Here is a 72,089-nt window from a genome sequence, read left to right as displayed (position 1 = left end):
AAAAAAAATGGCCGACAACTTATTCTCCTGGTTTTCCACGCATGCCACGTCTCGATAACAGAATCGAAGGGATTTTTAAAACTGCCCAAAAACATTTTTTCTTCCCCGAAGAGGAAGAGAGAAAAACGTGCGTGTGGAATCTTTATCGGGTCGTAAAAAAAAAAACGAAGTAGGAAAGAAGGGAGATACTCAGAACTGCTACGATCTCCACATTTGCGACGCAAGAAAATTTCCAATTCTCAACCTCTTCTTCCTAAAACCCCTCCCCCTCCGGCATTTTTTTTTTATCTGTAACATCTTAGCTCTCGGAATACGGCATTTGGTAACAGAAACATCGTGAATAGAAACGGAAAACGGAAGTCGCATGGAACGGAAATGTGTAACCGCACGGTGGTGCCATCTGTGGCGGATGGCACGAACCGAAGTTCACAAAGCCAAATGGGAAACTTTATATTAATAACTATTTAATGAATTTCAACAAGAGGGAGCATTTTAATAAAATTCCTTGTCGAAAATCAGGTCCAAAGCCGGGGTTTCGTTTTTTTTTTTCCAAGACTTTTTCGTTGTATCGGAGCCGTTTCAGTATATATATATTTTTTTATTTCGCTCTGCTAATCAAATGATTCGATAGTCGATGCAGCTGCTCCGGCAGCGAATTCTATCGGCGGGTGCGGAAACTACGTGTGATTCGCGTCCAGATATGTAGTTGAATACACAATTTGCGTATGTTTATCACTTTCAGTATTATTTTTAAGATTTCTACTTTATATTTCGTGTCCGAGTTTCGTATTATAAGTGTACTTGCAACGTGAGAACACGTGAATTTGCTCGTTACCGAGGTTAATATGTTACACATCTCTGGCGCGTAGTCGCTCAGATGTTTTTTGCACACGAAATCTTGTACATCCAAAGAAAGAAACATTTCATAGACACTTGACGTGTGTTTCGCAGTGGCGGATCCAGAGGTTCACCTCTAGGATTTCAGAATATCCAGAGAAAAAATGTCTTAAAATTACTAAATTTGCATTTAATCTACTCACACTACACTGTTATGGTAGGAAATACCTACCTAACGAGAATTCCCTATAAGGCAGGACAACAGCAATAAACGGGAGTCTAAGAGGTTGCATAACTCCTAGGGCCCAGGAAACCCGGGATTCACAGGCAGAGGCGACCCGATGGCTCACAGGCGACCGAGCCCTTAGCAACAACGCAGTGAGCGCCGATTGGCTCTAGATGATGTCACTTCGGGTCTGTGCTGATTGGCTCTTGATGACGTCACTTCGGGGTTGCGCTGATTGGCTCTTGATGATGTCACTTAGGGCTCGCCGGGTATAAATACGGGTTTGTTAGCAAGCAGCAAGCAGCAGGTGCCTGGCTACTAGCCAGAGGCTTCGGCTTACACAACCGCTCCGAAGAAGACTACAAATCGTCACGCTGCCGCCATCGCCCACGACGTCCGAAACTTCGCTGCACCACGACGCTGCCGACTTAGAAAAATCCGCACCCGGGGCAGAAGGGATCGCTGCTCCGCCACGAGAGACAGTCACTCTGCAGCCATATTTCCCAACCGGACTGTACCTGCGGCGGCCGCGCCGTCACCTCCGGAGTCTATCACCTCCGTCCGAAGCCGAGGTGGGACTTAGCCGAATTCCAACAAGGCCGTAAGTGGAACTTTGACTTTTTCACTCTGGATCGGGACTTAGCCGCAGACGACATACCACGAAGAAACGGATTTTGCCTCAGACGCCACGTTAAAAAAAAAAAAAAACTCGCCACCAATACTCGCCAGGAGCGAGTAGGAACTCGCTCGGCGAGTAATTTTGAGGAAAGCTGCTAATCGAATTTGACGTCCTCAGGGGTGGGCGAATACCCCCTGAAGGTAAATAGTGAGGGGAACAGAATTTCGATTAGGGACACTCGCTCAGCGAGTGTCGAAGGAGCGAGTCGGAGCGAGTCGGAGCAACGAGAGTGGAGGTCGACATCTACGTCGTCCGCATACGGCGACGAGGGTTTATAGGCAGTGTTGGCGAATTTACCCGGAATTGACTTTGTACATAGAGTAGTTAACTAATAGAGGCCGGACTGAGACGCCGGAAAGCCGGAACTAGGCATAAAGACTACGAGTTGGCCGCACCTCCATAGAGTGTAGGCGAAAACGCCACTAGGGGTCTGATTTAAATGTTTGTTATATAAATAGAGGGCGGACCCAAACTCGCGGCGTAGGTTAATAGTATAAGTCTAAGTCAAGTATATATTCTGAATTGTGTGTAAGATAAAGTTCTTGTAATTTTGCGTAATGTTATAAGTCTTAAGTCCAGTTAATGATTTTAATTGTGTAAAGTTAATTTAATTTTGCAACATAGTTTTTGGAAGTATCAGTAAAATAATTCAAAGAATATTTTAATACAAAAGTTACATTGTTTGTTCCCATTGCTATCATAATCTCTAAACGTATCTGTCAGGGTTATTATTCGTTCTGTGTTGGTAGTCGTTGCATGGAATTAAAAGTGTGTAATTTGTGTTCACAGACACCGTCAGCCATTTGCTGTTAACCGACTTTTGCTACTGAAGCAAACGGCGACGTATAAATATCAAGTTTGCATGTTTCTCGTGTGTTATGTTATAACCAATAAAAGCGTCTTGTACACAAAACTGTTTAAGTTTTTTTTCGCAAGATAAAAACCCACCCTATCTCCCTTGGCAACTCTTTTCGAGTCGCTGCAGGAGATAACAACACATAACATCGAACCACCAGATTTTATGATTCTACAAGAAATTCATTAATTATAATAAAATATTCTATTGGTTTCAGAAACAATCATTTTTGTCTGCAATATTAATGTAGCAGACAACTTGCCCCTGGTGCCCCCCCCCCCCCCCTTTTGTATCCGCCACTGGTTTCGCGTTATGAAGACCAAATATTTGTTGGCGTGAACAAAAGTTTTCTTACGTAACGTTAAGTTTTTTTTTTTTGGATGTCCTATTTAAAATCAAAACATTTTCGCAAAAAAAAAAATCGGTTTCGTGGCTACCACGTGTCTTACAAGTGAAACTTCACACTACAATAATTCACTTCAACGATAAAGCTAAACCAAACAAATGAATAATAAATAAAGAACAATCCACAAAAATTAAATAATTAAAAATTCTGCGACTGACTTTTAAAGCGTAAACGGTAAATTAAAAATTGAAATAATTGAGAAAAATCAAAATAGCCAAAATTAAAAAAAAAAATTAATGTGGCCTGGTGGCCACACATTAACAATTTTCGCTTCAACGATAAGGTACGCAGTGGATGATCACACTTAAATGTTCAAAATATTTGAACCAAAAATGGCGACGAAAAACCTGCAAAGAGTCCTACAGCCGTCCACTAATTAAGTCAGAAAAATGTCACAGCACAGATAAACGCTGTGGACTCACAACGACGAGACAGTTGCAACAACAACAGAAAACTAAAAACAAACAAAAAAATTTGGTTGTCTGTAAAGTCGCTTCACGGACGATAGTTTAACGTGTCAACGTCATAACAAAACATTGATGAAATGATTGCATACTTTTATGAATAAAATTGAATCATTTTTATTGAATTATCACTATTTCGTACGGATACAAAGAAGGAGTGAAATCGAAATCTTCAATTTAATTGATGAATTTACTTTTTTGTTTGCACTCATTAATTCAGATATGTTTATTACTTTAACGAAGAGATTGTTTTAACTATAACTTTTATACATGTTTGCTATTTAACTTCTTCCAATCTGTGTTATTCTTTTAAGGATAGGACGATGATAAGCCAAAGTAGGAAACGAATGGGAGAGTTTCAAGTTTAATGTGCCTCGAAAAAGTCAAATCGATGGTTGTTCCAATCGAGTGGACGAGAGATAGATGCGGCGAAAGCGTACAATGAGCGTAACGGGACACCGTGTAACGGGACAATGTGCGTTACGGGACACTTTTTTTGTGTGCAGCCGGCGTTCATCGATTTATTAGGCTCGTCACGTCAAAAAAAATTGTGCAACACAGCGACAAACAATATATTATTAACTCTTGCTCCGTTAAATAAATATTAGTAATTTATCTCTATCTATAACTAATAAACAAATTGTTTCACTTCTGTCGCTTGTGGACTCAACGCATACATTTGTTTTTTTTTTTTTTTTTTTTTTGACGTGATAACGTCTTATAAATCGATGAACGTCGGCTGCACGCACGAAAAAGCATGACTCATTGTCACGTTCCGCCTGAGCCGAGCGTGCAAGAACCAGGCCAACCACCGTGCGAGAAAATATTCTATAATATCAAACAGGTTAAGGCGGGCTTTTTAAAAGCAGCAATTTAAAAAAATTTGATTTATTTGTCCAAATTTCGTCATTTCAAATATATAAATTTATTTACACTGATCTGATTTCAGTTTATATCTACAAATAATTGTTCGTGATTATATTTAAACAAATTAAAAAATGAAATTAGCAAAAAAAAACTTAAAATATATTTCAAAATTAAAAAGTATGCAATTTTTCATCAATGTTTTTTTTATGACGTTATCACGTAAAATTACCTTCCGTAAACCGACTTTACAGACGACCCTCCCCCCCCCCCTTTTTTTTTTTTTTTAATCTGTCGAAAACTATTCTGGTTGTCCGCGGGGGGAGGGGGGGTGACAAGGGAGGATTGTGTCCCCTCCAGCCAATAAGCACGGAGTATTCCCTCTGTCCCGGCGCATGACAAAGGCTGTGGATATGGGACCGAGGGTGGAGGAGGGGGAAACAGGGGTGCCAACATCAGAGCCCGGACAGAGTTCCAGAAACCTTGTGCGGTCTGGCTCTCGCTTTTTTTTTCCCCCCATCATCGGTGCGTGTGCGGCAAAGGGTGGAAAGGGGGAGGGTGCGGTTGTCGTAGGAGTGGGAAAGGGGGGGGAAGGGTGTTGATGGATTGCTCCCGAGCTGCAACGGACGTGGAGGGTCACTGGAGCATCAAACGGGAGGTGAAAGTGCCCACGGGGGGGGGGGGGGGGCATCGAAAATTGCGGCTCTTGAGTCCAACTTTTTCCTCCGCGTTTTTTTTTATTTAGGTGGTACGCAAATCCTTTTTTTTTTTTGTCTTCAAAAAGAATTTCCTGAGGTAAAACCTCTTCACAGTCGGCAGGGTAAATATCGAGGCAATGAAGTTTATTGTTGTTGTTAATAGCACAGAGGCTAACATGATCACTAGGGCCACGGAATTTTCGCGCATTCATTTAGTCGCAAGCTAGAATGCAAACCGCCACACTGTCAAACTGTGTTTATGATTGGACCGCAGTTATCTGGACACGCCCCTCTACGACCGTGAACCAACGATGTCCAGCTAGGAGAGAAGTAAGCTAATCAGGTAGTGCCAAATAACAAGGATAAAAATGTTCTCGCTAAGAAATCAACCAATGGGATAGTAAACATGGGTCGAGCACACCTATAACTTTGAATTCTATCCTGAGGCCAGAGGAATCCGCGAGATTTCCGGGACTCTAATGATCACATAGAAATAAAACATAGGTTTCATGCATCCAATACTGACAACATTAATTAAACATCGTATACATACAAAATCACCTTGGTATACATATATAGTACACCATCCGACTTATAAGTTGGTATTCAAGTCATTGCTGTCTTTTGCATAGCAAATAGTTTCGTAAGTGTTTCCTGAACATTTTCAAATGTGGACATTCTCTAATGTAAACTGGCAAAATCACAGTGTGACGAAAAACCGCCTGTAGCAGCCTCTGTTTTGGGTTGAGTGTAATGGTGACGTATTTGGCAGAGTAGTTGTTACTAGAGACATTTGCTTGAATATCGGTCCGTCAGAACAAAAAAAAAAGGAGGGCATATGAACTTAATTAGTTTGTTAATATCACACAACAGTTCATATCATTTGCAGTGCAATAAAATTGTTAGTGACTTATGTAAAATATTGATGCATCAATAATTATTAGAGTCCCGGAAATTTCGCGGATTCCTCTGGCCTCAGGACAGAATTCAAAGTTATAGGTGTACTCGACCCATGTTTACTATCCCATTGGTTGATTTCTTAGTGAGAACCTTTTTATCCTTGTTATTTGGCACTACCTGATTAGCTTACTTCTCTCCTAGCTGAACATCGTTGGTTCACGGTCATAGAGGGGCGTGTCCAGATAACTGCGGTCCAATCATGAACACAGTGTGACAGTGTGGAGGTTTGCATTCTAGCTTGCGACTAAATGAATGCGCGAAAATTCCGTGGCTCTAATAATTAAAAATTGCATGCGCCCCACGTTTTCCGCTTTAAATCATACAAGTATCTTCATGGTTATTAAAAATTCGAAATCAGACAGTTTTAGGACAGTCTGTAATGGAGTTAGGAATCTGAATTGTGTTATAGATATATGTGGCTAGGAAAAATTCTTTTATACTTTTTATTCCGTTTTAAAAAACATAGTCCATTAAATATTTTAATTTAATTATTATTTCCAGTTCCTTCGAAGTTGTAAATTTACCCTGATAATATTTGGCATATTTATATTGACGTATGTGTCTATAAGTACAATGTGCTGACAAAAATCAGGACACTGGTTAATTTAGCACTTGTTGTAAATGTAGTTTTAACAATACTCCCATATGTAAAGTTTAACACTTTAGATATTGTACAAAACAGGTGTACATTCGTATATTTTTATTCCGAGGCCTGCAGCACTTACTAAGTGTTAGAAACATTTGTGTAAAATAACACTAAATGTACTGGTTTTTAACAACTACCGACAAAAATTTTAAATTACTTACCCTTTGTTTGTGTAATTTTACGATTTCTTTTCGATCTGTTTGCTTGATTACTAGCACACTCGTACACGTGTTTCGAATATATGTGTACCCGACAAATTTATTACCCCTCTATCTGTGAAGTTGCATTACTAACACGTGTGGCAGCCACATATGCACTACATATTCATGTATATTAATTCCATTATATCATACAAAATAACATAACAATGCACATTAATATATATTAGTCAATAATTGTTCTGTAGTGAAATTTTATATTTTAAAAATATAATATATGTAATTCTGCATGCTAAACACTATAATAAAATTCTTGGTGCTTGAGTGAGAACTAATAAATACAATAACTAAATTAGTTTTAAAAGTTTTACAAATAACCACGTTTTTATTTTTCTGCCGAATGTAGGACACCTAACATTTTACTGTGGAAAAACTTTAAAGTTTTTTTTTGTTTTTAAAGTCGTGGTGTTTTTTTTTTTTTTTTTTTTTTTTAAGAGCTTTATTTCCTTCTTTCAAAGTTCAACAATCCGTTGTTTAAACTGGAAAAAAAAAGTTTTTATCATATACAAAATTAGTAAGGGAAACTCTTGATGAATAAAATATTTTACTCTGATGTCACAATTGCACTCCAGCAGTAAACACTAGAAACAAAAATGGCTGCCTCCTCAAACTACAATCCAATATGGCGGTTACTACAGACGATAGAAACAAGATAACGTCCGGAAATATTAGGTATGTATAATAGAAACGAGATGACAGCATAAATAAAATAGCGACATGATCCCTCGCTCCCTACCCTCGCAGTCTGTGTCAGAAACACTCTTTCCCATCTACTTACATAGAATTTGTAAAAAAAAAAAAATTATTGTGATCAGTAATTTTCGAAGTTTGATATTGCTTCCTCGTTTTATCAGCTCAGCGTTTAAGCAGTTAACATGTTGAATACCTTTCCACGGTTATAATACTATTAAATTACTGCAATTTTAAGGAAGTTAAAATATGGTATAATATGTCATAATTACTCTACTTTAATACTTTAAATTAACATCAACAGACATTTTAAAATGTTAACAATAATATAGAAGTTTACCAAAAGTTTTTTGTATTGTTTTATTTTATTTCCTAGCTGAAGAACTGTGTTAGAGTTACCTCCTTGCGTATTTTAAACCTATTCTCATCAATGAATCTTTGCTAAACAATTTAAAGTCACCGTAAAGAAACAGTTGCACATCACCTTCTTTTTGTAAGATTACTTTTATTTTAAATTTCTTAAGTAAAATAAATTATAGCGTTCGATAAACGAATAGTATAATCAACTAAGGGTTGTTGATTTTTATTTTCTTTTTTTATTTAATGGTCAACGAACGGCCTTTTTACGCCAACGACCAAAAACTTAATTTAGGATTTTTTTTTTTTTTTTTTTTTTTTGGAAATACATAATTTCTGGTTAGAATGTATGTTATAAAAATCCCTCAAAAACTGAACAATTATGATTAATTCCGTGGAGGAATTAATTCTGTGCTGTCTATTTTTTTTTTTACTTTTGAAATCGGATCGTTGTGGCTTGATTTATGTGTGTTTGATTTTTGTACGTTTTTGGGTTTTATTATAGCAAACGGTGTAACCAGTAATGGCATATGTAAAAAAAATACATCGTTGCAAGAACCATTAAAAAGAACGTGTCAAATTAACTTATCATTCGCAAAGCTTCTAAACTATACAAACTTTATCTATACATCTACATAATTAATTAGTTTATGTATTTTTTACTTAATTTTTTATATGTTTTTGGGTTTTCTTATAGCAAACTGTGTAACCAGTAATGACATATGTAAAAAAAGACATCGTTGCAAGAACCATTAAAAAGAACGTGTCAAATTAACTTATCATTCGCAAAGCTTCTAAACTATACAAACTTTATCTATACATCTACATAATTAATTAGTTTATGTATTTTTTACTTAATTTTTTATATGTTTTTGGGTTTTCTTATAGCAAACTGTGTAACCAGTAATGACATATGTAAAAAAAACATCGTTGCAAGAACCATTAAAAAGAACGTGTCAAATTAACTTATCATTCGCAAAGCTTCTAAGCTGTACAAACTTTATCTATACATCTACATAATGAATTATTTTATACATATTTTACTTAATTGTTTATATGAACAACGTATCCACATCACGAAACACCGCAACGAAATCAGTACCAAAGACTCGAAACGTTCGCTTCGTTCAATGCCTTCGTTTTCTGTTTAACTTCGTTTCCACGCAGAATTTCGCAAATTTTTTAGTTAATTCGCACCCGGCTGCCCTTCCCCCTCTTTCGACGAATGAAAAAAAAAATTTTGAGCGCGCAATGAATCCAACTGCGACCTCCCATCGCTACTGATAAATGTCTACGATTCACAAACCCCCAATCAGTCGTCGGAACAAATGTAAAGTTCGATTCTGGCTTTCGTGTAGCTTTGCAAAAAAAAAAAACTAAATAAATAAATATAAAAAAATTAACGTCATTGGCCAAACGTAAGTAACATATTATTATTATTATTATTATTATTTCGTGTTTCTGTCACCTAAACTTACGAAAATTCTACCTTCCTAGGGGGGAAGAAATGTATGAGCGAGTCAAGTGTAAACATTTAAAATCGGTGACGAGCAAAATTCGTGTGTTCTCATGTTGCAAACACAATTAAAACACGTAACTCAGACACGAAATTTAACGTAGAATTCTTCAAAATAATGCCTGAGCGTGATGATTACGTATACGCAAATTGTGTTTTTCGACCACATTAAATGAACGCGAAACATACGTAGTTTCCGCACCCGCCGCTAGAATATTCGCTGCCGGAGCGGCTATACGTCGTACTATTGAATCATCGAGATTTTAAACTATGTAATGAAACGGCTTCGATTAAAGCGAAAAAAAAAAAAAACATTGAAAAATATGGAACCGCGGCTTTGGACCCGATTTTTCGACAAGGAAATTTATTAGAATACTGCCCATCTTATTAAAGTTCGTTAAATATGTAATACTAAAAATGTTTTCCTTTGTCTTTGTGAACTTTGGTTCGCGCCATCCGCAACTCGTGTGTGAGTATGTAGTGTGTATGAATGTATGTATGTATGTATGTAGTGTGTATGTATGTATGTATGTATGTATGTACCTATATATATATAAATATATATAATTTTCATTAAGGCTGGGCTTCATTCGCAACAATACACACGCGCAACACAAGACGCGTGGAAGTTGAACACCATACAGACAGGTAGGTAAGAGTTGCGACATTGGGAAACAATGCACGCACATAAAAAACAACAACAAACGGTGCACAGAAAGTTTTTGAAGAACTTCTTCTTCCCCTTTGTTGCTGTTCGCGAATTATCAGCGTACACTACTTCACAAGTCATAGAGTAACCGACAGTTGTTTTGATCAGAGATTAGGAAAGGATCCAGACATAGCATAAAGACCCTTTCCTTTGATGGAGGGGGGGGGGGGGGTGTTTGAAGACTTATGTGGAACGGGGAAATCACTGTTTCATACACATACCAATTATCTGTGGGTACACGTATTTGAACTTTGAAGTTAAAATGCTGGATATTTATGTGAAATTGAGTATTTCAACGCACATCATTTTTTTTTTTCTCCATTGATCTAACTTTCTTCCAAACAAATCAACTACAGTAGTTAATCAAAGCAGAGCTCACTTTTTAATTTTTTTTTTTTTTCGTTGATTTCGTCCAGATGGCTGAATTGCATTTGGTGCCATTAACTCGTACATCGTCACGTTTACGTTCATCGAGGGACGTAACCTAGAGTGTCGGTAGTTCCAAATGAAACTTTATGATAGCTAAACTATCACGGGATACATTTTGTACACTTCAATAGTCATAACAATAAATAATCGCAACTTTATAAAGTACTTTAGAAAAATCAAAATTATCACAGTCCAGTGTAATTATCGCGATAGTGCCGCTATCTGTACGATATTTGGCGGCGCAAATGTATCGATGGTTGGTTACAAAAACGTCCGCTAGAATGCATTCAAAATCAGTTTCTAGCCTCGCGCAGGGCAACAGCTTATTAAAACGGTTGCTTTTCCGTTGCCTAACGGGAAGCCTTCTTTTCACAGACGAGAGAAACAAACGCCCGATCGTGCATCTTCGGTTTTTTATTTTTTTTATTTATTGTAAAAGGTTAGGTTAGCTACATTATAAATACTTTAAAACATTGTGGACGGTTGATTTGGTTAGGATAGCTACATTAAAGATACTGTGAAATCATGTAAACGGTTTCCTAGCCCTGGATAGCTACATATTAAAAAATTATTTGCTAAGCAACCATAAAATGATTTTACAGTATTTTTAGTGTAGCTATACTTACCTTATATAACCAACCATCCACAATGTTTTAAAGTATTTATAACGTAGCTAACCTATCCTAATCGACCGCAAAATTTAATGCCACACCGGTTTATACGATGAGATAGAACGGGGAAGAAAAAAAAAGCGAGCATGAACTTCGGGGAACTTCGGGTGTGGCTCTCTCGTCTGTGAAATGAAGGCTTCCCTTACCTAACAGGGATTGTGTTTTGGACACGTTCTGGAATGCGGTCTGCGAGTTAGGTTACAGTTGTACCGCACCGCAAGAATGCAGTGCTTATTGGCTTACCTTACTCGAATGTGTTGAAATACCGCCCGCCCTACTAAAACACATTTATGACGTTAGCGCAACAAAAAAATGAACTTTCCCTATCAGATCCATCGCGTCTCAAGAGCGGTCGTAACTGAAATGCGTGTCAAAGAGTTTTGTTTTTCGAAAGTTGTTTAAACTGGAGCCATCGGTAATTATGTTACGACTATTTAGTTGTAAGGCACCAAAGGCGACCGTTGAAAATTGATGAACATATTGTGTGTGTGTGTGTGTGTGTGTGTGTGTATATATATATATATATATATATAATTCTTAATGCTATGTTATGCTAAAATCTTAATATATAACACTTAAATTTAGGGTTACAACTGCTAGCGTATTAAATTTATAGGCGAATGAAAATTGTATTTGTGTTATGGTGTTATTATTATTTTAGTTTTAGATTCGAAATCCCGAAGTATCGCTTCGAAAGAAAAACAATGCACGAACGGGCAACTGACTCGGTGTCTGTGAAAATATGGGATTTCCCCACCCGTATCTCTCTCTCTCTCTCTCTCGCTCTCTCTCTGACCTCTTCTAGCGAATAGCGGGTTGTAGCAGCTGGGAGAAAACGCAGGTGTTTAATTGAATTAGTTTTTCCCGCTGGCATACGGGTGGTAGTCATGACTGGTGGTGTGTGGGAGGGGGGGGGGGGGGGAGAATTTTGGGAGCCTGGCAAACTCGATTGCCACCTCGACCAATTAGAAGAGGGGACACCCTCCTCCCCCCCACCCTGGCCAACGTTGGGGTCGCTTCTCCGTCGTGATAGGACGCGAAAGGAAACGGTTGGAGTAAAAAAAAAACGCTGAACGTTATTAAATGGGCAGAAATATTCACTTTGACCGAATCGATTCATTTGAATCAGTTCTGTTTGATGATTCGTTCAAAAAAAAATTCCGTTTACTTCGTTACATTATTCCGGTACATCTCAAAAAGTCGCAACTCTTTCACCAATTCAAGTTATTCGTTACACACGATCGGTAGACTTTCGTTTGAGATGAGACAAAACAGATTCTCCAGTTGTTTTTTTAAGCTGCAACAATGTATTTTCTCTGTATCTACATGGTTTTTAAGAGGCCGTGTCACAAATTTGCGCTCCTATCTATATTAATGTTATTTTAAAAGGCAGTTTTTCTCAAAGTCTATAAGAGGTAGGGGCCGGAAATTTTGCCTACTGAAAGTATACAATACATTTAACATAACCGCTTTTTTCAAATTTATTTATCATATCATATATTATTTCTGTGATGAAAATAATATTATCAATATTTTGATTTGTCCAGATACATTGAAATTTTGCTTATATTTATAATTATTTAGCAAAAACTGAAAACGCCATTGAAATGTATTGCACATTACCTTCCGATCAGTGTCTTCATGATCATGATGGGTTTATAAACCTGGGTGTAATCAAGTCTTTAACTATTACATGACAACATTTATACTTAATAATTTGGAGATATGCCTTTTCTATCCTCAGCCCCTGAGCTTTTACTATCTGGTCTGGCGACCGACCTGACACTCTTCAACCACCCCAGGGGTCTCCGATTACACATCTTATCAAAAAAAAAAAGCTGTTCGTTCATTTGTTTTTGTGTTCGAGCGAAGGTTTACTTCTCCATTAGTGCCACAGAATTCACACATTTATGCCAAGGGAATATTCCGCTGATGTGACGCCATACGAATGTATTATTCGCGACCATACAACTTTTTTGTTTGTCATCGGGAAAATGACGCCGCAGTTTGATTTTTTGTGGTGATATAAAATAAATTTTCTTGGAATGTTCATTTTAAATTGAGCATTTTTAAATGTCAGCGTAGAATATGCTTATCTGCCCATTTTGTTTCTTTCCATAATAATGAGTAAAGTTAACATTGTCATAGACATTTTATTATATTCGTTTGCCGTCCAAGTACAAATGTCACACTATATCGCACGTAATTATATTTTTTTACTAATTTGTTAGTTGTCATTTTATTTAAGTTATAAATAACATTAATAAAAATTATTACTTAATAGTCCAGAATAGAGATTGAGTTATTATTCATTTAATAGGGGTTTAAAATATGGTACTACATACATATTTATATTATCTTGTTGTCTTCTTTGTAACTTTAATGGAAGAATGGCATTTGGTATGTATGTTAACTCACAATGAAAATACTTCAGAAGTACTCAATTAACAGTGAACAACCTAGGGCCTATACTAATTTCATTATGTTCATGAAATATAATTGATATTACTAATAATGAACTGTATGTGTTTTGCGTAGAGATATCGTACGAACTGTATGTGGTACAGACCAACATTAGCTAAGACTCTGTAAATAAGTAATTTCAGTTAATGTGTAGAGAATATTAAAAGTTAGAAATAATGATATATATAAAACAATGCAGAGTTATCAGCATAAAAATAGAAGTTGTTTTTACGTAGCGCCTACTGGAATGTATATTTTGTGTTGAATTATGTGGTATGATTAGTATTCTCTTATTGTAAATGTGTTTTGTTAAAATCTTATAAAACATCACTTACTGTTGAAGGATTTTCATTTTTTTTGTGATGATCTTACTTAAACAAGTTTTAATTATATTACACATGTATATTTTAAAAGCATTTTAATGTATACTTATAGAATTGTAATAGGCTTTATACGGACTCTCACGATGCATGTGAGCATCTATAATTAATAGAGACCGGAAAAATTCGCGGATTCATTCGGCGATAGGCTAGAAGTCAAATACATATACCTTTTAGATGATTTTGCTATTGGCTTACTGTTCATCTGGACGAATCTCAACCAATTATAAAACACCAACCAAAGAAGGATCGAATCACAGACAAACAAGCTGAGACGACTAACAAGTCAGCAGCAAATGAACTGCCATTATTTGCCCGAGTGTACAGGGGAATGTGCAGTCTATCCTGAAGGCCGTCGAAACCGCGAATTTTTCCGGTCCCTAATCTACATCAATATTATGGCCGTTTCACAAGATCAAATATTTATTGAATTCAATCTGTTGCATTCATTGTACATGATTTTCGATATGTACATTGAATTCAATACAAATTGAAGATGTTACTCAACTAAGCTTATTCTTATTAACTTATAAGTATTTTGTTTGTTCAGTACATAAAAGTAAAAGATTCGTTATTATTTAAATAATGAGCATCTTTAAGCAATAACGTTTTCAAAATATTTACATAAACATAATGGAATATATTTTTTAAATACTTTATATCTACGATCACATCAACGGCAGTATTATGTAATGAATGAGGTAATGAAATATCTTGAAAGGATATTTTCTTCTCTGTAAAGTAAATTTGTAATGCAGCCCTCTTAATGTTAGTCTTGTGAGTTATTTCGTCTTCTAATATGCTACAGCAATGTATAAAATTAAGTTTTGTTAGTGTTTTAGTCTTGTGTAATGTTAAAGTGTAATGTGATAAATTCAATAATTTTTTTGTAAGTTCGTATTCATAAAGGTAGGCTACATATCGTATTAAGATAAATAGTATAATATTTGTAAATTTAAATTCTTTGAAACAACGTCGATAAGAGGTTCACCTACCTCTGTTAAACTGTATGATGGTGCATTGTAAAAAATTAGGTAGTCTGACTTAAGTGAGATTGTATTTAGATTGTGTGTGATGCATATGCAATATCTAAGCATATGCATTTATGTTATTATCCTTTTAAAACGTTACATGATGAATTTCGTATACTTTTTAATGTCAACTAACATTATTTATCACGGACTATTACATCCAGATAAAGAATAATTACCACATGTTTGAAGATTAATTGTATTCCGATACGTTTAAAGTATTAAAATTTTTAGATTCGACTCATACCATAGTTGTATAAGTGAGGTTTCTTGATTCTGAATCCCTGCATCCGCAATTTCCTAGTGAGCCGCCGGTCAGATTGTCATCCTCTCAGATTGTCGAGGAACCAGATACATTTTTCGTCGAGTAAACTCGAGCTGTCAACCTTCCCACTAATCCTGTGATAAGGGTATATATAGTAGCTTTATCACGCGCTGCGGCTACAGTTCCTTCGGTTGAAAAAGCCACTAAATCTCACTGTTAAAAGAGAGAACTTCTAGAGCAGAATATTGGAAATAAACATTTACTGACACGGCCTCTTAAGACGATAAAAAAAGACATACCTATATTTAAAATATTTCATTCGCAAATTCATCATAAAGCCCTAAAAATTAAGGCTACTTAGGAGAAAAAAAGAACAGTAAATTTTAAAATTATGGTAGCCATTAGTAGAGCTCTACTGATAAAACAAGAAAACTAATTAATCCAATTTTAAGATAAAGCGTACCTGGGTGAGTAAAGTTGGCGGGTCGGTGCGATTGTTGAGGAAATGAGTTTTGGTTTTGCCATCTCGGATCGACACTGCGCCAGTAGACATGGCCGGTATTTTAACGGAAATTATCACACGTAAATATTTCAGTATCATTTACAAAATTTCGTATAATATATCAAGCACGTAACAAAAAAAAAATGTTCTTATTCAGTGTTACACCCTCTCTTACGCGAAATTCTTTCAATTTAAATTTTTGAAATTTTTTTTATTTATTTTGAGTTTTATGTTTTAATAATTCTTTTAGTCATGATTACATTCCACATTAAATAGAAACGGTAATTTTGTTTTAGTTAAAAACTATTTATGTTTTTCTTTTCTTTTTTTCTGTCATTATAATTCAGAAGATATGCTGCTATCTTGTGGCTCTCGTACCAACTATTATTTGCTCGCCGCGTCACTATCGATTGTAGCGACTTCATATCGTTCCAGCCCACCGATAGAAACGCTGTCTATCCATAGCAAATTTTGCAATCGATTTTTTACTAACTTCCCGATTAGCTAGACACTTGAAACGTTGAAACCAAGGATTATCCGCTTGAAACTTTGAACATAGCTGAGAACTGGATGACAATGCATACTTGTATTATAGCAATGTCATGGCGTGGCTGTTTATCGCAAGTCTGGTCGGCTCGAATAGCCGTTAAAAAAACTGTTAAAAATAAAAATAAAAAATATGCGTGTACACTTTTCAAAAGCTCTCGTAGATAGATTTAGTAAACAAACCTCAGGCAACCCATGCCAAATACTTGTCAAACGATACTTGATTACTCAGTGGCATAGCCAGGATTTGTGTATGGGGGCTGTTAAGGAGCATGGTCCCCCCCTTTTAAAGCGGGGGGGTCCGGGGAAAATTTGGATTTTAAGGTGTAAAATAGTGCTATTTTAGCAGTTTTCTGTTCTTAAATTTAAATATTTTAATGGTAAAAATTTTATTAATATTATATGAAATTTGTTTGAGTGATGAATAAGAAATTAATAAAAGATTTGGTGCTAAAGGGGGGGGGGGGGGGGTTGAACCCCTAACCCCCCCCCTGGCTACACCCCTGGAGTTACTAAAAACCCTCCCCTTCCCTTTTTTTTTTTTTTTTTGTATTTCTCCTATTTTTTTGATTAGTTATCGCTTGCTGTTGTGAATACGCTCTCGCTGAGATTACTGATCACTGTGACTCCCAACGCCACAATGAGTCATCTCACGAACGAATCAGACTGCCTGGTTCAGTTTCCCTGTTCTCTCTGCGTTTTATACTCTTCTGAGTCGTGTTTTTTGAGTATTCACGACTATCGAAAAAAAAAAAAAAAAGGTTCTTTGCATGGCGAAAGGATTGTGCACTTTCGTTCGCTCAAAGATTCGTTCGTTTTTGGACGAACGACGCATCACTACTGAACACGGGTTGAACCAACAGCAAGGTCATTCACCCAGTACCAACCACGCCCTGAAAAAATTAACTAGACACACACACATATTAATATTCAAGATACCAGAAATGCGTTAAAATTCGTTTCAAAAACATCCGGTCATCCTCTCCACACACCCCTCCAAAAATACCCAGAAATCGCTCCAGGGGCAAACGCTGACCATAAGCAGGACTGTCGAAAATGTTTGGGAGGGGGGTGGTGTTAGGAGATGGACAAAGTTGCGTTAATACGTTAGTATACCCTAACAGTAGGACGAAAAAATTAAAAGTCTATTACTAACAGAATTCACTGTTAGCCTTACTGTTATGCGATATGCGCAGATCAAGTTTATAGTTGCTGCCGCGGTAGACATAACATTTAAGTGTGTAGACAGGGGCAGGCAGATAAGAGACCACGACCATCCTCTGAAGACACTAACTAGCCAGAATTCGGCTCTGCCACTGAATATGAAAAATTATAGTTAACAGCCTTCTCTTTTAACACGTATTAGGGCATGATCATAAGTAGTAGTTCATAGTGCAATGATCTACTATTCATAAGTGTCACTTTTTTTTTTAGGGGGGGAGGAGGGGGTCATCATATAACCAAAAATCTTTGAAAAACTTTTCTGGGGGATAAACATGGATCAGCCACTTATTTTTGAAAGGGAAAGGGAAAGGGAAAAGGGGGGGGGGGGGGGGGGGGGGCAATTCCAAAAAACACCAAAAAACAGGCCCATCAAAAATTTATTCTTGTTATAGCTTTACTTGGTCCCTCCTGTCCCACAAATCCTGGATACACCCATCCTAATGTTTACAATTTTCACATAGGTAATTTTTATTTTTATAATTGTTGGCCCTTGTCCTTTGTTTCTCCTCTGACCCCCTTGCCAGGTTTTTCAACTGCGTTTTCAATATTTTTGAGGGGGGACTTCGTAAACCCAAAGTTTCATGAACACACATGCAACGTACTTGAATGTGAGATTTCAGAAACAAATTATTTAATTTATGTGTATTCATGCATGGAACTGAAATAGCCAAGACTTTAAACTCTTTAAAATAGCTTTTTATGACTTTTTTTTAACTTATTATTCAATCATTATTAATAATATTATAGTGTGGTATTATGTTCTGATATAAATTTGCCATCAATTTAAAAATATATATATATATAGTACATAATTATGTAGTTGTAGAGATACCAAATTATATCATATTTTGATGGCATGATTCATTGCGCAATTGGTCTTCTGTGATATTTCAGGAATTTTAAAAAAATTAATAAGTCTTTTGGATTGAAAAATTTATTAATCTGAACATAAAGACAATAATGCATAACACACAAAAACTATGCAGTGTCCTACATAGGACAATAAATTGGTGTTTATTTGGCTACTTGTTTTGTTCGTCGTTTAGCGGTAGACAATAACATTTAATTGAGTTGAAATTCACAAATAATTTTGTAAGGAGTAACTGGCCACGCTCTTGTCGTGCAACATGCCGAGAGAGTACTCGTGTTTCTAGAAAATGTTTCACCTTTCAGTAGTACCGTATTGGTCCGAAAATAGGTCGACCTTTTTTGCCAGTTTTGTCAACCTTGAAATTTAGAGTCGGCCTATAATGGGGCACTGGCCAAAATAGTATAATAAACACATACATTTCAAGGAGAATCACGTATGGCATAAAAATGTTATCAGATATACAATTCATTGACCTAAAACTACGCCGTACTTACGTGGAATTAGTAATTTTTCCAACTTAGAAATTTAGTATACACACTTGACCCCAATAACCACGTATCATATTTTAAGTTAAGTACACAGATGTGGTCACTTGTAGTACATAGCTTTTAAAAGCTCGGTCTGGTTATTTTTGAACTGAATTTAACAGGCTGAGGTAGGTAATTTTATTTGCTTGTAAAATGTGGTATTTACAGTAAACAATTAGTAAAAACAGCAATTTTGCCGTAAGGTTATTTACCGTAGTATGCTTTATTTACTCTTCTACCACAGGAAAATCAAAATGACACCAGTTTTGACAACTTGTAGTTGCGACACGAATAAAAAAATACCGGTACATACCAACAGTAACAAGAACAATAAAACCTATTTGCAATATTGGCTGTTTTATGGTTGATTCGTACACGTTTTACATGAAACCATTTTGGGTTTTTTTTTAAGTCAAAATTAAACATACCGGTAAATGTTTTTACGTCACAATTTCTATGAACTTAGAAAAAGTAGCCATTGCCGTATAAAATGTTGGCACCACTTCAAAAGAATGTGAAGATAAACGGAAACACAACTTATATATATATTTATATATATTTTGGTAAGTAAGAACATATTTTGTCAGTTCAGTAAATACTATCTTAGTTGAAGTGTTACTGTGGTAATATGCTGCTGATAATCATTTTAGTTAGTTAAAATTTATTTCTCCCTGATTTTTAGTGTGCTGTAGAAGTGGTCGGCCTATTTTCGGACCAATACGGTATCTAGTGAGTATTATTTTCAGGTACATTTTAATGAGATTTCACTGTACTATTTAAAACTGCAGAAATATTCCCATTTTCAAACAAAACTTCTTGCTTAAGAAATTTAACATGATGGATAATCTATTATTTACTTCTATCTTGTGCAATCATAATAAAAATAATATTTTTCTAACATGCCAATTTTTTTTTTTCCAATAGGCACGAGTAAAAAAAAAACAGGTTTCACTAGACAGAACTTCCCCATCTTGAACAAAGACATTTATTTTTACACATTTCAATGATAATAGCAAATAAAATGCTTTCTGAGCAGAAATACATACATTGACTAGTTTCACATTTGCACGTATAAAAAAATGTCATTGCTAATACATATTAGGTTTTACGTCATATTAAATACCACTTGACAGAATAAGAAACTACATACCTATGTACTTTTTTTTCTCTCTCAATAACATTCTTTTAGTATTTGATTGTATAAATTGAAACAATCCAGTCTACTTTATTGCTGGGAAGTTCACACTGATAAAAGGGTATGTATAACGCAGAAAACTTCAGAAGCGATTATGAGAAAATAACACAGATGAACATGGAAAAGTTTAATATCACATTCTAGGCACAGTCACAACCTTGAAGAAAAATCCCAAATAAAATTTAAAAAAAAGTGTTAAAAGCTTTGAGAGGAAATATAAGCACACACCAAAAGCAGCCGTCCTGTATTCAACAGTTTTTAGTTCATGAGATTTTTTAACATCTTATTAATGAAAGTTTGTCATAATCAAGTAATCAACAAATGTCAATGTCATAATCACAGTAATCAATTTTTGAGATTTCAAAACACTGACAACCAAAAAAAAATTTATTTTAGTTATTATCAAAACATTGATTTTATTTTAGGTCTACGTGATTGCCCATGAAAAATAATAATAATTGTAGCAACAGCCATAGTAAAAAAGGTACTCAGATAATTTTATGTACCATTGCCTTAACAATGAGGAATTTTCATACAATAATGTTTTTAAAACTTAAAATTGTTTAAATCAGGGTGTCCACAGAAAGTTCGTAAAATTTTTATCGACTTTTCCCTCACTTTCCCTGACCAAAATTTCTAATTTCCATACTTTTTTTAAAAAAATAATATTTCTGTTTTGCAATTTGATGAAAGAAATAAAGAAAAACCAGCCTCCCACAATCCCAGAGGTGGCCTATACCCCTCTGCTTTCTTTCTTTCTTTTTTTTTACGTTTAACAGAACCTTGCTTACGCCATTTTACAGTGTGTACAACTTCGCACTAAAAACACTATGACACTCTTCCCCTCAAATCACCATTGCACGACTTTCCAGAACGTGGACACCACTGCAGATCCACGACACGGCGTGTTCAGGTCTCTCGATATCCCCAACCTCCCGTTTTAAGAGGATGGAAATTGGAAGTCCACGACGTTGATCGGGTGACGATCTTCGACACCACTGCACACGCTGCGGAGGGGACGTCCGGAGGCCGGGTGTGTCCCAGGAACGCTTGTACCGGCCGCGGACCCTGGGACCTCGGGATGCGGCGCTCAGTCGGGGATCATGTCCATGCTGAGGCCGTCGTCGCCCAGGTTGCTCGGCGACGTCTCGAGCTCGCAAAGCTCGTTGCTCTCGCTGAAAGCATTCCAGTCACCGAGAACTGCGTCACACTGCGGTGCGCAAGCGCCTCGAAGTAAAACAATCATTAGAGCACGATTTTATGGTTTCTAAAACAGGAGATTTCAGTGTTACTGATGGGTTTTTTTTTAATGTTTTAAGAATCCAGTTTATTCATAAAGATAGCACACTATTCCACAAATACTACACTTAAAAGCTTCTTGATACTTATTTCACCAAACAGTGTCTTATTGACCAATGCATTATGCACTATTGAATTAATTACAATAATATAATTAGTAATAAGTGTAATAACGCATGAAAAATTATTTTTTTTTGCTCAGATAACAATGATATCACACAACCTTAACACACCATACTATAGTGCAGCGGTTCCCGATTTTTTTTCCGGCCAGAGAACCCTATTATCAACTCACGGAACCCCAGGATTCCTGCTCTAAAGAGTGTCTGAAGCATACCTAAACAAAATAATTAATATCAAATTCCTATATTTACATTTGGTATAGAGTATAGGTAACAATACTTAACAGTATACGTACATGTGTACTTTCATACTTTAATTAGCAATGAGACATTTACAGATTAAGAATATTAATGAAAATACACCACACTGGGCTGTATTTCTTCCCCTCCCTTTACTTCCCACCCTGATTGTGTTCAGAGTTGAAACCAGCACGCCAAACCTCTCCGTGAGTGAAACATGAGTACCTTAGTGCTTGTCCGCACACTTTAAAATGTTTGATTTTTCCATCAGCTAAAAATGTTTTCATCTTGATAAATAAGTCCTCATTTTTAACGGACGTTGACACCGTAAATATAAAATACATAATACCATACGCATAAGTTACTGATGGACAGTTGGGATTTCTATAAACTGTAGTTCTAGCATCCCGTAGAAGTCTGCCATTTTCATGCCAGTTTTGGCAGCCTGTAAATACCATTTTTAATTAACGATCACATTGAAAAGTCCAGAATATATATATATATATATATATATATATATATATATATATATATATATATATATATATATATATATATATATATATATATATTTTTTCTGGACTTTTCAATGTGATCGTTAATTAAAAATGGTATTTACATATATATATTTATATATATATATATATATATATATATATATATATATATATATAGTCCTCCTTTTTTTAAGTGAAATGTCCTCCTTTTTTTAAGTGAAATGTCCTCCTTTTGCGAGGTGAATGTCCTCCTTTTTTGTTATCAGTGTCTGGTAACGCTGCCCGCGGGGGTACCAACCTGTCGAGAGACAGCTCGTTGCTGAACATGTCCTGGACGAGGGTGGGCGGGGCCTTCTCCGGCAGCAGCTCCATGTAGGTCTGCTTGGCCTCCAGGTGGCGCTTCACGTCCTCCGGGGTCATGTGGCCGTCGGCCATCATGGACGGGCCGCCCATCCCGCCCAGCACCTGCACCTAGAACACGCACGCAAGTCCCGACTCCCGCCCCCTGCGCCCCCGGGCCCGTGCCGACACCGGCTTCCGACGCGCCGAGCGAACATTGTCACCACTCACCGCCTCCAGCTAGCTCAAATCTGGTGATGAGTGGAACATACAGGTTACAGCTCACGGAGAAATTACAAATTTATACACAAAGTTCGATATATTACCTGGTTTCAATTATTCATTTAAAAAATCACAAAATATTTAGCACAGCCGAACAAGTAAAAATTAAATGTACATTAAAAAGAAGCCACGGCCTGCTCGGCCCGCCGCCCGAACACGCGTCCCGACTCCCGCCCCCCTGCGTCGCCCACTCTCGAGAGGAAACCCCCCCCCCCCCCCCCATACACCTAGTTGCATCGCCTGGTTGAGAGGCCACTCCCAGTGTTTCAGGGGCACTACGCAACCCGCGTTAACCTCGTAAGATCCAATGCTATTTCCATTTCGCTCATAAAACTAATTAACTAGTATAGATTTCGGAAATGATGCTTGCTCGATGTGCTAGACAACGGATGCTCTCATCAAAGCCCCCTTTCCTTCGAAAACGTGCGTAAATTATGGTTTTATACTGATCTTTACTAACGTGCATAAGTGTATTGTCTAGGTTCGAACCACAATTTGTGCACGTAATTTGAAGAAAGGGGGCTTTGATAAGAGCATCGTTGTCTTACATATCAAGCAAGCATCATTTCTAAATCTATATTAGTTTGATTAGTTATAAGCAAAATGAAAATAGCATTGGATCTTATGAGGTTAACGCAGGTTTGCGTAGTGCCCCTGAAACACTGGAGTGGCCTCTTAAAGGGCCTGCACTAGCTGCACTATGCACAGTCTCCAGTCACTATGAAGAACGCTATGTGCCATTGATCGCGGTAGTTGGGAGCACGGTGAACTGAATTCCTGGAGCTACGCACCTACGCACCATCTTCTATAAACTTACAGAGCCACGCCCCGATTGTGTGCTTCAAAGTTGGGACCTCCTCATTCTTGGTTCTGTGATTTCGTCGAACTTGTGTGACCGATTTGATCTCAGCGGTACAAGACACAAGCTGACACTAGCTTCTGACGCCGAGCGAACATCAACCGAATGTTTAAAATATTCAGGAAGCAGCTTGGCTTCTGGGTTGTAGCCGTGTCCTTGGCGAATAATTCACCAACGTTTCGGTCGACATTGCAGTCGCCATCATCAGGGAGCAGTTACCTACTTAACTACCTAGGTAACTGCTCCCTGATGATGGCGACTGCAATGTCGACCGAAACGTCTTGTGAATTATTCGCCAAGGACACGGCTACAACCCAAAAGCCAAGCTACTTCAGACAATGGCCGTGAAAGCCTGCGAACATTATTATTGAATCGAACTGTGAACACTGTTCCAAGCAAGGCTGCATTACATTTATTTTATAAAAACATTGGATTCAAGTAAAAAAATTATTAAAATTTTAACTGTTTGTGATGTTTGAACTGGAAAGTGATTAACCAATTTTTCCCTATATATAACACCACTAAAAAAAAAAATATCATAAACTAATCATGCATAATATTAATATTGAGCATTCATTAAAGCAAACCTGAGTGCTACGTTTGATTTTTCTTTTAAGTAACCAACTCTATTTGCGCAAAACATACACAATGCACAACAGGCTAAAAATTTTCTTGAGCGAATTATAGGCTTCCATGTTTTAAAGCTCTGCAAAAAAAAAAGGCCTAGCTTCAGATGAAACACAAATGTTTACATTACAGTCAAAGATCCTGGCAGAGTCAAATAGAATATTAAAAAGAGCTTTGATTGATTCGCTCAGTCGAAGCTCCACACAGGCCTATCCATTACTGTAAACCTACTAACGTATGCCATTACCTGGTACCACGATAAAACCACAAGAATACTTACGGCTGGGGCATTGCTGGTCTTGTTAGGCTTAGATATTGGCTTCCTCCTCTTTGCCGACGTCTGACCTTTATGCCCTCCTCCCGAACCTTGCAACATTTGACCATAGCTGTTGGCAGCACTGTCTGGTTTCTTTCTGCAGTCAAAAAACTTACAACATTGAAACTGCAGCTTGCCTTCGAAATTGTACAATGTACTCACAAGCTCATTCTAAATACTTATGGACTAAACTTATTAAATATATGTTTATAAAGAATATTCAGAAATTGCAGTGCATAAGTGCAGGAAATGCCAAAACAAGCTTCTTTTTTATTTGCTAAGGAATTTACGTTCTGAAACTCAACCCCGCAAAGTTACAAGCAAAAACAATAATGTGCAGATTTGAATTTTGAGCACATAAAAGTTACTACTCCATTGGAAGAGGACGGGGTGGTCACAAATATATGTTTTACCAATTCAAGGACTTAAATGACCCAAATTTGCAATTTCGAGGTTCAGTAAACAAAAGAAAAGTGATGAAAATAATTCAAAGCATAAAACACGCATGATGATAACAAAATTGCTGATGTACAGTACTTAACATCACCCTCCACACATGGTGTTTTGAGATTTATGATCTAATTGTTTCTGAATATGGTAAATTAACTCATATTATACTTGCACTTAACAAAATCTGTAGTATTACATGGATCAAAATTATTATCCGTTGTAGTTTTATGAGAATTTGCACTAATATGTGATTAATATTGCACAATTTAAATTTTGCAACAGAACTATAGTTTTATACGTGTATTAACCTAAAAAAAAAATGTAATTATGTAGCAATGACTCCTGGAACGAAGTCTGCTGCAATAGATACATTGCAACTAAAAGCAAAAGAAATATATAATTCTTACTTTGTGTTGAAAATATGTAAAAATATAGTTATCTGACAGAAAAAAATTTGACCGGAAATTGTATTACTGTTTATTTAAAAAATTTTCAACACAGTGACTGGTAAATTATTTTCACTAATAGCTATGCAAAATCCATACAAATTACAAACATTAAAATTGTTGCAGTACATAATACAAGATTAAAAAAAAACCAGTGAGTATTACTAATTTAACAGGTTTTCAAAGAGTTTAGGTCATTTACTTTGACAGTGGACGAAAAGAAAATTCCACGAGGGCTAATTATTCAACAGACAACATAAAAACTATAACTACATTTATATGCCAAATAGATCATTTAATTTTGAGTAACGAACACGAAATAATTATCCTTGTACATTTGCAGCATGCTGCTAAAAATATCCATGCTACATAGTCAGAAAGATAAAAATAGAAAAGCAAGGGATAAGATAAGAGATACTTAATTTTTCCGCAAATTTAAGAATATCTTCACTCTTTAAGAAAGTCTTTAACGCAACATCTGAAATGCGCAGAAGGCGTCGCGGTGGGCGATGCTGGATCAGGCGGGACACAGCGCGCGCAATCTCACCGCTTGACGGGTTCCGGCCGGACTACCTCCCCGTCGTCCGACGACTCCGTCTCCTCCGTGTCGCTGCTCGACACTTCGACCTTCTCGTACTGGAGCAACTGGTCGAGCAGGAAGCTGCGGTCCCGGCTGACCTTGAGCAAGCTCCGCCTGGTCTTGCGTAGCGAGTCTTGGAAGCACTCATTCTCCTGGGCACAAAGGTTCATTTAAGGTAGCTTGACTTCTGGGTCGTAGCCGTGTCCTTGGTGAATAGTTCACCGACATTTCGATCGACATTACGGTCGCCATCATCAGGGAGCAGTTACCTGTCAGTAGATAACCTACCAGTAGGTAACCTACCAGTAGGTACCTACCAGTTTTGGTCGACATTGCAGTCGCCATCATCAGGGAGCAGTTACCTACCAGGTTACCGGTAGGTAACCTACCAGTAGGTAACTGCCCCCTGACGTGGTGACCGCAATGTCGACCGAAACGTCGGTGAATTATTCGCCAAGGACGCGGCTACAACCCAGAATCCAAGCTACTTCAGACAATGGCCGTGAAAGCCTGCGAACATTATTAAAGGTTCATTTATTTATTTATTTATATTTATCAATCAGTTGTAACACGTCTACCTAAAACAGTGAGCCAAGGTGGTAAACACCATATATAAACCAAACGAACAAGGACGACAGTGAAAAAAATAAATAAACTTACAAAACAGGAAATACAGACAAAAACAATAAAAACAAAGTCAAAAAACACAAAACATAAAGCAAATGATTACGACGATATGAAATACAAATACAACGTAACACTTCTAATTTTACAACAGTTAACAATTAAAAAGGATAACTATTGGGACAGTAAACATAGGATAACAACCAGATACCATAGAGTTTAAAATAAGAAAAAAAACTTAATTTTTCAAACTTAATTTGTCCTGCACACAAAATATTTATTCTAGTTGATCATCCAAAATGTCACTAAAACTATGGCATGGCATGGTTTTAGGCATAGCTGGACATCTGTATTCCTGTCAGCCTTTCAGGTTATCACAACGAAGTTTCCAAACTCACTGCAAAATCCTAATATGAACCATTTCAAATGATTTTAGCTGGTAAGTATAGCCAGATATTTGCTAATTCTTTTCATTAAAAAAAAAAAATCATCATATTGGTGACAGCAGTTATAGAGTTGGAAAATTTTCTAGAAAAATATAATCACGTGTGTCCCGCAAAAACTTCTTTTTTTTTTTACTACCGACATAGAATTACATAATTTAAGATAGGTTCAGGTTGATATACATTTGGCAATAATTTACTTTCTGCAGATTAGTAGATATACTGTTTAAGGGGTCTGCCTACCTGGGCACACACACAGTATGCAGAGATTCAGAAGAAATCATGAAATTAGAAAATTGCTCAAGTTATCAAAGTTGTGTCTTTTTACGCAAAGCACTTATAAATGTACCCTGACGGGCGGATAGGTAGTTTAGTTTTCATATTTCGTTTTTAAACTGTACTTTTAAGAGAGTGGGGCCAATATGTATGTTTTCATAATAATGTTCAAACATGAAACACCAGATATGATAAAGATGTAATGCAAGCACCCTCACATCTTCATCTTCATTTCTCAGCCATATAATGTCACGGTCACCGCTCATGTGCACGACGAGAAGACTGCGCGCCAGTCCAGAGGAGACACCGCGCTAGAAGCACCAGCGAGCGTCGCGCTTATCATCCCGCCTCACTGACACACACACACCCCTGACGAGGCAGGCCCCTTAAACAGCAATTTATTGTTCTTACCATTTGGTAGAGGGTAGCATGAATCCTACCCAAATCTCAAATGGTGGCAAATAAAGACAAAATGTATGTTTTATTTGGTTCCATTTGTAAAAAAAAAAGTTATAAAAATTTGTGTATTTGTAAGAATAACTATGCCAAAACCTTTTCCAGTTTCGCAGGAACAACTTTTTCGGTAAATTACAGAAAAATTTACCCAAAAATAAGTACTTATACAGAAAACTAAATCTCTAACGACATAACAACAGTACATAGGTACTACACTTACGTAAATAAGATACTTTATTTTCCTCTTCAGGTCGCGATATGCCTTCTTGTAGGCCATCAACTGTTCCTGCATCTCATCGTCGTCGTCCGCAGCATCCATCTGATGGTGGTACCACTCATCGGACATCAAGAAGCGGAACTCTTCGGGCTGGCGAACAAATTAAACACGTCAACGTCAGGGAATATCATTTTAGAGGAATCGTTTAGTTTAAACTTTGATGCAAGTAAATTCGTTGTGCAAATGTCATATCAGTAGTCCCTGTTCATTGTCCCCACGCAGTCTCGCCGTCTTTGCTTTTGGTTTGTTCTGTTTGCCATCGTTCTCTGGAATGCCGAGACGTCACTTTGCAACGCCACAGGAGTTCGAACGAGGCCAGGGAGAATGCATGATGCCAGGAAGCGAGATGGTTGTGTTAGAGAGAGAGAGAGAGCCAATGTCAGTCCAGTGCAAGGTAAATATTTACAATTGCGGTAGATGCCAAAAAAAATGCTAAAAATCAGAAAATACTTTTATTCTGTGCCCTTTCACTTCCTCTTTTCAAAACAACCGGCGGAGGTAAGAAATTCCAAATACTTTAGGAGATATTGAATTTTAAAATTTCATCATATGTAGTTGAGCGGTATTTGCGAAAAAAAATGTTAAAAATCCGAAAATACCTTTGTTATATGCTCTTCAACTTCCTCTTTTCATTAAAAGCGGCGGAGATAAGAAATTCCAAATACTTTAGGAGATATCAAATTTTTAAATTTCATCACAATACCAGTGCATTGATGTGGCGATTATCATTGTTTCTTGTTTACGTACGAGTATCTACTTTTTTTTTTTTATTGGATAATGATGTCACGTGATTGTTCGTGATAGGCCAGAATTCAAACGAACCAATACGTGATTATTTAGTTCATTTATTGTTTAAAACGGTTTTTAATTACCGCTTCCAACTTAGGTGAGTTTTTAACGTTTCTAATTTTAAAGTCTTATTTGTTATTTTGATATTGTTGCGCAAGTAATAAGTAACAAAAAAAAATTACGTGAGTTGTTATTGTGCATCCTTTGTTGCGGGTTTATTAGGTAAGGTCAGTTACATTATAAATAATTTAAAACTAAAGAATAATTAAAATTAATTCACATTATTTTTAATGTCGGCTTAGTTTGAAAGTATTAATAATGTAACTGACCTGACATAATCAACCATTTTATTAATTACGCATTGACGATTCACGTATTCACGAACACACGGCAAAATAACAAAAATGGCTTCGCTCGAATGGTTCCACAGGTCTTGTATTGCAAAATTAAAAAATTTGATATCTCCTAAAGTATTTGGAATTTCTTATCTCCGCCGGTTGAATTGAAAATAAGAAGTGAAAGAGCATAGAATAAAAGTATTTTCGGATTTTTAGCATTTTTTTTGGCATATACCGCGACTCTACATATCATGAAATTAAAAAATTCGATATCTCCTAAAGTATTTGGAATTTCTTATCTCCGCCGGTTGATTTGAAAAGAGGAAGTGAAAGAGCATAGAATAAAAGTATTTTCTGATTTTTAGCATTTTTTTTGGCATCTACCGCGATTGTAAATATTTACCCAGTGCAATATTGTGACGTTCCCAAGATTACGAGAAATGCGTTAAGGGGGGATTAAGCCTCGCCATCCTCCAATTTCAAAATTTTTGATACCTCCTGCAATAAAGCTTCCGAGCTAATTTTTTTTTGTATGTCATGGCATAGGACTTAGCTTTGGCTACTTGTTGAAGTCAACACATGTGAACTGGTGGGATTTTCATGATAGTTGTAGTTGCTTGCATGAAATAATAAGTTATTTTCCTCGCGTCACTTAGAGACTAGAGCCTGTTAGTAAATATGAGGTTGCAACAAGGTGTAGAAGGTCTGGGAGATATGATTTATGCCTTGACATGCCAAAAACTAGGGTAAATAGTTCAAATTTAAAACTATAGCAAAAATACGGAGAAATCCAGGATAACAGGTCCTAATCCTACTTAAGCAACTAAGACATCGAGTAGAGTCTTGAGGGAACACAAGCCTTACAAGAAGTGTGGCAGGCGCTCGCGAACGAGGTCCTACGCCTCAAGTATCTCTCACTCTCAGATTGCAGTATAACAACGAAAGAACTGGTATTTAGGATGCACACTTTTCTAAATCGAGTTGATAGAAGATTAAATTTAAATTGTTAATTTTAAGATAGCCCCTCTCTTATTTCTTTCTAGAATTTAAGAATGCATTTTAATCCAAATTAACAAACAACTATACAAAAAATATTCGGTTTAAAAGTCTATCCAGAATGAATTCTCAGTAACTAATAATAGACCGTAGGTTACCGCCAATAGTTACAGATTTGAGTCAATTCGAGGAAATAGCAAATGCCATGAACGGTTGTAAACATGAGTATTTGTTCAAAAACTTCCAAATTTATTAAGATGCATTTACCATTTGCTTAGTAAAAATTTTTAGTTTCGTAATTTATGATACTTTCCTTACCTTAGTTTTTTTTTTTTAAAAAAATGCTGTTGAATGCAGAATGAATGAACAACAATGTATATTTTTTTTCTAAAACGTTCTGCTGTTAAAAAATAACTCAAACCTTTGCTGCGAGTATTTAATCACGAGTTCAATCACTCCAACCACACTTTGCCTTTGCCTTCAAAAAAAATTATTTATTTTGAACAACGCCATTGCTCGAACCATAGAGCCTAAAAGAAATAAGCCCCTTTATTTTCTACAGCCAATCTACTAAAAATAATTGTTAACAAACCAATTTTCGACTATGTATACCGATAGTATGTGGGTAATCTCCGCTTGGTATGAAAAGTTTGGCTGAAAGTTAAGTGTAGTAAAACTATTCAATGTAATTTATAAGCAATGAAAAATTAAATATCTGTGAAGTGAAACTTCATTACTGAGGTAACTACAATTTTCGAGTGTACTTTATGATAATGAAACTATCCTGGAGTAAATTTTGTACATCTTAATGATCATAAAAAAATAATCGCAACTTAAACTGACCTTGAGAAAACTATAATAGCAATTCTATTTTTAAGCGATGGTATTTTAATTGATTGTGACACTCGCAATTGGGATTTCACCCAGTGGCAGTCCTCCACTTTCAGTCACTACTCCCCTATTTTTATGGTATTTTTGCGTTAACAATTGAATCTATGGATGTGAAACGTCTGCTAGAAACAGTTTAAACCAGTTTCTATCTTCGCGCAGGATACCATTTATTAAAACAGCTACGTACTGATATAGAGGAATTTTATTTGGACATGTTCCTTAGAATACGACCCGGAGGTTAGGTTATAGTTGTGTACCAACAAGACATAGCTTTTTCGTTATCTTACCCAAATGTCTTGGAACACTGCCCTCTGTATTTATTAAAATGTTATTGACCATTAAGGAAATTATTTTTCTCCACCAACTCTTAAAATGTTTAAGAGCTGTATCGTACTTCGTTAAGGAATATTTTTAATAAATTATATAACTTACTATGCATCTAATACTGATTCCATTCTTACTCTTTATTTGTCCTTAGTTAGAAGTAAACTCGAATATTGCTCAGTTATCTGGAACAGTATTAACACCACTGATAGTGACAAAATTGAATCCATACAAAATAAATTTTTCAAAATAATTAGTTCTAGACACCATCAATTACCCAAATTAGAATCTCTTTCAAATCGTCGCATCCATCTGGATGCCCTGTTTGCGTTTAAGTGCTATAGTTCAAAAATTAATTGCTTATACTTACTTGATAACTCTGGTATTCGAGTCCCGCAGTTCAAAAGCCGCCTTCGATCCCTATTATGTTCCTTACACAATAATAATGATTTAATTTACAGACTTATCTCTAATTTCAATAAATATGAAAATTTTATTAAAAACTTTAAATTTTAATTTTTTATGATTACCCTAATATCTTGAGTAATTTTATAATCCTGTTTATTCTTCCCATTCTTGATCATTTAGTTAAGATTATCTCAGTTGCTGTTTTGTTTTGTTTGTTATTGTGTCGTCTTTTATTATCCTGTGTATGTTGTATTTATTCGCTTGTATGTGTCGTCTTTTATTATTATCCTGTTTATGTTGTATTTATTCGCTTGTATGTGTCGTGTTTTTATTACTTTTTCTGTGCACACCTCCAAAGCTTCGGCTGTTGGTGTGCATGTCACAAATCTAATATATAAATAAATATCCTAAGTGGATTCTTCACAAATGCATTTCAGACCAGAAACTTTGCACGATATGAATAATTTTAAATGGTGCCAGCTAAGTCTGGAGATTATTTTCGGATTAATAAATGTAAGTGGTACACTCTTCTGGCGTCAGCTTTCTATCCTAAGCAATGAGAACATGTCACTCTCAAGCATGGGTGCACCCGAAGTATTACTTAACCGCCTAAGTCCAAATTTTTGTTGTATCCACCTCAGAATAAAAGTATTAAAAATTAAACATGTTGAATCTTAAATTTATCACAAAGCTGGTTAGCAATATCCAATATGATATCCCAAGTGTGTGCGTGTGTTCTTTTTAAATAATTATGTGGCATGTAGCCACTTGACAAATTCCTTATTTCGATGGTCTGGCAATCACCACCACGAAGTGCTATTATCTATGGACTAAGTAGAGAACTTTAGTACTGCGGCCAAGTTTCCCTCATTGGTAGCGACCTCCGGGACTGCGGCCATCCTCCATCTCATTCCTGGTAGCAAATCTCGGAACCACGACTATCTTCCTCTACCATGTCCTCACTCAACACCCTGTGATTTATCAAACCCACGACTGACCAACTTGGGAATCCCCATTCTCTTCTAGCAATTATTATAATTACTGATTAGCTTATTTACAGTCGCACAAATCTCCGTATACAAACTTTCCTAACCCACCTCACTTTTGGCTAGTGGACCTGATATTTGTTTTATTTTCATTGTATCTCATTATACTGTAACAGTGTCACATGATAAAAGTTCCTTCCAAAAGCACCTGTCCTATGATTCGCCAACAATAATAGACACTATTTAGTATATTTTTTTATAGCATCATTTGTACATGAAACTCAAGGAAAATTTTGGAGCTAAATTTTTTAGTTATAATGGAAAATAAAACATTCTCTTTGTGACTGCGCATCCCTTAACTAAGGCGGACTAGGAGTTATAATAATAGTAAATACACAATGTCCTATCAAGATATTTGCCAGAATCTTGTCAACACTTCTAAAGTTCATGCTCAAGTATTGGCCGCATTGTTATACTACATGCGTAAGAAGTTACTCTCTACGAACTGCTTACATCAATGACAGTTTATAGCATCATGGCCAACGTTCATTATTAATACTTCCCCAAAGGCGCGGAATTTCAAATTGTACGTACAAATTTAATCTAAATATCTGTAGCGAAATTACTGGAAGATGGTGCGATGGATAGTTTTTCTAATATTTTTAGCCTCCTCCTAACCCACCCACGCGAAATGACTGCAGGAATACAACATTTTTGAAGTGAAATATACAAAATTTGCTAACACCTGCGATCTTGGGTTCAATTGCCAAGGAGTAATTATGAAGAATCAATTTTTTTTAAAGGGGTAAAGGGTCCACCTATGAGGAGGTTGTTAGGTAAATTTCATGTTTAGCAGCAGATGCGAAAACACTTCTAAATTAATAAATATATTTAAGTTCTACAAACCTTAATTTTTTTTTAAAGGCAGGGAACCATTTAATTGATCTGCAAAGCAATTATGTGTGTATCACGTCACTATATCAATAGCAACATGATAACTATGTGCATTTTTTCTGTTTTGCTACTACTTGTGTCAGTGTGGCATGTTGTTAATAATGAAAATAGTTTCTGTATCAAGTGATGAACAATGATACCTGCTGCAATAGTGTGATTTTCAACAAGAGAATAATGAAGATAACTGAACAATACTGAAAAGCCGTAATTGAAAACATTCTCTGCTACTCTATATTCCTAAAGATTTCTGGAGAACCAAAGGATCAATTTCCTGCCAGTGTCAAGCAATCTGGGCATTCTCTTGTGGAAAACAGACTCGGCTACGCAATAAAGCACAAAAAAATTTACGCCGATATCAGCGGCCACATTACTGCACAGGATACCTAAATAATTAACCTGTCTTTAATGTGTTTCATCACGAAAACACATGTCTGATAACATTGATATTGTAACATTGAAAAATACTAGTTTCTCAGAATCCAGTAAAAGAGTGTGAACAGTTGGTTAGGTTAGTTAAAATAAAAATACTGTAAAAATAATTGCAATAATTGATTAAAAATTACCAATTTAAAATGTAACTAATTTAACTTAACCAATTGCCATATATATATATATATATATATATATATATATATATATATATATATATATATATATATATATATATATATATATAATGACGTCCCTCGGCTTCAGGTCCCCGTTTTCCCGTTGAAATAAATGTCCTGTTATGCCCGTACTGCCCTCGTCGGAGAGGTGTGGGTCCAGGCCAACGTGGCCGGGACCGGGAAAGGCGGGACCTGGAGGGAGAGTGAAGTGATTGCGAGGAATGTTGGTAGGTTGTCGCAAGCAGAACACGGCATTAACGAATTTCACGAGCCGTCTTTTATTAACGCTTATAAAGTCCTGCCGCAGCCTGGCGGAACCGTCGCGGAACAAGTGCCCTACCACGGCGACACGGACTCCCTGATGACGGGGCGGTTCTCAAATACGTTTCGGCGCGAATCGTAAAGTTTATTAATGCTAGGCTGACCCAGTGAGAAAGGGCCCGAAGACGGAACGCTGTACATACGCGGCCCGTTACGTAATGTTCCGTGGACGGCGAAAAGTTCAGAGACTCGTAGCACCACGTTCGCGTTGTAGAAACTGCCCGCTAGACACGTCTCCCGATGACTCGTAAGTTAACAATGCTAAGCTGATTCGCGGTGGCAGCTCAGCTGCCGTGACCGACTGCGGACTGAGCGAACGTTCAATCCCGAGCGCAACGTGCGCGGCTCGCGGAGCAACGAACACGTCTGTCTCCGCTCGAGACCAGGACGCGACTGCCTCTCCCCGCTCGCCCGCGGGCCGGCGCCCGCGGGTGGCGGGGAGGGAGGGGAAAATCGGCCGGCGTGGGAGAGAGCTCCGTCCCGCGGCGCGCCAGGCTGCAATTACATACTACGGCGAAACACTTCAGAAAAAGTTATTGAATTATTTACAAAGACATACACGAGACATTAATTACACAGCGAACTTGCACAATGAATAATAAATAAAATAAGTTAATTACACACATTCAAATCCCTTAATCGTTTACAAATATATACACACTGAAATAAAAGATAAAGTCACATAGAAAAAACACTCGTTGGCATGCTAGGGCGCACGCGGGTGCGTCCCTGGCCGTCGCACACACTGGGGTTCACTGGGGGGGAAAACAGGCCCCCTCAGGCCCGCGTCGGTGGCCAGGTACGGCCTCTGTATCTGGGAGGGTACGACGACTGTCGTCAATATATATATAAAGATTACATACTTTAAATTTAGCTAACCGAACTTAACCAACCATTCACACAATTACACAATATTTTTGATGAAGCTAACATAACAAAACATTTACAGTATTTTAAATACAGTTAACTTTACCTAATCAAGTATCCACACAATTTTGAAGTATTTTACATGTATCTAACCTATCCCAACTGATCATTATCACATCATTTGTAATGTAGGTAACCTAAGCTACTAGTTAAAATTATACACTATTGGTAAATTCCTATCAGTATTACGACACCCTCTGAAGGATTTATTCAAAAAAACGTGTTTGGAAATGATAAAAAAAATTTTGCACTTTTTTAAATTTTTTTTTCCCTGTCAGAGGCTCTCCTTCAGAATTTACCTCCGGAGGTAAACTTGGTGATTGTACTAAGTAACTCGAGTTGTGTTCAGTCCAAGGGGCGTCAGACTAGTTCTTAGGGCTAATCAAACTTATCTTTACGTGGGTTGATGGCCCCAGCGAGGTTCACTAGGCCCACGGGAGTGCAGTGGGCTTACATAAGCAGGAGTGCTTAGGGGGTTATGTATTTATTATACAGTGGGTGTTCCCTGGACGTACAGCGGCAAAATCCACATTTTCTTAGGTACCTTAATATGCTTTGTCAGAGGTTTACTGACAAATTCAAACATATGCATAATTTTTCTGTTTTCTGCATACAAAATGTGACAACTACCAAAATTAATTGGTCAGTTTTTTTCACGTAATTTTGTATTATTTTCAATGAAAGGCACAAAAGTGAAAAGTTAATGTTAGGTCAGGTCAGGTCAGCCACATATCAAGTGCTGTAAAAATGATGTTAAAATATATGAATTTCTTGCAAAATAATATAATAAAATTTATGAAAAATAAAATGGTAACCTGGTACAAGCTGCTCAAATAATTTCAATGCCCTTCAGAAAAATATTTGTGTTAACTGCAGATGCATTAAAAAATAATTTATTTTGATAATTCATATTTATGTATTTGAATTGCTTTTAAAATTTAATATCCTTAATTATTAGTTAATTATTCTGGATTTTGTTTTTTATTTGATATTACTGTTCACTGTAATTATTTATGCAAGGGGTGCATCCAAAAAAAGAAGAAAATTAAGAAAAGCATTTGTTTACTTTAGACACTTTAAAAAAAATAATTCTGTAAAATTGAAATTTGTCATTTGGAATATTACATTTTTAATATAGCTAAGCTAACAAATCATAAAAATGGTAAACAAAAGAAACACTGAAATTACTTTTTTCAGATTGATTATAAAATGTCAGGAAATGCATTTCCTGTATTTTCTGACTATATGCACCCCTCTTGTCAATAACTACCTTGCTCATGAGGTTTTTCATTCTGTAAAGGGAACAAAAACCTTCAAAATGGCAATGCTAGTTTTCCTTTTGATTTTCACCCAATTTTGAGCAGCAACTAGCTTAAATATTGTAAATGTTCGACATTCCCATCCAACTTTTCAACTATGTCTTCGCTACCTACTGATTCATTCCCAACCAAGTGTCCAACCTAAAGTTTCAACTTAAATTCAGTCTGAAACTTTACTCTACACTGTGTATAAATTCAAAACAAATTGTAACTTGGGCATCACAGCATACTGGCTTGGTAGCATCTAACATTAAAAATAAGACTTTTAATAGTTAAGAAACAATAATTTTTCAAAATTAATACAAGTCTACATTGTATGAATTTATTGTAGGAACACACTTTTAAAATATTTACAATTCATACTTGTTGAAACTTGTGAAGTTCCGAGATAATAGTATCTATCACTATCACAGTTTGGCATGGCAAATAAAAGTAGGCTACTTAACATAATGCAAAATCACTTCTGCAAAAGTTAAATTTATTTGTAACACATTTCTAACAACTATTACCACTCGCAAATTATTCTGTCTTTCTGGATTTGATTACCTCCAGTTCTTTATCTACCACACTATTCAAATCATCTAAAGGTCTGTACCACACATGTACAACTTGTGCACCAGCCATCATTGACAGCATTGCTGCAGAGAAAAATTTCAAATACTGCGACCACGAAACACCCACGGGCATTACGGTATCTTCTCTGCTATTGTTTCTGCAATTCTTTGTGCCTGACGCCGCTTGTATGTTTTGTAAAAGTTTACTTCTCCAACGTGCCAATTTATCATCGAAAACTCTAGAGCTGCTCCGAGAACGAAGAAAAGGGGCAGAAACCGATATATCCCAAAATACTTTTTTCCTGGCCACCTTTTAATAATATCTCGAAGAACTCTGCTGTACAACTTCATTTAAAAAAAAAAAAAATTAATTTACATATAACCGTCTATTTACAAACACTAGTCAATAACCAAAGACTCAATAAATAACCAATCATAGTAGGCACATACCATAACCTACGTAATCAAGTTACATAGAACAAATTTTAGGTGCCGAACAGTGAATGGCTGCCAACAGAAAATGTAATATCAAAATAACAGGATAGCTTAAGTTTAAATTTCAGCACAGCGAAAACTAATCTCGATCTACTGTTTAACCTTTAAAATATATTATTTGTGTTTTAATGTGATTTAATGTAGTCAGGTTAATTTTACTGATAGTTTTCAAAACATTTTTCCTGCCCTATTACCCTATATCGTAAAAGTTAACCTATGCAAATTTCTCTCTCGAAATGTTAATTTAACGTAGTACTAGTATATTATTAATAATATAAATTTTAAAATATTTATGAACATTTGAATAATTTATATGATATAAATACATCACTTTTCAGCCAAATAAAAAAAAATTAATTACTCGTCTGTTGCAGTACTGATTGTTATTGTATTTGGCTTTTGTTTATTATTTCTTAAGTTTGGCGGTTTCGTAGTTTATGTTCGGTTATTTGAAATTTTTGACGCTGGCCGCAAATTTTATGTTGGTCTACTCGAAACACATTTCATTTTGTTCATTTTTATGAACCTTGAAAAAAATACCGTCACTAAGGTAAAGTATTAAACTCATAACTAGTATGTAGTGACTGCTTATGTCTGGAACGTGACAATCGGGACAAGCTTTTCACAATTTTAAACGCAATTTAAAATTATGACGTGATGTAGGTATTTATGTTATAAATTTAGGTGACGATGTTAGTGAGTGGGACACAGTAAAAGTGAAATACTTTGGCTTCTAATTTTTCTTAAGCTGGAGTCACAATGCCACGACCAACACGACATGACTAATCCAATTAGGCGTCGAACATTCTTCCAGTACGACAGAGTTAATGCGGAGGGCCACGATACCACGGCAAAATTAACACGACGTACTCTTAATAAGGCTGTCGGCAAATTATTCCAAGCCAAATGCACCCATAAAATGCAGTATGTAATCCGCCATAAACAGTGTAGACCCTATAGGAATATTTTATTTCCTGTTGATATCTGAAGTGCATAACAATATAACATTTAGTCGTCAATTGCATGAAGTGAAATTAAGTTCATTTTAGGTATAAGGAAGCAAACTACAGATTTGTTGTCAATGGACAGAAAAGCTATGCCAAAAACTAAAAATAAACGTAATAAACAGTAGTTGAAGTCGCACCACAAACTTAAAAGTAAACACAAACGTAAAACAAAATGTTGCTTTTCAACATAATGTATCCCCAAGTAAGTAAATATTTTGAAGTTAAGTTCTGTAAGGTTTCCGTCGTGCAGTAGACATGATGAAACTAGAAGTAGAATCGACTTCATGGCGTATATTGTCATGCTGTGACTTTGTCTTTCATTGGGTACCGAGCGTGTCGGGCCTGGCTTGTCGTGTTCGTCGTGGTATTGTGACTCCAGCTTTACTGTCGGGCGTCAGCCTGGTGGCAAGGAGATTTTTTTAAATCTCAATCTTGTTTTCTTCAGTTTCCCACCCAGACCTCACAAACAAAGAGTGCCTCTCTTTCTATCCTCCAAACCCTGTGGAGCATCCAACCAAGGTCTCTCCTCTCCCTTGCCTTCCTCCCTCCCGTCCTCTGCAGCCACATTGATATCAGAATCAATCGCTTTTTTTTTAAATATAGAATATTGATGGTGATAAATAGTTAATATATGTATCGTAGACATATTAGTATCGCAAAAGTCTACCTCACGAAATTAGCTCCGCAAAAATCAACATCTTAGAAACAGCACATTAGAGCAAAATGGATATCGGTAGCACATTGCCAATATCATTAACTCTAATATTAAAAATACCCAGCTCCTCCCATTCTTCCTCAGCCCTGATTAGAAATGTTAAGTTTTCCGTAAAAGTATTTTTTTGGGAAAATGTTTTTGGTAATCTAATCCAACTTTGTTTTGCAAAATACGAAAATTTTCAGAGTTGTACTTCTGCAGGAATACAAATAAAATTTATTAACATTTTAATGCAAACAAAACCGAATAAAACATAATTTTTCGTCATTCTGTTTACCAGAATGCTGCACTTCGATGTTTGCAACAGTCGCAGAATCGCGTATCATCCCCACAGCCGTCATCCACCCTGCCGCCCTTGACATCACTCCCCCCCCCCCCCCCCCCCCCCCCCAACTCGTGCGTCTCCAATCGCCAGGCTTGGGTTCGGTCCGGTACTCCAGCCCCCATTGGCTCGATCGCCGTGGTGTGCCAGGGTCTCTGCATTCTAGAAAAGGTCAGGGAAAATCCGGGAAAGTGTGAATTGGTGTGGAAAAGTCAGGGATTTTACTCGACATCTTGGGTTATTATTATTATTATTATTATTATTATTATTATTATTATTATTATTATGAATAAAAAATGCAATGTTAACAATAAAAATCACATATTTCTTATATTTATCATGTCTATAGAGTGTTTCATGGCCGTTTCATTGCCCTTCATTGTCCTAAGACCCCACTGTTGATGAGAATTTTTAGGTCGTGATGCATTCTGTTCCATTCCATTCCATTCCAGTGCCCTCTACACATGTTCTTGCCTCCCCAAGAAAGTTCCTTGGGAAGATGTTTATTTTACTGACTTATTTTATGTGGCAAAGATTTGGTTGTGCTTTTTATACCCAAACAGTGCGTTTGTGACATTTGAAAAGCAATGATACGGCACAAAGATATGTTCATGAAAAAATTACTTTGCTCTTTCTTTGCATGCTAATGTCGTAGCTGTTTTTCTTGCCTGTGAATGGCTAATAGCTAAACCTTTATACTCTTTAGATGAATGTAACAATTTAAATTTTAATGACATTAAGTTTGAGTAAGGTATAAGAAAATTAAGTTGTTTTCTCTTTAATTTACTAATGTAAACTTATATATTATATGTTATGTATTCTGACTTGACAATGTCTATTGCACTCTGTGTTTAACGACAATAAAGATTATGATGATTGTAATGTGATCAGTTTCAATAATTTACAAATTCAGCCTGAAAAAAAAATACTATTTACTGTAAGATATATGGGGTGTGAACTGCATTCTTCTACGTACTGGTAATAATAGCTTGCTTGTATTTTTTTTTTACAGATATACTCAACGCTTTTGATAGGAGTTTTTATTGAAAGATGGAAAAATACGCTCCGATGAAGGAGTTTGTTACTGTATTCCAGGAGTACTCAAAGACCAAGTCGGAGAAAACTTTAAATGGTCCTCTTCTTAAGTGCCTTCAGGTTAGTTTGAGTTGGACACGGAACATTCGGTCATTCTTTAAAATAGCTTTTAATGCAGTGACTGTGAGCTCGCCTGGGTACACATGACGATGTGCGGAGCTTCGTAACGAACCACGTGATTTGAAAACTGCTCAATACATCCGAGCCACGTCTGTTTGCAAAAAAGAGCATTTAAGAATACGCTGAGGGCAGATGAGTAGTTACGTTTCCCTATATTTAATTTTTGAACTCCATTTTTAGAATAATGGAAACTGTTAAAGGGTGTGTTTTCAGAATAAATTTTAGAAGTGAAACGCCCAGAGCAGATCCTTGAAAGCACCGAAAGGACTTGCACTGCCCCTTTGTAATACTATGGTTACCCTCGTGTCTCACAGTTGCCGTATGCGCGACAAGCCTTGCGCTTAATCTCGCACACGATCAGTCGAACCGTCAGATCGGACTTATCAGTTGGAACTGAACAGTCGGAACTGCCGTGTGTGTGTGTGTGTGTGTGTGTGCAAGGACGGTGGACTGGCCGGTCGAAACTGATGGACTGACGAAATGGTGGCTCCCCATTCAAATCGGGCTGTGGGCTCGTGAACCTTGACGTGTGTGTGTGAACAGCATCTCACCATTACAAACTGTCAGTCCAAAACAACCAGTCCAAACCGTCAGTCCATCAGCTTAAGTGTCGTGGCAGACATCTTTGTTTATACTCTTTGGTTGCTTTGCTTCTTTTGACGTGAATGCATTTTTAAAATTGCTTCCATAGTGGGGAGGCAATTCAAAAAATGAATGATAAAAAAAACGGGGGATACAGTTTGGTGTTGCAGTTATTGACTCTGAGAAGCTGTAACGTTTGTTTGAGTTTCTAATCGTCAGCTCTCATCAAAATCTATCGATTGCATATACTAAAACATTAGTGTAAAATAGTTACAGTCAATTTATATGGTGTTACGTACACGTATTCACGTACAACACACGTCCGTGTCTGTGACACAGCCGCAACCCATTTTTTTTTGTTTCTTTTCTATCTGAAAGCGCAAATGTGATTCAAAGTTTCTTCCATGTTCTACGATGAAACTACACATCCAACAGCAACAGCAACCGCAAGACTCGTCCGGTCCTAACTGTCAGTTCGGGGCTGAGCGGTCCGAGCTGGGAGCTGAAATGATCGTGGGTGGAGAGGGGGGGGGGGGGCCTTCAAAGGTGACAACACGCTGGAAGCACCAGCGAGGGTAGCACTTATCATCATGCTTCGCTAACACAGATACACCCCTGACTTGGCATGCCCCTTCAGCTGAACGGTGTTGGATAACATTTCTCAGACCTGTTTCAATTTTTAGCATGTTTTAAGGTTGTTTTGACACAGTCATTACTTTTCTTGTAAAGAAAATTATTGTATGCTAATGAGTCCGTGATTAAGTATTAACAAAGTTTAAGTGTTCAGGCAGTTTTTCTTCACACTTAAATGGGTTGGGGGCTTGCCATGGAACTGTTACAACGTGAAGGGCCTTAAAGATCGTGAAAGCTGTACCAACCAGTACTGGCATTCATTGGAAATGTCAAAGGGACTTCTCGTAATGTAGTATTTGCTAATTGTGGAGGTTTGAGGCTTTTATAAAAAAAAAAAATAAAGTTTTAAAAGCGTGTCTTTGAATGTCAGTAATTTTTTTTTTAGTTGCAAGAGTAGTTACAGCGGCGTAATTTATAAATTAAAAAAAAAGTTCTCTCCTGTTTTGAGTGAAGCAGTGAAGTATATTAAAAATTTTTTTAAATTAATTTTGATGATTTTTGTCTGTCTTGTTGCCAAAGAGAGGACAAGGGGTTCTTATGAATTTGTCTGTTGGTTACAAAAAAGGAGAACGAAGGGTAATTCTACAGTGTTAGCAGCTTCTGAGAAAAAAAAAAGGCGAGTGATAATTTAAAGTGAATGGTTTATTAGGCGGTTCAGCCGTGTAGGTAATCGTACCCAAAGATTGTGACGAATTTGTCTGCTGGGAATTTCGGGGGAACATGGCTTTGACGTATTGGTCCGTCCCACCGCTCTGATGGAAAACGGGCTGGAGGTCTCGTTCCCGTCTTGTTTCCCGGGAACCCTCCAGGTCCTGTCCGTGACCTCGGACCTGACCATCTTCGACCCGGGCTCGGGCGTCTCGACGGAGTTCTTCATCTCGCTGCACCAGCTGGTGTCGTCCCTGGACGCCCAGTCTGGCGCGCTGTGGTGCGCCGTGTCGCTTCTGCAGCGGGCGTGCCAAAGCCCGGCCGCGCGCGCGGAGCTCGTGCACACGTTTCGCTTCGCCCCCGTGCTGTCCCGGCTGCTGGGCGCCCAGCTCATCTGCGACAAGAAGCTCAGCGTGCTCAACCTCCTGCAGGCGAGCAGACAATCTAATAAAACACTTACTATTAGAGACCTGCAAAATTCGCGGATTCTTTGACCTCCAGGATAGACTCCACTACACTCTACACACTCGGGGCAAATGCCACCTCTTCATTGACTTGTGAGTCGTCTCGACCAGGTGGTCTGTGATTCGACACTTCTTTGAGCGAGGGGGTCCTCCAACTGGCCCCTCATTACTCCGGATTAACAGTGGACCGATTGCAGAAGCAGCGCTGAGGTATGATTATTTTGAATTGTAGCTCATCACGAAACGAATCCGCAAATTTTGCAGGTCTCTACTTATTATACTAGAAGTTGTTGTTATTAAGGGCGATCTATAAATAAAAAAAATAGTGGGAAAAACGATTAATTTTGGGACCAATTGTGGCCCGGTATTTTTTTTTTATATACAGTTTCATCCCTCGTTCATAGAGCCAAGATATTATGGTGTGTTCGAGAAAGCGTAGTTCATAATGTTCGCAGGCTTTCACGGCCATTCATTGTCTGAAGTAGCTTGGCTTCTGGGTTTTGACCGTGTCCTTGGCGAATAATTCGCAGACGTTTCGGTTGTTTGCAAGTCGCCGTCATCAGGGAGCAGTTACTGAGTAGATAACTGCTCCCTGATGATGGCGACTGCAATGTCGACCGAAACGTCGGTGAATTATTCGCCAAGGACGCAGCTATACAACCCAGAAATCAAGCTACTTCAAGCATTAATCATGATTGAAAATAGTGGATTTCACCTTCATCTTCATTCAAAAAAAAATCAAATAATAAGTACATGCAGAGAAAAAATACAGTGATCAACTTCTTTAACAATTTGTGGTTAGACACTAAAATATGTGTTTATCATTTACAGCTTTGAAATTACAGCAAAAATAGTTATAAAACTTTAAATTAATTTTTAAATTTTGTACTTAATCAAATCGATTTGTGCCATATAAGGCACAATATGCAGTTATCTGTAAAATTATAATAATGTAATATAAAAATATCTACAACTGAACATTTTCGTCCAGTAAATAATATTAACAATAGGTAATACATATACACAAAACACTTATATTATTGTATATTTAATGATCATCAGGGGCTGCCAGAAATGGTTTCTGTAGCTTGTGCCGCAAATGGAACGCCCATGCAGCTGCTGTCCTGGAGTAATTTCGTTTTGAGGGGAAAAATCTATAATGCTTTATGCCATGTGTATCACAGTATGCAGTAGAGGGTTAAAATATTTACGTGAAATAACCATTCAACTAATGAGAGTAAGTTAATAAAAAAAACTACAAATAAAACATGCAATAAAAAAAAGCAATGCTCAATAAATAGCAGTGTTACTTCGTATTACATTTGCTCGTGTTTAGTTTTGGTTATCATTTAAAAATTTAAAAAAAAAAAGTAACATTTGATATAAAACTATTATAGAAAATTTTTTATTAAAAAAACTAGCTAATGCATTTCAGTGCCTCAATAATTTTTTTTTTTAATATGTTTGAAGTAGGTACACATACTATCATTTCCTTTTATCTCTCTCTATCACTCTCTAATTCAACTATATATATACACACACATCTAACTCTGTGTCTCTTTATCTTGTTCCCATATCTGGATATATCCATACCTATATTTATATATCACTCTATATCTATATATATCATTCTTAAACAATGAAAATATAAAAAATTGATGTTTTTACCTGCCTATAATTTTTTTTTCTATCTTTTTACCTGCCACATGTGTGACATAATTATAAAAAAAAACGCGCACTTATTTGAATGCGCTGTGTTAAAATTTCAAAGCAATCAGTGAAGAACTTTCGGAGATTTAAGGTTTTGAACGAACGAACATTGAAATTTTAATTTGTATAGATAATTCTTGAAATGGTGCTGAAAACAATATTGTAGAAACGCTGTTATAAAAAATTTATTATTACCCTGTGATCTAAATAAAAAAAGGGGTTGTCTCTAAAGTCGGTTTACGGACGATAATTTTACGTGATAACGTCATATCATTTTTTTTAAATTGCTGCCTTTAAAAGGCCCGCCTTAACCTGTGTGATATTATAGAAGATTTTTCTCGCATGGTGGTTGGCCGGTTCTTTCGTGCTTGGCTCAGGCGGAACCTGACAACAGGGTGTCCACAGTTAGTACTTTTCTACCAGATCTAGTACTTTTATAAGTTTTTTAGTGGTCTAGTACATTTACGCTCAGATCTAGTACTTTTTTTTTCTTTGATATAATAATATTTCAGTAACTCCAATATGTTTTATTATTAAGTGTAATTATTTTTTAATAGCCTAACTATGGAATGTATGTGTGTGTGTGTGGTGTGATATATTTAAGTTAGAGCATTTGCAATTTCATTACAACTTCCTAAATTGTTAAAAACCATAGCAAATTATAATTTAGAATTTTTTTTTTTTCAAATCTAGTACACTTTTTTTCTCGCCTAAGTTTGGTACAAAATATTTTTTTTTTTTCCTTGTGGACCCTTGCGGTGACAAATGAGTATTGCCGTTTCCGTGCGTGCAGCCGGCATTCCGTCGATTTATAAGACGTTATCACGTCGGAAATGATATCTGAATGTGCTGGGAAAAGTGGCGAGTGTTGAGTGTGAGAGGGAGGGGGGGGAGTTGCCTCTTGTTCCCGCAGGAGATGACGTACGGGGTGAGGATCTCGTGACAATTATTCGTGCGTGTAGCCGGCGTTCCATCGATCTATATGACGTTATCACGTCGAAAATGATATCTGAATGTGCCGGGGGAAAGTGGGCGGTGTTCGTGGATGCCGTGGCGAGTGTTAAGTGCGGCGGGGGGGGGGGGGGGGGGGGGGGGCCTTGTTCCCGCAGGAGCTGACGTACGGGGTGAGGATCTCGTGACAATTTTCCGTGCGTGCAGCCGGCGTTCCATCGATCTATAAGACGTTATCATGTCGGGAATGATATCTGAATGTGCCGGGGGAAAGTGGCGAGTGTAGAGTGCGAGGGTTTGGGGCGGGCGCCCCCTGGTTCCCGCAGGAGCTGACGTACGGGGTGAGGATCTCGTGGCAGGAGGCGCACCTGCGGGACCTGATCCCGGCGCTGGTGCAGCTGGTGGACGGCAGCGAGAAGGAGGTGGTGGGTCTGGCGCTCGGGGTCCTGGTGAACCTCTGCTACAAGAACCTGCCCGCCGTCTACACCCTGCTGCGGTGCGTCGACATCCGCCAGTTCCTCCGGGTCGTGCTCAAGGTCCGCAGCGGCCACCGCAACGTCCAGGTCCAGGTCCGTGTCTCGAGCCGTCTCCTCGGCACTCCCGTGTCTCGAGCCGTCTCCTCAGCGCTCCCGTGTCTCCACCCGTCTCCTCGGCGCTCCCGTGTCTCCACCCGTCTCCTCGGTGCTCCCGTGTCTCCACCCGTCTCGGCGCTCCCGTGTCTCCACCCGTCTCGGCGCTCCCGTGTCTCCGCCCGTCTCCTCGGCGCTCCCGTGTCTCCACCTGTCTCCTCGTCACTGTAAATTCCTTATTGTATATACTAAGAGGTTTTAAACCGCTTAAGGCGGCCCTTGAAAAATGATAAATGCAACAAATGTTTTTTATTAATATACATAAATTTTTTATCGAAAATGCAATTTATTTTAATATTGTTTAAATGAAAATTTTTCTTATGACTGTGTGTTTGTGTGTTTTAAAAAAAATATTTGACTAAAATATATATTTATATAAATATAAAGTGCATCTGTGCTGTTTACTAAAAATTTCTCCACATTTCATAGGAATCCAACAGGAATTGATGAAAAGTACAGTCAAATGAAAAAAAAAAAGAGATATAAGTATCTCGTAATCAGAGATTATTTGTTAGATATGAAAATCATGTATGTATGTATGTATCATAATGTAGGAAACAAATCAAAAATGCCTTCTTTGATTCATATGTACATTTATTTGTCAAAAATTTTATTTGAGAGATTTGAGATTCGAGTAAAAAGATTCCAAAAAATCCGTTGAAGGAAATGTAATGTAGAATCAACTCAGTCAGCTCTGAAGTATATGAGGTCTATTTGTGTTAGTCTTCATACCTATCATATTACCGTTCATTAAAAAAATTATACCTAAATGTTTTAATTATGTAAATAATATTATGATATACGTATATTGATTCTGGAAACTTAGTTTGTAAAATGAACGATCAAAGGGTAGAATGTTTTAATGCCATAGTAAACATTTTTATTTTTTATGACCTTGGTGTAAAATTAATCTTCCATGGAGAACGAGAAAATAAAAATTATGCATAAGATAAATTTGCACATAGTCAACCAGACAAGCCATTAGAACTAAGGCCAGTATTATTATTGATTATTTATTTTGATTAACTGTATATACATATCAATGTCTTAAACTGTTATATATACTGATATATATTTTTAACTAGCCACCATGTACAAAAACTTACGTTTAAGTGCAGTTTTGGTTTAAATGGATCCTTTTTTAGTTGTAATGTGCTTTTTTTTAAATCAATTCAGTAGGCATAGTTTGTTATTCATTAAACAAAATAATTCATGTTAAGCTTAATTTTATGTTGTTATACACAGGAATGTCGCTGGGGTGAAAATGTTTTTTATAAGCAAGAAAAATTTTTAAATATAAAAAGGAATATTATGACAATGTTCTTTTCGACAATCAAGTGTTATTATTTAAGTAGTATAATGTGGTTGAAAAAAAATCGATGTTTTCCAAGAGCTTTGATGTTTCAAACTGTTCAGTAACTTTTATTTTGTAGGTGTGCAAGCTGTTGATAGTCCTGGACAGCATCACTGGAGAAATTCCAGACATTTTGAACTTTGTCACCGTCACGTTCTCCACCCTCTACGACGCTTTCAAAGCGAACAACGTCTTTCTTATGAGGCACACCGTGGACTTCTTCAAAGACGTGCAGTCCAACAAGCACTATCATCAGATGCTCTACAAGTACGAAAAGTGAGTATGGTTCAGTTTCAAAATCTTGAAAATATACTTACAGTAGAAACCTGTTACAATGTTCCTGCTTATAACATCATATTTTTTTTATTAAAGTCCCAAAAATTTTTCCCCATAAGGCCGTATAACGTTTCACGAATGGTGTATTTTCTGCTTGTAATTTTTGCATTCTTACATTGAATAAATGCAAAATAAAATAAAAATTTTAAAAAACCTAACTATTCCAACACTTTATCATCTGTGAAGTTTAACATGTTAAAAGGTTTAATTTACACATTACGTATCTATATTTTTGTTTAGAATAAAAATGTTATAAGTACCATAGATCTGAATTGATCAAATAGGATTGTATGCAGAAACAAAATGTAAGTGTACAAGAACATAAGCACTACACGTTTTTGCTGGCTAACGCGGTGTATTTGATATATCAAACGTACGTAACGTTCGTAGTTGCGTGTCTGTCGGCACCCGTGTCTTGAAAAAAAAAAATTACAAATCTTTCCATTCCTTGCCATTCTAGTGTGTTTTCAGATTTAGTAGTCCTACACTATTTTAGTTGCCAACTATTTCCATGATGGCAAAACAAAATGTGTTTTATATTGCTGATAAAGAGTTTCATTTCATTCTTAGGTAGGAATACCAAAATTACAAATTTTCAAGTGTGCGAAGGAATTGAAAATAGGCATTCCCACTCTATAATAGCGAGAAAAATGTTACAGAATTGTGGCGTCGTGTCTTAGAAAAAAACAAAATTAAAATAGAATTGGAAGCACAGCGTGGTTGAAAAAAATTTGTCGGCTTGCTCAAGCAAGTTCAAGCATATCGAAATACCAGTCGGCTGTTTAAACATTTAAGTTTACTCACATGGCGTGATGAGAGTCCGTTGGTTAAAACGTTCAAACGATGAGTGCCGGTTTGACGTTTCTTACGTGTAACGTTTTCCCGTTTGTTTGCAATGGTCGTTCCGTAGTGGCTCCTTGACATGACAGGGTTCCACTGTATGTGCATACCGTATTTACTCGTGTATAGCGCGCCCTCGTGTATAGCGCGCACCACGATTTTTACAACAAATTCCAAAGAAAAAAAAATTAAAAAAATTTTTCTCATAAATAAATTTTACTAACATTTTGTGGTACCTGTTAAGTAATTACTTATGAAACAAATGATTATTTAAATTGATGTGTGGTGATGCGTCAGGAAAATACTTAAACTCTGCTGTGTAGATGGAAGCTAATGAAGCGCTGTATCGTCACAACTGGTACGAGAAAGGGAGGGACGGAGGCAGGCAGGAACGGGACTATGAACATCAAGTAACCTTGACAGTTGACAGGACTAAACACCACCACTACCGTCTCGAAGCTTCTACACAGATATTTCAACTGATAACACATTTTTAGGGTCACGCAAAATGAAGCGTGCCACGCTACGTCTCTAAGCTGGCGCGGAGGACTAGATGGCTCACCGGAGGAATTGGGCGGGGGACTGGTGATATCATTCTCTCTCTCTCTCTCTCTCTCTCTTTTTACTAGCTTCTGCGCTGGCTTTCTGGAAAGGGGGAGGTCTAAAAATAAACAAGAGACCATGATGTGCGAGCTTGCGCGCGCACGTGAGCGTGTGTGTGTGCGAGAGACCAGGGTGTGTGTGTGTGTGTGTGTGTGAGAGAAAGAGAGGCCTTGTTGCTTGTGCGTATGTGTGGGGGCTGGCCAGAAACGTCACCCGTCACCGGAGCAGTTAACGACTTCCACTCCTCCTCCCCGCCTCACTTTTTTTTTCCCGTGTATAGTGCGCATTCTTATTTTTTTTCCTTTACTTGAGGGGGAAAAAGGGCGCGCTGTACACGAGTATATACGGTACGTCGGAGGAGTCCTTCGCGGGAATCGCCGGGATGGAACGCGGTTTCGCGCTTGCACGCAGCTACGTCGCGGACACGGAGCGGCTCCTGGGCCTGGCGGACCAGGCGTCGAGCGACGAGTGCGCCGAGGCCCTGTTCGAGTTCCTGGACTGCCTGGTGTCCCTGAGGCTCCCCGGGATGGAGGCGCTGCACCGCCCGCTCGTCGCCTCGGCGCTGGGCCGCCCCTGGTCCTGCGCCGGCGCCCTGCAGCTGGTCTGCTCCGTCGCCGCGGAGACGAGGCGGCGGTCCCTCGCCCGGGGGTCGCAGTGCCCCGGGGACCTGCGGCTGTGCGAGGACGTCGGCCGGCAGCTGGAGGGCGGCCTGGACGTACGATTCCGCCCCCCTCTCGCGGCAGGGGGGACGCCAGGGGCGCAACAACTGAAATTCCAAAAAGGGGGGGCGGGGGCAATATACCTTTTTTATAAAGAATCATCGATTTCCCCCCCCCCCCCTGTTGAAGCGGGGGGGTCCGGGGGTCCTCCCCCGGGAAAATTAGTAGGTATTTCAAGGTGGAAAATGGTGCTATTCAAGCAGTTTTATTATCTAAAAAATTGGTTACACAGCACTTTATTTGCCCCCGTTTGCCCCCCCACTTAAAGGTTTAAGAAGGGGGGGGTGGGGGGCAATATACCCTTGCTCCCCCCCCCCTCCCCCCTGTTGTTGCGCCCCTGGGGGGACCTGCCGTACTAACCCGCATGGGCGTCGCAACCGTCCCCCCCCCCCCCCCCAATAATAAATACATCAATTTCGTCCCCTCCGATAATATATTTAGTTTCGTAGTTATATTAAAAAATATGAATTCTGTGATAAAACCCATACGTTGCGCACGGTGCATTTGGTCCAATCGTGATAATGTGAGCTACTGTGTTTTTTACGAATTTGTTCTCTGAAAATGTTTTTTATATAGAATAAATTATATATTGCAACCAACTATAATTAGAATATTTAGGAAAGAAAAATGCCCTGAAAACCACCTTTTTGCACCTTCAAACCCCAAATTTTCCCGGGGGCGGACCCCCCCACTTTTTTTCCCCAGGGGATGGATATTCCTAAACAACTAAATTAATTGCAGTCCCCCCCAAAAAATATATCCTTGCAACGCCCATGCGTACCCGCAGACGGGACGCATAACAAGCACTGCTATCCTTATGCGATTTTTTTTCATTTTGCGTAAAACAAATTAACTTTGCACTGCGTGTTCGAATATGTGCACAAATAACTAGCCTGTGTGGGTTTTTAACGGAATTTTTTTAATGAATCGTAAAATTGTTACAATCGAAATATCTCGGCAGCGCGTGTAAAAACGTCACGAACTGCACCATTATGATGTGACTAAATCGGTTATACTGGTCCATATCATTAAACACATTTATTTATCATAAATCTTAGTGATATAAAATTGTGCTTGTAAACTTTTTCAAGTGTATTTATATATGTGAGGTTATGTTCCTGTATGCATAATTTATTTGCGTTATTAATTATTACATTATTATATTATAAATAATAATAAATTAATAAATTACATTAAAAATTAAACATATTTATTTTATTTTTGGTACTGATCAAAGTTATTTTCATTGTTTTTACTAAATTAAATTATTAATTTTATACATCTGTTTATGTTAAATATGAAATACTGAGTATATATTTAAAAAAAATTTTAGTATCGTTCCATTCCCTTCATTATTTTATTTCTCTTAACTATTTGCATGCAAAACCAAAGGTTAGTTTTTTTTCCATCGTGCCAAGTGGGTATAACTTGTAACGCACCCACTTCTGTTTATGTTAAAATGAAATACTGAATATATATATATTTAAATGTTTTTTAATATCCATCCATTCCCTTCATTATTTCATTTCTCTTAACTATTTGCATGCAAAACAAAAGGTTAGTTTTTTTTCCATCATGCCAAGTGGGTATAACTTGTAACGCACCCACGTCTGTTTATGTTAAAATGAAATACTGAGTATATATATTTAAATTTTTTTTAATATCCATCCATTCCCTTCATTATTTCATTTCTCTTAACTATTTGCATGCAAAACAAAAGGTTAGTTTTTTATCCATCATGCCAAGTGGGTATAACTTGTAACGCACCCACGTCTGTTTATGTTAAAATGAAATACTGAGTATATATATTTAAATTTTTTTTAATATCCATCCATTCCCTTCATTATTTCATTTCTCTTAACTGTTTGCATGCAAAACAAAAGGTTAGTTTTTTTTTCCATCGTGCCAAGTGGGTATAACATTTAACGCACCCACTTCTGTTTATGTTAATCTGAAATGCTGAGCATATGTTTAAATTTTTTTTTAATGTCGCTCCATTCCCCTTCATTATTTCATTTCTCTCTACTATTTGCATGCAGAAAAATAAAGGTTAAGTTTTTTTTTTTCTCGTCGTGCCGAGCAGTGGCGTAGCTAAGGTGACTGGCGCCCCTGGCCAGACTTGAAAATGGCGCGCCCCCCCCGTCTTGGATTAAAACGGAGAGGGGTGGGCGGGGGGGGAGCGAGCGTTCATTAACAGCGAAACCGTCGCGGCTGAGCCCTTTCCCCCCCCCCCCCCCACTCCCTGCACCGTAGCCCCCTGGCGGGGGGCCATCACTGCCCCACCCGCCTGCTACGCCGCGGGTGCCGAGCGAGTGTAAACTTGTAACGTTGTGACGTTGTAACGCACCCACGTCTTCTCGTGCCCAGAGGCTGCTGACGTTCTTCCACACGAGCGGGGACCAGGACCTGCTGGGGGACGCCGCCGCGCAGACGCGCCTCGTGGCGCTGGTGCAGCTGCTGCAGGAGATGTGCCGCTCGCAGGCGCTCAGGCAGAGGATCATGGCCTCGGTCAACGTCCAGGTGCGTCGCCAAGCGCGGAGCAACGCGCACGGGCTCTTCTCCCCGACGTTCCTGTTCGACTCCTCGGGCACGTACACACACGCTTGTACGCTCGGTCAGCGTCCAGGTACGGCATAGAACGATCACTCCCCGAGGTCCCAGCGGGACAGGCCTGCGCGAAGCTTCGCAAGGCTCTTTTTCCGATATGTATTCTTATTTGACTTCACCGCACATGTACACACACAAACACATGTTCATCTTATTTGAAGCTTTCGGTTGGGATGCGAAGCTTTGCATTTGTTGCAAATCTTGAAAATACTCTCTCTCTCCTTTTTTTTTTATTTTTATTTTTTAATTTTTTTTGCTGTATTATGTTTTGCTTGATTAAAGTTGGTTAACTTGATGTAAGCTTTTGGACATACGCCATTTCTTAGCACATGTATGTCTGTAGAAGAAAACTACAAAAATACACAAATGACAAAAAACACAAACTAAGCAAAAAATTGCTGTTGTCAGGATTTAACGCCACACAATACTCCACAACAGGAATATGGTATTATTATATATTTTTTTTGCTTAATTTGTGTTTTTTGTCATTTGTGTTTTTTTTTTTTTGTAGTTTTCTTCTACAGACATACATGTGCTAAGCAATGGCGTATGTCCAAAAGCCTACATCAAGTCATGCACTCCCATTGCACAAATCTTTCAAAGATAAAGTTGGTTACTTAAAAAAATATCAAAAGTTGGCACACATCTTTTGCTTATAGAAATGCTCAATAGGCCTGTGTGAATACCAAAATTTTCGAATATCCGAACGAATATTTTTTTATTAATATATGATTCTATTTCAAATAATAACACTTCGAAAAAAACAAATGTTCAGTCATCTATGAATTGGCCATGTATAATTTTAAAAGATTAATATAGTAGAGCCTTATTTGACACAGTAGTTTGGTACAATTACCAACATCCACGTTATCAGCTAAAGTATTTTACTGAGAAGAGTGTCTGGCAGCTTGTTAAAAATAGATTAGAACTGACAGCATGCTGATAAGGATAAATACGTGTCAATAAAAATTAAAACACTGTGTGGTTTGTTATAAAGTCGGCAGTTTTCAGATCAGAGGGCGGAAATACAGCATGCCAGAGCTCTGTGATTAGTAGTTTCGTTTAGAATGTGGCAGCGAAGAGGAAAAACTTGTATTTATCTCTATGAAAGATTTGTGCAATGGGAGTGCATGACTTGATGTAAGCTTTTGGACATATGCCATTGCTAATCACATGTATGTCTGTAGAAGAAAACTACAAAAAACACGAATGACAAAAACACAAATAAAGCAAAAAAATTGCTGTTGTCAGGATATAAACACCACACAATACTCCACAACAGCTTAATTTGTGTTTTCACAATTGTATTTGTTTAGTCTTTTCGTTTTGCTGTGTTTTTGTCTCGTTTCAACTGTTGTGCTGAATTTTTTGGTTTCGGTATTTTTGTGCTGTCATCATTTGTGGGTTTTTTTTCGTTCTGTTAGTCCATTTTCTATGTTTTTTCTTTGTTTTGTTGACCATATTCCTGTTGTGGAGTATTGTGTGGTGTTTATATCCTGACAACAGCAATTTTTTGCTTTATTTGTGTTTTTGTCATTTGTGTTTTTTGTAATTTTCTTCTACAGACTTACATGTGCTTAGCAATGGCGTATGTCCAAAAGCTTACATCAAGTTGTATATATCTCGTGGAAAACGTCTGGTCGCACACTCACAGAAAAGACTCCTAAAGCCCAGCAAGGTGGACAGAAAAAGAGTGGAACATTCTTGGCAGCTACTGTGTTCCTACACACAGTTATTCGCTTTCTATGTTTCCAACATGGTGTACGTCTATCTATTGGTAACAAATATGTTGAAGTAAAAAAAATTCAATTTGAAATGTTTAGCCATATGTCAAATTATTTAATAATTATTGAGTACTTGTAGACCCCTGGTCATTGTACAGAACATAAGTGACGTAAAAAAAAAACCCAAATAAAATTGCAATTTGGATTTAACATAGGTTCGGCCCTCGGATTGGCTTTGAAAAATTATGTGTGTTTCGTGAAGAGAGAAGCCTAGACGCAATTGAAACCAAAATGGTGTGCATCTTTTCCCATAAAATTCTCCCTTGAAGAGGGCTCTCCAGTGTTTCAGGGGCACTACGCAACCCGCGTTAACATCATAAGATTCAATTATATTTTCATTTTGCTTATAACTTATTAACTAATACAGATTTCGAAATGATGCTTGCTTGATATGCAAGCCAACGATGCTCTTATCAAAGCCCCTTTCTTCAAAAAGCGTGCATATCCAGTTTGAATTCGAATGAAGAAACAAGTAGTGGAGCCAGTACGACTCCTAGCATACAATATTGTAAGGAATATTGTACCGTGTGAGGCGGGCTTAAGTTGGTACGAGAATTATCACGTTTTCGGATCAAAATACGTTTTAATCTCTGGCCCAGACGCCCGCGAGGGGCGTGGCCTGAACATAATGAAGACGAGATTTAAATTCTTAGACAATATTTTACTTTTTCACGACCTCTCGGGCTCGAAATTATGTCGAAATTATGTGACATTTTTTAGGCATTGGACATGAAAATTTTCGTAGAATCCGTTAAAAATAACGCCCCTCGCGAAAAACGAAGGAAAATACGTGTCGCGGAACATGGAATTAGCATGTAGTTGCTGGAGTACAGGCGGCGCCATTGTTTGTACAGTAACGAATTATCAAAATTAAATATAACTTTCATATTAAAGAACCAATTCGCCTGAAAATCGGTGTGCGATCGTCAAAAAAATATAAGAATGATGAATGTAACGAATAAAATGGGATGGTGCATTAATTCGCGGGGGGAAAAAATTGATCAACGGGCACTTTTTCGAAGGCTAATTTCTAGTAATATGCAGCGAGTTAAAACTTCCGGCACCATTATTTAACACGCAAATACACTCTAAAAATTACTTTCCTAACATTTTTTTCGAAAAAAAAAAAAATAATGCCCCGTTCGCTTAAGTAAGCCGTTTACGTGAAACGTAAAAAAAACTATTCTCAATCCGGTCCTGCGTGCGACCGGCACGGCATCTGGTGGTTGTTTGCAGACGCTGCGCAAGGTGTTTGCGCCCCTGCTGGGCGCGGACTCCGCTGCGGAGGACTGCCGCTCGCCCGATCTCGTGGCCCTCTACGTGCACGCGCTGGACTTCGTGTCGGGGCTGGCGGCGCACGACAGTGGGTGGATGTCGTGCTACTCGGACCTGCTGGGCCGGCGCTCGGTCCAGGCCGTGCTCGCCACGGCGCTCTACTCCGGCCCCCTCGACGTGCGGATGAAGGTCCTCGCGCTCACGTCCACCGTGGGCTTCTCCGCCGAGAGGTGATCTGTCTCTCTCTGTCTCTCTACTGTATGTTTTGTATATCCTGTTTTCTTTTTTCCTTCTTTTCACTGTTGCCGTATCCTTTTTCTCTCTTTTTCTTTCACTCTCTTTCCTCGCCCGGTTTTACTGTTTTTTTTTTTTTTTTTTGCCCCTCCTGTTCACTGTATAATCTTGTTTCTATCTAGTGGCGTAGCCAGGATTTGTGTATGGGGGGTGTTAAGGAGCATGTGCTCCTCCTCCCCCCCCCCCCTCCACCGTATTAAAGCGGGGGGTCCGGTGGTCCTCCCCCGGGAAAATTTGGATTTTAAGTTGTAAAATAGTGCTATTTTAGCAGTTTTCGGTACTTAAATTTAAATATTGTAATGGTAAAAATTTTATTAATTTTAATATGAAATGGATGGATAAGAAATTAATTAAAGATTTGGTGCTAGGGGGGGGGGGAGGTTGAACCGCCCCCCCCCCCCCCCCCCCCCCCCCCGCACCCCGTCTACGCCCCTGTTTCTATCTATTATCAGTTCACTGCAGAGTTATGCAGCGTATTGACTTAACATTTCGGTGTTCGGCATTGTGCTGACTCCAGCTACGCAGTCATTTCGGTTTTATCGCTGTTCACGGTGTATAATCTTGCCTCTTATCTGTAGTCAGTTTTTTACAGTGTTTTTGACTTTTAGTTTCCCTGTTATTTTGGTTTCATCATTGTTCACCCTATAATCTATCGTCGGTTCGCTACATTTCAGTATTATGCAGTGTATTGACTTCGGTTTCGCCGTTGTTTCTTTTTTTTTTATCGCCGTTTGCAGCACAGTGTCGCCTCTTTCCCTTTCCCGCGTCACCGTCGCACCGCGGCATGTGGTTTGGCGCAGGCTGTCCCTGCTGGCGAGGTCGCTGAGCGACCTGGACCCCTTGGTGCTGATCCCGGCGGGGCGGGGCAAGCCCGCGGCGGCGCCCCGGGAGGGCGGCGGCGGCGCGGGGCCCTTCGACATGCGGCCCCTGCTGAGCCTGGCCCAGGAGCAGCGGCTGGACGGCCTGCTGGCCCAGTTCAAGGAGCTGGCCGAGAAGAACCAGGTGCGTGCCAACCTCTACTCGACCTGTCGTCCCCCATCTGCCATCGCTCCGGACCGTGTTCGAGCGCACGCGCATCGACGCTCGAACCGACGCCCACGATGACGCGTTAACTGTCCGTTCGGTCCGGAGATCGCGGCGCTGTCCCGAGGTCCGACGGGTGGTGCAAGAAGGCACCAAGTCGCACAATTAAAAAAAAAAAAGTACACGGCAACCCCTCAGCAGACTGTAAAATCAATTTTTTTATTTGATTTTTTTTTGTTCCTGGTGTTCGTATAAGTACGTTAGTGATTAGTCCACTCTTTGTTTCCAGCTTTCTGAACCTCAGGGAGGGATAAAAAGGGGGGGGGGGAGAGGACCGGAGGTGTGACAGATGAGACAGGATAACTGTGAAAGGGAGGGAAGGGCGGTCAGTTTACTGCAGCTGTAGCCTAGGCACCCCCCCCCCCCCCCTCCTTCCACACATACAACCCCCCCCCCCTCCTCACATACAAACACCCCCCCCCCCCTTTTTCACATACAACCCCCCCCCCCTTCCTCACATACACCCCTCCTCCTCATCACACCCCCCCCTTCCCCTCCTCACACACCCTCTTCCCCTCCTCACACACCCTCTTCCCCTTCTCACACACCCCCTCCCCCTCCTACACACACCCTTCCCCTCCTCACACACCCCCCTCCCCCTCCTCACACATCCCCTCCCCTCCTCACACAACCCCTCCCCTCCTCACGCATCCCCTCCCCTCATCACGCATCCCCTCCCCTCCTCACGCATACCCTCCCCTCCTCACGCATCCCCTCCCCTCCTCACGCACCCCCACCCATCCTCACACACTCCCATTCTACCACTGTATATCACAGCTTTCTTGGCTATCTGATGGATGGCTTTTGAATTACAGCTACAAAACTCTCTAATTTTTTTATTTTTTTTTTCCTGATTGCCCAGCTTGATTTTTAAATAAAAGGCCATGTAAATTACTCTAGTGACAGAAAGTGCCATCAGGAAAGCTCTTAGTGAAATTTTTTATGAATTTCGTAATTTAAATAATTTTTTAATTCCTGTGTGTGGGTGAATTTGTAATTTTTTTTTTCACCCCATAAAACATTTTTTCATAAACTCATGATCAAAAAGTTTGGGGTTGCATTACATTGAGATTCATATTATTTTAGGGTAAATTCGATAGTTCTTAGATCAAAATTTTATTGGTGGGCTGGTCAAATCCTCAAAATCTCAGAGACCTTTCAATATCCAATACCTCGTCGAAAGATTTGAGATTCTAGAGAAGAGATCACAAATGAGAGTATTGGAGAAAATGTATAGGTAATTCAACGCTGACCACTATCAAAGTTTATTTAGTATATTTATGTCTTTGTTTGTACCTATACTATTACTGTTCCCCAAGATTTTGTGGTTTAAATAAATAATTATGTAAACATAATTAACTTATGTAAAGAGTCAACATCCTTAGTTTGTGAAATTTATTATTAAAGTGTTTAGTATTTAACGACATAATAATAATTTTTTTTTATTATATACAACTTTAGTTTTGCCCCTTTAGAGCAATAATTGGATTTGAAGGTTAGATTCGAGGTACTATTCGTGGTTTAAATATAAAAATAACTCCTAAATTACTATAAAATACGCATTGCATAGTAATAATTGTAGGTATTAAAAAAAAATTATGTTCTTAATTTTTTAGGTTTTATTGCTACAAAGACTCCGTTTTCTTTGTTATTCAAACTATGTATCTATATGAGACTGTATTAATTTATTTTATACTCACTTTTTACTGCTGAATACTTAAGATTTAAAATAAAAATTGAAAAGAAAAAAAAAACACTATTTGAACAGATGTAGTGTTATCGTTAACACGCACGTGACCATGTCGATGGCGACTTACAAGAATTTACTCCCTACCATACCTTCCTATAGAAGTTTTCACTTGAAAAATGATCTGACTAATTGCTAGGAACTATCAACTTGGCACGTGAGTCGGAACCAGGGGCGTAGGGGGGACAGGGGGGACGTGTCCCCCTGAACTTTTTGGGTGGAGGGGACTGTCCCCCCCCCCCCCCCCCAACTTTCTAGACCGTGATATTTTTATTTTATAATATTATTCTGCCCAACTTTATTTGTAATTTCTTCACTCATCAAATTTTGTCTTAAGGAAACAATAATAATTTTAACATCGATGTATTCAATGGTTAGATACAAAAACTGCTTAAAAGGCGCTATTTTGCACTTTTAAAATCAAAATTTTCCGGTGGAGGACCCCCGGACCCCCCGTCTTAGTAAGAGGGGGAATGGGTTTACATGACATCAAAATCATTATTTGTCCCCCCCCCCCCCCCCCCAACTATATGAACACCGCTACGCCAATGGTCGGAACTATGAGTGTGACTGTGTGTGTGAGGGCAGATCCAGGACATAATGACGTCCTCCGTGATGGAGCTGTACGAGTACAAGCTGGCGGCGATGGAGCACTCGGAGCGGGTGCTGCTGTCGAGCCTGGAGGCGGCCAACGAGCACGCGACGCAGATGCAGCACCGCGTGGCCCAGCTCGCGGCCGAGATCTCCCGCCACCACCAGCTGCTGTACGGCAGCCAGCAGTGCGTCGAGGGGCTGCGGGCCGAGAAGGCGGCCCTCCAGGAGCGCCTGCAGCAGTCCCAGGACGTCGCCGACAAGACCCAGTGCAAGCTGATCGAGGTGCCACCCGCCGAGTCCGCCCGCCTCCTCGTCCGAGACCTCATCATTTACCCACCTCCTCGTCCGGGACCTCGTCATTTACCCACCTCCTCGGCCAAGGCCTCATCATTTACCCACCTCCTTGGCCAAGGCCTCATCATTTACCCACCTCCTCGTCCGGGACCTCGTCATTTACCCACCTCCTCGGCCAAGGCCTCATCATTTACCCACCTCCTTGGCCAAGGCCTCATCATTTACCCACCTCCTCGTCCGGGACCTCGTCATTTACCCACCTCATTGGCCAAGGCCTCATCATTTACCCACCTCCTCGGCCAAGGCTTTATTATTTACCCACCTCCTCGGCCAAGGCCTCATCATTTACTCACCTAATTGGCCAAGGCCTCATCATTTACCCACCTCCTCGGCCAAGGCCTCGTCATTTACCCACCTCCTCGGCCAAGGCTTCGTCATTTACCCACCTTCTCGGCCAAGGCCTCGTTATTTACCCACCTCCTCGGCCAAGGCCTCATAATTTAACCACATCTTCGTCCATGACCTCATCATGTACTTATTTCCTCAACAACAACCTCATTATCTACAACCTCATTGTTTATATAACCTCATCATCTTCCCACCTCCTTGTCAACAACCTCATCATCTACCCACTTCCTTTTCCACGACCTCATCACGTACCTCTCTTCATCTATGCACTGTCTCATCCACAAGCTCATCATCTACCCACTTCCTCATATACAACCTCAATATCCACCCAATACCTTATCCACAACATCATCTACCCACCTCTTCATCCATGACCTCATTATCTACCCACATCCTCATCCATGACATCATCTACCCATCTACTCGTACATTACATCATTTACCCATTCAACTCATCCACAACCTTATCGTGTAGCCATGTAGCATACTAATATACAGAAAAAAAATAAACTCAATAAAAAAAATTTAACCAAGAAATTTAAAAAAATTTGTAAAAAATTATCAATCAGTTGGGCTCATGAATAACTGCTTAGTTTGCTAGCCTTGAATGTTTTAAAGCTTTATTCAAATATCATGATTGAATGTACTAATGTATAAGTTTTTTTTTTTTTTTTTTTTTAATCTTCTTTTATGTTCCAGTTCATATATTGTCTTGAGCATGACTGACATTCCTGATATACTTGAATTGCTTTACGGATTTTTTTTTATTTATTTGGTAAATGCAAAAAGCCAAAGTCAGGAAATTGAGAAATAAAGTGAACAGATTTATAAACATAGGTCCACACTACTTACGTTGCAGGGGGTTACATTTTCTAAACAAGTAACCCGACTTCATTTCCATTTTAAGTCAGTACATAGAAATCAAAGTGTTCAAAAAATTGGGGACCCATAAATCTGCAAAATTGGCTGCAAATATTAGAGGGTATTTTATTTGTTAGGTAGCACAAAACTCATGCATACTCTGAAATATTTAGATTTGTCAACTTTTAAATAGAATTTTCACATGCAAATGTAGTTTTTGAGGTAATGCATGTTTACTTTTGTAATAAAAATACTTTTTTTTTTTGTTCACAGACTTATGTTTTAAAACATTTGACTTAGATTTTTCAATGTTTTTTTTTAAACTCGCAGAAACAAGCTCACTCGACAAAAAAAAAAGTTACCCTTGTGCACATGCACAGATGAATCATTAAGCCTGTACAGACGTTGCATGCGAACGAGTTCCGTGCTCAACCGCATGTGCATTGCCTCTGCGTGAGCATAGGGCAGTAGAGACATCGATGTTTCGAGCGGACAGTGTACGTCAACATGGGTAGAGGTGAGGATGTGACAAGAGAGGCAAAAAGGAGGCAATCCTGTTTGGCAGTGGCCCACGGCCATACGGCGCGAGAAGTTGCTGGATTTGTTGGTGTTTTCGCAGTGGACTGTTCAACATGCCTACAACCTACAAGCAGTGGTGGCCACGAAACACGGCGTCAGAATTGTGGTCGGAGAAAGATCACAAGACTCGGAGGGGCCGGAGACGCGTTTCTCACATCTTGCGAACCAAAATCGCTTCCGAAACCGACAGGAATTCCTGCAGTCAGTAGATGAAGGTCCATCCCAACCTGCGACGGGAACTCCATGCAATGGACATCTGGAAGTTGCCGCCTCGCAAGAGGCCATTGCTCACAGAAGCACATAGAGCTGCAAACATTAGCTGACTGGCGGAACGAATCGCTTTTTTGCCTTTGTTCCAATGATGCGACGTCGTCAAGTGCCACCGAAAGCCAAATGAAGCATTTCGTCCTGGGTGTGTGCAAGGTCAGGTTCAAGATGGAGGTGGGTCTGTGATGTCTTGTGGGGGCATCACGGATTTGGCCCCACTCACCGCGGCGACCACTATCACGAACCAGCATGTTTATTTAAACATTCTGGATGGAAGGTGTTGCCTTTCAGCCAACATCATTTGCATGATGTCTTTCAAGATGGCAACAAGTTCATCGGGCTGGACGCATATGTGGCTGGGTTTTGTGAACACTCCCCCCACCCCTATTACATCCTTTTTTGGCCTACAAAATCACCTTGACTTGGAACCCCATTCAAAATCTTGTGGGACTTTATGGAACATGTGTAAAATACCCGATATCAGCATCCCCGCAATTTGGTGGAATTGCAAGATCAAATCCTCAGCGAGTGGCGTTAACCTGGATGCGTGGTACCTGCTACAACTTTGTGAACTCACTTCGTAACCGAATCGAGGCGGTTATCAAGTCCAGAGGCGGGGTTACACGGTAGTAAATAATGCTTGTAATGGTTTCCCCAGGGGTGACTAATTTTTCGTTCGGTGAGCTTACAAGCTGTGTCTCTCTTTGCCTTGTGGGGACAGAGAAACTGGTGGAATGGCACCTCAATGTTCTTGCCATTTTCTATGTTCTTCAGCAACTTGATAAGTTCGACCGTGTTGACTTGGATGTGAGGCAGCATCCACTCGATAGACTGTATGTTGGCGAGACATCCTGTGGATTTTCTGTAACAGCGAAAATTGTATTAATGTGCGTGTTGGCTAGAAGCAGTACCAGCTCTTATTTCGAATTAATATTTATATGCTTGTAGTCTTCAGAAAATCCAAGAATCATGGACAGAGGAACACCAACTTTTTAATTTTTTTTTAAAATTCTTTTTGTAGGAATTCAAGAACAGGAAAGCAGTCGTGAACGAGTTGAACAACACGATAGAGGATCTGCGGAAGGCGTTCGCCTTGAAGGAGAACGAGCTCCAGTCGGCCAAGATGGCCATAGAGTCGCTGCACAGCAAGGAGAATGACATGAAGTTGCAGTACAGCTCTCTGGAAAGCAGCCACAAAGACGTGATGTTGAAATACGCAGGTAAAAACATTTTTGTGTTGCCCCACGGCTGCAACCAGTAGTTTTTGGTCGTGTAAATGGTATGTGCTACTTTCAATTGTAGTTAGGCCTGTGATTTTTCGGTTCTGGTTTCAGCTCCTTTAAAATACCAGACCCGGAACTGACTTTTAAAATCTTTGAGCTCTTTACTGGACAAATATGATACTTAAATGCTCCATTATACTATTTTTTCTAAATCATTGTAATTTTGACTGATACTTGATGCAGTTTTACAATATAATGATTTGTAGTAATCAACTAATTGTGTCGAACTATTTGGAACAAATATAATAAACCTGTTAAGTATTTCTATTTTCATGCTTGAAAAATGTACTAACGTTGTAATGTAAAAGTGAATAAGTAATAACAGTTGCAAAAAAAAGGGGGGGGGGACCTTTTTCCAATTGTCTAAATTGTGGTTCAAACTTCATGCGCCATTAGCATATCTTGAGCAGTTTTCAGATTGTATGGTTTCTTCTGAATCTCTCCACATTGTATGTGTGCCCAGGAAATAGGGGGGCCTTAATCTAAGGTGTTTGGGTGGTCTTATCTAGAGCTGTGCCAAATTTTTTAACCAAATTTTTTTTTTCTTCCCGTATTCATTTGGAATTGGTGAATCGGCAACAGTTATATCAGCGTATTGGCATATCTGCATAATTCTTTGAATCGGTACATTTTCAGTCGTATCGCACGCCCTCCACCGCGGTCGAATACGGATTTCTCACAAGCGGGAGACATGGCAGAGTTGACATGAGCCGCAGGTTTTCTCGGGGTATTCCTGTTCCCTCTCCCCCCCCCCCCCCCCTCCTCCTCCTCTTCCTCTTTTACTTCTTCCGAATACATTCTCTCGGTGCTTCATTCCAAGCTTATCACCTCATTTCGTCTCTGATGACGGAGGCATGATGTTGACGAGGTGTTAGCCCCTGCTAATTAATTCATCATCCTAACATCATTTCCTTTAATTGGTAACTTTTTTTTTTTAAATAAAAAATTTGTTTCAGCTATAAGAGGAATTTCTTAGGCGTGTAGTTTCCTGAATATGCTTACTGTGTTTCAGACCTGATCAAGTTGAAGGGTAAGCTGGAAGAAAGAATATCGAAGCGAGAGAGGATAATCCAGGATCGAGACAGTGAGATCGCCGAAACCAGGAAGCAAAATGATGCTCTGAAAACCGTGAGTAGATGTGGTATTTATTCATTCCTGGATTTGACATTTTCCTTCATTTTTTTATTTTTCGCATTCCCCACGAGTTATGATGATTCTTTCATGGGTGTCTACAGCTCACTTAAGTCACAGAAAAGTAAAAAAAGTGAACTGCACGACACAAAAATTGTGAAAAAAGTCCCAAAATATAACACCAATTTTTTTTTACACCTTACTTAAATTTATAGATTTACATTAAATATAAATATATGTAAATTTTCCACTTGAATCATGTGGAAATTATCTCTGGAACGGTTTTAGCTTTCTAACATAAAAATTGACTCATTCCTACAAATAGTAACTCTATTTCTTATTATTTATAATATTCTTTTTTAGTTAAAAAAAATTTGTGAATGACCAAAAAATAATAAGGAAATTTTATAAAAGATCCGGAAAAAGTTTTTAAATTTTTTTTACCAGGATTTTGTAAACATACTCACCTTTCAAATTTAGTTTATAAATCCTGTTCACAGCATTTGAAAATCATGTAACATTTAAAGCTGTAAATTAAATCCTTTATTTTTCACTGCAATTTTAAAAATACAATTTAAATCAAAATGTAGTTTTATAAAGTTAAATGAAGGTAAACAAATTGTAATATTTGCCACTTAACCTTACAAACTTATTATCAGCCTTGTATTTGTGTCACTTAAGCCACTTTATAGATCACTCGTAATTACTGCCTCCTGAACCTCCGCATAGTATAAAAACTACACGATCTTCCTGTGAACTGCGTCACTTATGCCACTTTGTTTACGGCTTTCTGAACCTTTAGGTCGGGGAGGGGGGGGGGATGTCATCAGGCGTGACAGATGATATGATATAACACTTTGGTATGTGGCTGCTATCCAGCTATACCTTTACTCTCCTCATCCTTCCTTTATAATTGCTGCCCCTTTTTTTTTTTCCCCTTCTAATTGCAGCTCGCTGTTTCAAAAAAAAAAAAGTTACATGCAAATCACTCCACTGACAAAAAGGCGACACCAGATAAATCTTCTAGTAAATATCTTATGAATTCACTCGTTTGAATAATTTTTTAAAATTTCTGTGTGTTTGGAATTGCGATTTTTAGTACCCCCCAGGAGATATTTTTTCCGGTAAACTCACAATCAAAAATTTTTAGTCGTTCGCATTGCATTTCAAGAGTCGCGGTAGCTTGACTTGAGGTTTTTCCTGTCTTGTGTTTGGTGGTCACATTGCATTTCAAGAGTCGCGGTAGCTTGACTTGAGATTTTTCCTGTCTTGTGTTTAGTGGCCACATTGCATTTCAAGAGTCGCGGTAGCTTGACTTGAGATTTTTCCTGTCTTGTGTTTAGTGGCCACATTGCATTTCAAGAGTCGCGGTAGCTTGACTTGAGATTTTTCCTGTCTTGTGTTTAGTGGCCACATTGCATTTCAAGAGTCGCGGTAGCTTGACTTGAGATTTTTCCTGTCTTGTGTTTAGTGGCCACATTGCATTTCAAGAGTCGCGGTAGCTTGACTTGAGATTTTTCCTGTCTTGTGTTTGGTGGTCACGTTGCATTTCAAGAGTTGCGGTAGCTTGACTCGAGGGTTTTTCCCTGTCTTGTGTTTGGTGGGTCGCGTTGCATTTCAAGAGTCGCGGTAGCTTGACTTGAGATTTTTCCTGTCTTGTGTTTAGTGGCCACATTGCATTTCAAGAGTCGCGGTAGCTTGACTTGAGATTTTTCCTGTCTTGTGTTTGGTGGTCACGTTGCATTTCAAGAGTCGCGGTAGCTTGACTTGAGATTTTTCCTGTCTTGTGTTTAGTGGCCACATTGCATTTCAAGAGTCGCGGTAGCTTGACTTGAGATTTTTCCTGTCTTGTGTTTAGTGGCCACATTGCATTTCAAGAGTCGCGGTAGCTTGACTTGAGATTTTTCCTGTCTTGTGTTTGGTGGTCACGTTGCATTTCAAGAGTTGCGGTAGCTTGACTCGAGGGTTTTTCCCTGTCTTGTGTTTGGTGGGTCGCGTTGCATTTCAAGAGTCGCGGTAGCTTGACTCGAGGGTTTTTCCCTGTCTTGTGTTTGGTGGGTCGCGTTGCATTTCAAGAGTCGCGGTGGCTTGACTCGAGGGTTTTTCCCTGTCTTGTGTTTGGTGGGTCGCGTTGCATTTCAAGAGTCGCGGTAGCTTGACTTGAGATTTTTCCTGTCTTGTGTTTGGTGGTCACGTTGCATTTCAAGAGTCGCGGTAGCTTGACTCGAGGGTTTTTCCCTGTCTTGTGTTTGGTGGTCACGTTGCATTTCAAGAGTCGCGGTGGCTTGACTTGAGGTTTTTCCTGTCTTGTGTTTGGTGGTCACGTTGCATTTCAAGAGTCGCGGTAGCTTGACTCGAGGGTTTTTCCCTGTCTTGTGTTTGGTGGGTCGCGTTGCATTTCAAGAGTCGCGGTGGCTTGACTCGAGGTTTTCCCCTTGTCTTGTGTCTAGGAGGTCGCCAACCTCAACATGATCAACAAGATGCACGAGAAGAGCATCCACGAGAAGGAGTCGGAGGTCCAGCGTCTCTCGACGCAGCTGTCCGACCTCGAGAGGCTGCGGACGGTCATCTTCGACCTGACGTCGGGCCAGAAGAAGTTCGAGTAGCTGGGGCGGGGGGGTTAGCGCATGCTCGTGCGTTCCCCCTTTTCCTTAAAAATTTGAAGTGATGTGGCTCAACGAGGAGACTTGTCGGGGAACAATCTCTAGACAGACCCCGCTCGCCCTCGGACAAATAAAAAACCCTATTTATTTATTTCGATAAATTTTGTTTTGTCCGTTGATAAATTTTGTTTTCCTGTGTGGCCCTTGCTGACGGGCGGTGAATCGTTGGAACTGGGTTTCGATTTGACGAGAAATTATGTATAACTGTGACATTTAATTTTTATATATATATTTTTTTTTATTTATGCCGGTCAGCAAGTATGATGCCTGTAAATGCTGGAATTTCATGATTAATAGCTGAGCTAAGTTTTAATTTTAAAATTTTTTTTAAAAGTGTTCTTTTTTTATAAAATTAAATTTTTTCTAAGCACATTTGCATGATATTATGGTTCAATTGTTGTACAAGTGTCTTTTTGGCTGCTCTACTTAAATTTGTGTTAGAGGTTTGGTTATTTATGCTCGCTCATATGTAGAAGAATGAACAGGAAATTTTGGTGCTGTACAGTGTTTATGATGAATAGGTATGATGATTGGTTTGAAAACAAATGTTGTTTCTTTCCGAAGTTTTAATTTGCGTTGTATTTTCCATCACTTTGATTTATAGCTGGGCTGATTACTGATGCAATAATTTGCTAATACTTTTACGTTAACCCCAGTGCCCTAATAGGTAGCTGAAATGTCTGCAAAAGATTCAGATGCATTATTTATGTAATTTGGTTCACATTGTTTGTCTTCAAAAATATACAAAATTCACAAGACACGATATGCCACTATGCAATTGACAAAGAAAAATTTTGCTTTGAATAAAACTAACTTCACATTTGAGCCAACCCATTATTTTTATTTTCGGAAGTAGTATGTAGAATTAAAAAAAAAAAAGTTTTTTTTTTTTTTTTTTTTTTAGGAATTTATACGTGATCTCAAAAACACCTCCCATCGCAAAATGGGGAACAGTATGTCAAGTTAACTGTGTCAAGGGTGGTAGCACTGTAGTAGCTGTGCCAGAATGCCTACTTTATGGGTTTTTCTGATGCACATAAAATGTAAATGAGGTCATGTAAACTATACCAGAATGATTGAAAACAATAATATAATTCTTCTGCTTAGTATTTGATATGTATAAAAGCATGCCTGAAATGTATACTAGTTTCAACAGGTCTTGGAAAGCCTGGTCAAGTTGGTGAGTTTAAAAAGTGTTCAGAAAATACCTGGAAATGCCAGGGGAAAACTTTGAAAGTTGAGGGAACATTATCAAGTAAGTTGTACATCTTAATTTGAAACGCAGTTTTAGCCTAATCATTTCTTTGAGAACCGTGCTGTAAATTTTCGCTGAGTAAACTAATATATTAGCGTGAGGGAAAAACTAGTTCTGTTCGAAGCTTCGACTAAGAGAATCATTTGAAGCTCTTTTTTAATATTTGATTTGACTTTGCCAGGAAAAGTGCTGTTTGTTTTAATTTGAAGCTTTGGTTGTGGATGCAAAGCTTTGCCTCGGATGTGAAGCTTTGCATTTAAAACATGGGAAGCCTAAGATTTGCTCATGAAAATATTTAGCTTTTTGTGTGTTGTGTATGTTTTGCACAAATAGAATTGCTTGTTTAAAGAGAAAAAAAAACAATGTTGAACTCAGTTTTGCTTGTATAAATGCTCGATATTAATATTTATGCATGGCTAGATAACTGAAAAAGGGGAAGTAATTTTTTTCTTAAAAAAACAGTGTTGTTATTTTTCACAAAATTCGCAACAAAAAGAGAGGTTATTTTATTTTTATATATATTTTTTGAGATAAAATTGATAATTAAAATTCTAAAACAACCAATGAAAGGAAAAACCTGTGGAATGTGTTTTAATTTATATTTATGTTATTGACAGGTAGATCAAGTTACCGAAACATTAATATGTAGACTGTAAAATAAATAAATTTTTGTTTAAACAAGAATACTAGGTCTTCCTTTTTTAAAAATAAAATGGAATTTATTAAAAACAAAAATTTGCAAAATACTTGTATGTTATTCTTTTTTTTTTTTTTTTTTTAATAGGACCACAATCTGAAATTGAAAGTTAAATGTGAAAGCTCTTTATCATGCTATTTTTTTTTCTCCTTGTCTCAGTATTTTGTGATTTATTACTACAATTCATTTCAGCTGGTCTGTATTTCAGTTGGTCAAATATGTTTTAAAAAAAAAAACTTTTTTTTCATTCAACCATGCTCCATCCTTTTTACCTATTTAATTATTTTTTGCATAGTAAAATTTATGATTCTGTTTAAAAATCCTTACAAAATTGTTAAGTATCATTCATAAAGTTATACCTAGTTTTGTGACTATTTAGCATGCATTGTACATACAAGAATTTTTGTATAAAGTATCTATGGTGATATATGAAAATTATTAAAGTAAATTTTGATTTTTCTGATGTGTGTTGAAAGCCCAAAGTACTACCTTACCCAAAAAAAATTAAACGTGTTAGCTGGTGTAATGATAGAATGTAGAGTCAAGAGGCGGCTGAAAGGCATAACTCTGAACTCAAGATTATTGCAGAAAAGGACTATCTAGCGAACAGGGAAAACTCAGGGAATTGTAAAGGTATCTAAAACCTGGTAAACACAGGGAAATTGACGTCATACTAGTTACAAAATGGTATCAATTTTTCATGCTGTGAAGAGACAAGATCTTAATGGTTTTATTTTTAAGCCAATTTCATTTTTTAAACAGGAGATTTCAGTGATATTGTTTTTTATTTTTTTATGAATTCTTTTTGTTCAAAAAAATATGGCATATTATTGAATAAATATGATGCTCAAATGTATAACAGTATGTACTTATTTCACCAGAACAGTGTCAGTTTGACCAATACATGATGCACTTTTACAATATATAATAATTTTGTGATAAGTATGTCTAGAACAGAACAATAAAAATAAATCAGCAAGTATTTAGGTACTTGAATGTTTAAAAAATTTACCATCAGCATGTAAAAATGAGTTAATAACAGATTCAAGACCAAAAAAGTGAAGAAAAAGAAAAAAAAAATTCCCTAATTTATTTAGCGCATATATTTTGGTACAAATTCCATGCTGAATAAATTATGTTCATTAAATTTAATGTTTTAAAATATTACATTATTGTAATTTGAATTAACTTTTGATTAAAAGTACTGATTAATTTCGTGATTTAAGTTGCATTTCGGACTTTATGGTATATTGGCATGCTTTTCGTTTTGGTTTTATCGCAAATCTCCATGTAATCTTTTCCTTAACTATGATGCGTTATCTTAATGTCTTAACTGGTATGTTTTCCTATCGTCAATTTGTGTCATTAATATTTTTTTATCAATTTTTTTTAAAACATTCACAAACATGTTTAATTGGAAGCACATACAGACACACAAACGTGCACACACGTCAGCACGCCGAAAACCTCTTTGTTTTAAGAATCGAATATGACTAAAAATAAAACCATGAAATCTTGTCTCTAGCTAAAGGTTTGGATTCGATTCCACTAAAAATCCGCAAAAATGAAACCATTAAGTCTTGTCCCATAGTTATAGGTGGAGCCAAGATTTTATGGTGTTATAAAGACGCAAGTTTCGTCATTAAAATGTATAGTGGATTTCGTTGTTGACATTTAAAATTTAAAACTCATTTAATAATAAGTAAATATCTAGAACTATTACATTGATTGACTGCTACAACCATTCATGGTAAGACACTGGAAATGTTTACATTAATATTAATAACACTACTACATTTATTGATAACAGTACCTAAGTTAAACAAAAATTCTTCAACTAAAACATTCAGTAAAAAAAAAAAAACATTATGCAATGTTAAAAGCCCCAGCCTTTACACATGTCTGTATGATATCAACTATACGTATATTATATACTTTATTTTGATAAATACATAGATAGAAAATAAAGTTTTTTTTATTTAGTACCAAACATTTGAGGTTTCTAGATAAATTAAAGGTACCTATATGAAATAAATTGTATATTTTAATAACTATGAGGTAATTCAGGTGAGTCACTCTGCATTTAGGTGTTATGTGTAGTTATTGACTTCTATTTTGGTGTTTAAAGGTGTATTGAATTAATTTCGCTATTCACCATATAATCTTGCATCTAGTTATGGGGAACAGAGGAAACGGAAAGAAGTCAGTAACATCTCAGCAAGACTAACTAATTGACCGTGGCTCGCTTGTGAACATTTTTTTTTTA

The 72,089-nt window shown here is 38.0% G+C and overlaps 3 protein-coding genes across 8 annotated transcripts in view; 1 reads left to right on the top strand and 2 right to left on the bottom strand.

The window, feature by feature from the left end:
* LOC134541356 (uncharacterized) overlaps positions 1 to 15,974 on the bottom strand; it is a 975,422-nt gene extending 959,448 nt beyond the window's left edge. For all 5 annotated transcript variants that reach the window (XR_010076613.1, XR_010076612.1, XR_010076614.1 and 2 more), the window contains exon 1: positions 15,829 to 15,974. The gene's annotated coding sequence lies outside the window, so the exon portion shown is untranslated. The remainder of the gene's footprint in view (positions 1 to 15,828) is intronic.
* A 4,032-nt stretch (positions 15,975 to 20,006) lies between these two features.
* LOC134541091 (uncharacterized) lies at positions 20,007 to 31,119 on the bottom strand. Of its 2 annotated transcripts, none has more exons than XM_063384246.1 (6): positions 30,805 to 31,119; positions 28,307 to 28,453; positions 26,255 to 26,439; positions 24,776 to 24,908; positions 22,687 to 22,859; positions 20,007 to 21,405 (listed from the first exon to the last, which is right to left on the bottom strand). In XM_063384246.1, the coding sequence occupies exons 2-6, from the start codon at positions 28,430 to 28,432 to the stop codon at positions 21,321 to 21,323; spliced, it is 702 nt and encodes a 233-aa protein (XP_063240316.1). In that variant the 5' UTR covers positions 28,433 to 28,453; positions 30,805 to 31,119; the 3' UTR covers positions 20,007 to 21,320. The 2 variants fall into 2 exon arrangements, with proteins under 2 accessions (XP_063240316.1, XP_063240317.1); XM_063384247.1 differs by having other exon boundaries at positions 30,908 to 31,005.
* A 7,550-nt stretch (positions 31,120 to 38,669) lies between these two features.
* LOC134541152 (uncharacterized) lies at positions 38,670 to 70,589 on the top strand. The gene is made up of 13 exons (XM_063384366.1): positions 38,670 to 38,823; positions 41,330 to 41,472; positions 43,557 to 43,826; positions 46,847 to 47,089; positions 48,583 to 48,779; positions 50,694 to 50,997; positions 53,369 to 53,521; positions 56,629 to 56,897; positions 57,762 to 57,963; positions 60,380 to 60,667; positions 63,816 to 64,014; positions 65,090 to 65,205; positions 67,659 to 70,589. Exons 2-13 carry the CDS (start codon positions 41,368 to 41,370, stop codon positions 67,812 to 67,814), a joined length of 2,502 nt encoding a protein of 833 aa, XP_063240436.1. The 5' UTR covers positions 38,670 to 38,823; positions 41,330 to 41,367; the 3' UTR covers positions 67,815 to 70,589.
* The last annotated feature ends 1,500 nt before the right edge of the window (positions 70,590 to 72,089 follow it).

This window comes from Bacillus rossius, chromosome 18 (assembly GCF_032445375.1).
Source record: "Bacillus rossius redtenbacheri isolate Brsri chromosome 18, Brsri_v3, whole genome shotgun sequence".
In the NCBI taxonomy this organism is placed as follows: Eukaryota; Metazoa; Arthropoda; class Insecta; order Phasmatodea; family Bacillidae; genus Bacillus; species Bacillus rossius.
Note: the sequence above shows the minus strand (reverse complement) of the source record. Positions and strands in the feature narration are given on the sequence as shown.

Coding starts and splice junctions, on each gene's coding strand:
- LOC134541152 (XM_063384366.1), top strand. CDS start 41,368: ATGGAAAAATACGCTCCGATGAAGGAGTTTGTTACTGTATTCCAGGAG. Junction 43,827..46,846: donor GCGTGCTCAACCTCCTGCAG/GCGAGCAGACAA, acceptor TGGTTCCCGCAG/GAGCTGACGTACGGGGTGAG. Junction 53,522..56,628: donor TGGCCTCGGTCAACGTCCAG/GTGCGTCGCCAA, acceptor GGTTGTTTGCAG/ACGCTGCGCAAGGTGTTTGC.
- LOC134541091 (XM_063384246.1), bottom strand. CDS start 28,432: ATGTCCGATGAGTGGTACCACCATCAGATGGATGCTGCGGACGACGAC. Junction 26,440..28,306: donor AAATAAAGTATCTTATTTAC/GTAAGTGTAGTA, acceptor CTTTGTGCCCAG/GAGAATGAGTGCTTCCAAGA. Junction 24,909..26,254: donor CGGCCGGAACCCGTCAAGCG/GTGAGATTGCGC, acceptor TTTTGACTGCAG/AAAGAAACCAGACAGTGCTG.